Source organism: Dipodomys spectabilis, unplaced genomic scaffold (genome assembly GCF_019054845.1).
Source record: "Dipodomys spectabilis isolate Male_0828 unplaced genomic scaffold, ASM1905484v1 ptg000140l, whole genome shotgun sequence".
NCBI lineage: Eukaryota > Metazoa > Chordata > Mammalia > Rodentia > Heteromyidae > Dipodomys > Dipodomys spectabilis.
Genome location: NW_024870817.1, coordinates 6,078,467 through 6,150,555, shown reverse-complemented (window position 1 = coordinate 6,150,555; position 72,089 = coordinate 6,078,467).

Below are 72,089 nucleotides of genomic sequence, written 5' to 3'. Positions count from 1 at the left end.
AAAGCACTCACTTTCTGTTCATCCTCATGTTATATTTACCAGGGATTTCCTGGAAGTTATTTGAGGCCAAGAATTTTTCTGCTATGTTGTAAATATTTTACCTGGGTTTGATCCTTATAGGACCAAGCAAGTCTTTGTATGGATCAGACTGTTGTTATTTAGTCAGTATGGAATTTATGTGCCCCAAAGATCTTTATTAATTGTCAGTTAAATAGGGTTTCAAGGCACCAGGAAATTCCCATAACTATTTTAGTTGTTAAATCTGGATACTAGCAATATAAGTTTAGATTTACTACCTCTTGTAAATTCACATTGTTCTTATTGCTTAGCTGTCCAAAACACCCTTTATTTCTAAAAGGAACAGAATATATCTAGGTAGTGAAACACTGATTGAGAAGGGATGTCATTCATTCACCAGTCACAGAGATCTTTTTTTCTTTTATAGTACCTTCCACACTGAATAATCTCTTTCTAGAGTATATATATAAAACATTGCAGTACTTTTGATGTTGACCCATACTCTGTGGTTTGTGTTGAAGAATGCTTAAGACTGCTGAGATTTGGTATTGAGAATTAAATCATTTTTAAAGGCCCAGAAGGATCTGTTCTCCACTGAAAGAAAGTCACATTTGAAGGAAAATTAGAATGTACAAAAATGTGGCATAGAGATATATAAAACACAAGTAGGCATATGTGGAATATACCACCCTTGACAGTGCGCCTTCAGCTAACCCCTGGGAAATGGTAACATTTTCTGCATCTTGAAGGAATATTATTTTGCTTTGATGTCACTCCCTAAACACAAGGAAGATTCATGAAATGTGTACAGACTCTAGCTCAACAATTTTTTTTGTAAATTCTGATTTGTGCTGACCTGGCTTCTGGAACTGTTCTAATATATCCAGCACTGGATTATTTCTGGTAAATATCAATATTTGCCAATGGACAGACTAAGACAATAGCAATAGAAAAGGGCTGAGAGAACACTGAGTAAGTATTTTGTATATTTAGTACTGTGGTTAATATTTTAGTTCAGTATCCAAGTAAATTAAAAATCTTAGGATTAAGTTTATCCTTAAGAAAAGTAAATTGTGGGGTTTTTTCCTCCTACTTTCCTTTGGGATATAGATGATGAAAGCATCTGTATGTTTCATCTTTTTTAAAATTTTTATTTATTTATTTTTTTGTCGGTTGTGGGACTTGAACTCTGGGGCTTGGGTGCTGTCCCTGCGTTCTTCAGCTCAAGGTGAGTGCTATACCGCTTGAGCCATAGCACCACTTTGGTTTTCTAGTGGTTTATTGGAGATAAGAGTCTCTCGGAATTTCCTGTCCAGGCTGGCTTTGAACCCTGATCCTCAGATCTCAGCCTCCCGAGTAGCTAGGATTACAAGCGTGAGCCACCGGAGCCCAGCTATGTTTTATCTTAGTAACAAGAAATTCATTGTCTGTATTAACTGTATTAGACTTTTTAACTTTTTTTTTTGGTAAAAGTTGAAAAAATATTACTTAATACACATACATGTAAAGGGCTTTTTGCAAAGTTCTATGCATAAGGAAGTTGATTATAATTATGGAATCTTTCTTCAATTGCTGCAAGTTGAAAGAGAAAAAATATGTAATATTTATGGATTTTTAAAATTGTATGTAATATTTATGGATTTTTAAATCACTTCATAAGACACAAAGTGATATGTCCTATAGCATAAAGAAAGGAATACTTGCTACCGTGGGACATATTGAAAATCTTATCCTTGGTAATTGTGACTAAAGTCTTTTAAGATACATTTGATTTGAACACATTGTTAGGGGATAGAAGGGTGAAGGAGTATATTCCAGATGGTAAAATTGTCAAAAAAAATCACAGAAGACACTGAGACATTAAATGGTTTCCCACAAAATATATTTGGTGGTATTGTAACCTGGAGGAAATGGACTATAGTTCAAGATAATTTAAAAACCATGAACTGAAGACATCTTTGACCTGGCTCTGAAATCTAGACCATAGAATTTGGTCTTTACTGTGTAAGTAATGGACATGTGCAATCTCTGTTCTTTCATACCCCTATTTTCCCAGCATCCTAGAGCAACATCAATGGATATTCCTAACTCTGGAGCAGAATTCACCCTGCTAGGAGATGGTGTGTGTCAATACCTGTCACCACTATATATAACACTTGTAGTCACGTATTGCCAATCAGATTTGTATCTAGCATAGAATATGGATTTTGGGGTCAGTGGGAGCCTCTCATTTATTGCAGTCCCTATGATTATGGATGTTTTCAGCCAACCTACAATGTTAGGCACAAATCTCTAAACTTTATGTGGAAACACTCTCAGTTTTCTTTTCTGTTGCTCCTTTGGATTATGATTTAAGTTCCTGATGTCCTTAAGCCCTCTTAGATGTAGGTAAAAAAATGTCTGTGGAAGAAGGGCATACTAAATCTTGAACTTCTGGAAACCTGATGGTGATCTGTTACAGATGAAAAGATGAACCTGACTCTACATTTTTGCCCACATAAGTCTCCTCCTGCAGTCAAATTATATTTCCCTCCATTCTAGCTCTTTTGCATTTGCCTAAACTTTGTTTGTGATTGCTACTTGGGACTTCCAGATACCTACCTTCTGTGAGTTGCCTTTCTTAATTGCAGCTTTGCTGTCTCCTTGCCCATCTATGACTCTGCTCCCAGAAAGAATCATTCTAACTGGTCAAGATAGGCAAAAACAATTTGTACATCTGATTGAAGCATAGTGTCTGTAGCTAAGTTTTGGTAAGATTTTCCCAAGATTTGAATAGTATTTAAATAAAATTTGTATGTATCAATGAGGCATTACATAATATTTCAATGTATATTATGAAAACATGTTCATATAAAATATTACCAATATGAATATATATGCTCTATATAATATTTAAATCATAAGCATTTGTCTCTCTTTGTGGCAAAAATGTTAGTAATCTTTTCTAGCTTTTTAAAATATTCAGTGTTTTATTGTTATCTCTAGTCATCCTACAGTACAATAGCACACTATTACCTCTTCTTCCAATTTAATGGTAACATAGACCAATTAATAAATAAAGAATATTTTAAAGATTACTATTGAGATATTTTAAATACACAAAGGGCAAAACCATGCACCATAAGCAAAGATAACAATCTGTGAACTTCATAATGCCAACTACAATAACTAATGCATTATATTTTAGCCTTCCTTTTTCCCATTAAGCAACCATTTTACTGCTGGATGCCGGTAGATTAGCCTGTAATCTTACCTACTCAGGAGGCTGAGATCTGAGAATCATGGGTCATAGCCAGCTTGGGTAGGAAAGTTTGTGATACTTATTTCCAATTAATTACCAACAAGCTGGAGGTGGAGCGGTGGCTCAAGTGGTACAGTATGAGCTTTGAGCAAGGAAAGCTTAGGGACAATGTTCAAGCCCCACACTGGCATGAAAAATAAAAGAGAAAAAGAAAAAAAAGAAATCATTTTTCAGGCTATAGCAACTTGTGGGGCATCATACATAGGATGTCACCAGTTATTCCATAAAGGATAATTTACATTACATGACAGATTTTCTGACATATGTAAATATGCTTCTGTATTTCATTTCAAACAGCTTAGAAAGTAAATTCACATAATATTACAGACTTTATGAAGTTAGGATATTCCAGTTCCTAGCTATCATTATGTGTTTATTGTGGAATCTATGTATGGCTGAGTCCTTGGGATAAAAATTTTGTATGAGTAAATTCATTCAGAAAATATTTTTAATCCAAGAATTTATAGGCATATTCAAATGATCAGATAATCTTCTGACCTTTCATCTTTAAATTGGTGTAATGTCTTCTCTTGAGGTCTCCTGAATAAGTAAGGAAAACACACATGGAATTTGTATAACCTTATCAGAAATGTAGTAGAATCAAGGTAGAAAATAGTTTATGCTTTATTTTGTAGGTAATACCACCCACAGTAAAATATACTATTATATTGCCAAACTACTGGATACAAAAGAGTTTTGAGTTTATTAGATTCCAAGTCACTCAATTCCCTCATTGTGATCAGCTTGCAAAACAGCACTGGAAAAAATGTTTTGTCGAAAATGGTTAGAGCAGTTGTTTTGTCTGTCCACGTACATTCAAATGTACAGCGAACCACTGTCATTTTCAAGAAATTGCTTTCTCAATACAACAGCTCTTAGCTGGAGAAAGAATTGATGATAGCAGCATGAACACCACATTGCAATGGGAATCAGCTGAATAGTGTGCTCATAAAATTTGGGTCATATGATAATAACAGTGTCTCCCAACTGACTAACATTGAAGGAATTACATTAAAAACATTAGAGGTGAAATAAATCCATAAACAAATACTATTTTCTGATTATTTTTCAGACATGAGAACATGTCACAAGTTGAATATCAGTGTCATGTCTTAAAACTTCTCTATCATTTAAAAACAATGTTTGTGATAAAATCTGTTTTCTTTTCTAAATAACAGTTTGAGAAGGCAATTGCTAATTATCCTTTTAATGTGATTGCTATCACCAGTTAGCCAACGTAGTTTAGAACCCAAAGAAGATTTGTTGGCATAATATATTTGTGTTAGCCATTCTAGTATGACATTTTCAGTATTTATTTTGATGGTGAAACTACTGCATCATCTCCATGAAGAAATTCCACTTTTACACAAAATTGTGTGTTCCTCAAGGCTTAACACATTTTCATATTTCTATAAAAGAACAATGCACACAGAAAATAAAAGTAAGCTTTACATTGAAGAATAAGTCTATATCCCTCTTAAAACTTCCATTTTATTCCTTAGAAGTAACCTTATGTATCCTTTCACAATTATTATTGGCATATAAAACAAATGCATAGATACATCTTCTTTAATACCAGTGAAATAATACATGCAAATGATTCTGTTATGTACTTTGTATCTTGGAGAGTTTTCTAGATTAGCACAACAAAACTACTTTATTCTTTGTACTAGATGAATACAGTCTGTATTTTTCTAGATGTTTGTATTTTATTTCACACATTGCATACTGAAAAACATTAATGTTGTTTGAAGATCTCATTCTCACTTTCAAATACAAATAAACCTGCAAGAATAATCTTGTGTACATATGTATGACTTTATACACAAATATAAGAAAGTAAATATATATATATATATATATATATATATATATATATAAAGTGAAAAGTAAAGTTTATATTTTGGAAAATTTATCTTCATAGAGATCATACCAACGGATTTTTCTACTAATAGTATGAATAAATAAATATCTCTTCATTATCTCGATAGTATGATATTCTCATTATCTTCTTTATTCAACAAATATTTACCATCATCTTTTTTTCTGCTCAAATTTTGTTTATAGTATCTATTACCATCTGGTATTATGTCTCTTTTTAATTTGCTCTTCTCCTTCTTCTCATTGATAAAACAGTTATACAGGGAAGAAATTTCTGTAATTTATTCAATGACTTATTACTGATATTTAAAAATATTTCTAGAATATACTGCATGCTTAATACATGTTCCTTTGATGAATGAAAGCATGAATTGATTGTCCTTAATATTTAAACTCTAAATAAGATGACAGTTTGTTTTTACCTTCCACTCCCGAAATTATACCAACATCAAATACAGTGAAAAAAGGGGTTATACCATGGGGGAGGGACATACAAAGCAACAAAGAAATCATCTTATAAATATGTTGGAAACAATAGCAAGAAAGAAAAACCATTTGAGTCCTTATCTTGGGGTTCATTTTGCCTAACATCAACTTGTCTGACCATTTCTGCTTGTCTCAGACATATACTACTTATTGCAAATAAGGGAAAGCATGGGACCTATGTTTCTTTGGGCCTGGCTTACTTCACTTAATATAATTTTTTCCAATTCTTTCCATTTCCTAACAAATGGGGCAATATCATTCTTTCTGATAGGCATCAATGAGATGTACAAGACGTTAAGTTGAAAAACAAACTTTACAACTTTGGGGGGCGGTTGGTGGGGGAGGACAGGGATGGTAACGGGAAATAAAGGAGGAGGCAGCAATGCTTTATACGAAATGTACTCATTACATTGCTCATGTGATTGTAACCCCTCTGTACGGTATTTTCACAATTAAAAAACTTATTAATAATAAAAATAAATTAAATAAGATGAAAGTTTGGTGTAACAAATTCGAGTTTTCTCTTGTGAAATTGAGATTTCTGCCTTCTCAAGAGGCAATTCCTAATATGACTTTTTATGGCTATAAAATCTTCCTTCTAGTGCTTTCACATTATGTCATAATAATTTTATTTTATTTTTATAGTTTGAGCATCAAAATAGAATAAAAATCAAGCTTTGTTTTCCCCAGTAGAATACAGCAGGGTTTCATAAGCATATATTGTTTTCACTGCTGTAATTTCCATCTTTATAAATACCAAGTTCATATCCTACATCTGTTTTAGTAGTTTCTGCTTTGTTCCTATCATCTATGTGAATTCTCTTGCCATGTCACATTATTCTTTAAACTTTATCTCACTTTCTTAATTATAGGCGTCGTCCTCTAAATGTTATTATTTCTCAAGGGCTTTTCTAATTTGTGGATTTCTTTCAGATTAAATTTAAAATCACTTATGCTGTCATAAAAATCATAGTTAATTAACAATTTATGGAGTAATTCATTGGAAAGTCAAATATTACATGCACTGTGGAGCCTTTTTCTCCTTTTCAAATTAGAAACACATTAAGTATACATATTAATGAGTTCATTGTGGTATTTTCATACAAGCAAGCATGCTCTAGCATTTTTCCCAGTCACTAGTAATTACTCTTCATTTTCAGGTTGACTTTTGTTTTTTCCCCAAATGAGAGAGAAAGTGAGTCTGGCTTATTTTGTTTACCATAATGTCTTCTAGTTCCAAATAGTTTGCTACAAATGGTGGGATTTCCTCTTTCTCTGAAAAACATTACACTATACATACCTTCTATGAATAGATATTTTCTTCTCTATTTTTTGGAGACACTTAGGCTAATTCCATGTGATAGCTGTTATGAATAGTGCTGCAATAAACAGTAATACAGGTATGTCTTTCGTATTCTGACTTTATTTCTTTTAGATTTGTACCCAGGACTGTATAGTAGTTCTATTGTCAGTTTTTAAAGAACCTTCTTTACTGTTTTCCATTGTTGTACAATTGATTTGCATTTCCCCAAACAGTATATAGTCTTTTTTACTTCTCATCCCTGCCACTGTGAATTACTATTTATTCATATATTATATTTAGTATTTTTTTGTTTTCTAATTTTTGAGATGCTTCATTAAGCTATTATTTGATTTGAACTATTTTTTTATGTGTGCACTCATTAACTTAACTTTCTTTCTAGTTATGCTTTTACCGCACCCCACAGCTTTCGGCACGTCTCCCCCCTGCCCATTTTCATTTGTTGAAATTTTTAAAATTTCAATTCCAACTTCCTTGATAGCTTACTACGTGTTCAAAATTCTGTTGGCCAGTCTTTTTGTTTTTGTTTAATTTCTAAAGTTTCTCTCATGATTTATTCTTTCAGATTTTTTTCATACATAAGAATCCTATCATCTGGCCCCTGAATCTTATACATCTATTCATTTATTGACCAACCTTGAGAAGAGGATTATTGTTAGATTTCTTTGTTATATTTGACACATCTTATAGAAACCAGATTAGTTTGTAAGATCATCATATAATAAACACGAACACAGCATCACAGGAAATCTGAAAACCTTACTAGATGTGAAAAACAAAAATGCCCTGAGTCCATGTAGATTTAACATAGACTTCTTTTTTTTTTTTTATTGTAAAGATACTATACAGAGGGTTACAGTTACATGAGTGAGGTAATGAGTACACTTCCTCTTGAACATTGTTACCCCCTCCATTGTTTCCCCTCTACCATTCCCTCCCTCCCTTCCCCGAGGTTCTTTTTTTTTTTGATTGTGATTAAGTGATTACATAATTTCCGGAAATTCACAGTATTGTGGAATAATGATGCTCATTTAAAGTCACAAGTTCATTCTAACTTTCCTGGAGCAAATTGTCTATCACAGTCTGTAATATATAATGGTGTTCACATGTTATATACCATACATGTGATCAGCAGCATGGGGATATTTAGTAGTGGTTCAACCAGATGAGTGGGAGTTCTTTGTTTCTTAAGTCCTGTTAGTTTTGTCATATCACCTAACATTTTGGATTTAGCATCCACTTATCAGGGAGACCATGTACCATTTGTCTCTTCGTTCTTGGCTTACCTCGCTCAACATTATTCCTTCTAGCTCCATCCATTTCCCTGCAAATGCCATTATTTTGTCATTTCTAATGGCTGCATAATATTCCATTGTGTATAGATACCACAATTTTTGGATCCATTCATCTGTGGTGGGGCATCTAGGTTTTAACATAGACTTCTAACATAGACTTCATTATGAAAATTAGAAGTGAAGGCCCAGAAAGTTTCTAACCCTCCTGGAAGGTTTGTGGGTGGCAATGAGCAGAGCAATATTCTCTGATGACATTCATGGCAATTTTTAAAAATAATAAATTGATATTTTTATTGTATAAAGGAGTTGCCATTTAATAAAACAGTTTATAAATACAAACATAATCTTATCATCTGAAAACAAAGAATTCTACTCCCATTGTTATTTCCTTTAAAATTATTCCAGTATAGTGTAAAAAAACACTTTAAAATCTGAAAGAGAAATTACATGAAATCATATTAAGGGTTTTTATCAGGGGTGTAGACTTTTATATTTGAAACAAAAGACTGTAAGTTATAAAACACTTACAAGAAACAAGGAAATGCTCATTGACAATGGTCTAGAAAATGATTTTTTTAAGAATGTAATTATATTAGTTGCAGAAAAATGGTTTGAATGAGAGATTATTATGTTAATTGAGATAACGCAAACTAAAAAAGACAATTACATATTTTCTCACAGATTCAATGTAGAACCAAACTAATAACAATAACATGGCATAGTTGTAACAAAAAAGGTACTGTTGAGGAAGGGGAGAGGACTACTGACTTGGAGGAGGGGAAAGGTAATGGTGAAGGGATTCAATGAGACAGAGGTGTTATATTTCTAAGAAATCAACTGACAAAATGAAAAAGGCAGCTCACACATTACTAAAAAGTTGAGCCTTATATCTGACAAGGAATTGATGCACAAAATACATAAAAATCTCAAGACAATATAGTTTGACCCATTGTAACAATGAGATGTACAAGACACTATGTTGAAAACGAACTTTATAACTTGGGGGGTAGAAGGGATTGAGGAGGTGGGGAGGGAATTCGGGAGGATGGTAGGAGAAAAACAAAGGAAGGGGTAAAAATGCTCAATAAGAAATGTACTCATTAGTTTACTGATGTAACTGTAACCCCTCTGTACAGTATCTTTAAAATGAAAAATATAAAAAAATCTCAAGACATATCAATAACCAAAAAGTAAATAAAAAATGTTTGTTAAAAAAATTAGGCCAGGTGCTGATGATGGCTTACACCTATAATCCTAGCTACTCATGTGATTGAGATCCAAGGATCAAGCTTCAAAGCCAGCCCTGGAAAGGAAAGTCGGTGAGACTTTTCTCTCCAAGTAACCACTAAGAAACTGGAAATGGAATTGTGGCTCAACTGCTGGAATGCTAGCCTTGAGGACTTGAGGAAAACCATTCAGGAACAGTGACTAGGCCCTGACGTCAAGCCCCTAAGACTGGCACAAAGTAAAACTGAGCAAAAAGTTTGAGTGGAACTATCTATCAAAATTATAAAGGAATGTCCAACAGGTGCATGAAAAGGCACTCAATTACGTCATTAATTAGGGAAATGAACATTGAAAATACAATTAGATATAATTTCACAGTAATAAAAATTATTTTTGCCTAACAGATAATAATTAAATGTTGGTGAGGGTATGGTGGAAAAGATGACATTTACACTATTAGTGGAAGTGTAGTTTGGCACAGAGATTGTGGAATAGAATGCACAGATTCCTAAGGAAGAAGAAATTACACTACCAGAAGACAATTATTGTTCATAAAAATCCAAGCAAATCTTCTTAGTATAAACCTAAAAGAAATGGTACCACCATATAATAATGCATTCCTATGTTTATTGAACCCTTGCTTACAATAGCTAAGATATGGTGACAACAGAAGAGTCAATCAATAGCGAAAGAAATTGTGGTATATATACATACTGAAATATTATTTTTTTTTAAAAGAAGAGTTCCTGCTATTTGTAACAACATGGATGATTGTAGAGGACATTATGCTAAGTGAACTAAGTCAGAACTAGACACAAAAATGTTGCACCATCTCACATGTTAAATTATTTAAAATGTTGATAAATGGAAAATAAAATGATAGCTTCCAGTAACAGGAGGTGAAAAGAAATGGGAAGAGGTAAGGCATAGGTTCAAAGTTGAAGTTATATAGGATGAACTATTCTAGATTATTATTGTGCGCATTGAGGGGACTGTAGGCAGAGGTAAGAGAATCACGGTCACAGTGAGAAGCTGGCTGGCAACAGTTCAAGAATTTCTCTGGAAAACAAACCAAATAAAACAGCAACAAATAGAAACAGAATCTTAGCTATGGTGAATAATGCTGCGATAAACATAGTTGTGCTGGTAGCTTTAGTATGGCCTTGTTTGTCATTGGGTAAATGCCCAAAAGTTGGTTTGCTGGGTCATAATAGGGGAGCTGTATGTGTAGTTTTTTGAGGAACTCCATGCTTCTTTCCAGAGTGGTTGAACAAGTTTACACTGCCACCAACAGTACACTAGGGTTCCCTTTGGCCACATCCCTCCAGCATCTGTTACTATCCTTGATTATACAAAAATGGTAAGTGGAGGAGGTGGTATATAGTGGGTATGGCTCAAGTGGGAGAATGCTTCTCTCCCAAGCATGAGACCCTCAGTTTACAACCTTCATTCTGCCACAAATAAGTAAATAAAATAGACTGACATAAAAATAAAGAAATAAACTAAACGACAAGTATATCAAAACTTCACATTTTATGCCTTCAGCATATAAATATAGAAAACACTTGTACTGGGTTAGTGCTGAACTTAAAATATTTTATTTATTTATTCCAGTTCTGGGGCTTGAACTTAGGGCCTGGGCACTGTTCCTGAGCTTCTTTTGCTGTATCACTTGAGTTACTGTGCCACTTCTAGCTTTTCTTGTTTATTTGGTGCCGAGGAATTGAATCCAACACTTTGTGCATGCTAGTCATGCACACTACTGCTAAGCCACATTCCCAGCCCTAAAATATATTCTTTAATTTTCAATAAAGTATTTGGAATTTTTATAAAACACATAGACACACACACAGACACTCATACACACACACGAACTCCTCTTCAAAAGAAACCAACTCTACCAACACTTTTACTTTAGATATTTTCAGAACTGTGTGATACTGAATTTCTGTGGGGTAAAAAAGATATCCTCTCTGTAAAGATAGAATTCCTAGTAGGAACATATCTTAATTTTAATAGTTATGTGACTATTAAAAGCCTAAAAGCGAGGCACAATCACAAGAAACTTAAATACTTAATGTAAAACCTTGTATTAGTTACCATGCTTGGTGTCAGTGTTTTTGGTAGTTTCTTTTCAATAAAATCAATGGTAAATAAAAATGAGATGCAAACTCTCTAACTTCCATTAATTATTGTGAGAAGTGCTTCAAAAACTTTTAACTATTATTTATTTTTAGCAAAAATATTCTCCACAAAATATGAAGATAATGCTTCTACATGCACTATTTAGTTGCTACAATCTCTCCTAAATATTATGTTAATTTAGCCCTTTTTATTTTTAATGAATGAATGAATGAATGAATTTTTATAATCAAAGTAAAGCCATTCTCTATTACTTTATAACCATCTTGTTTCATTGTATGTTTTTCTCCTGTGCTACCAAATACTTACCATGTTAAAAAAAGTCCAGGAAGCAGACACCAAAATAGTTTTACAGGTTTTTTTTTTTTCTCTGTTCTGTCTTTTTTGGGGAGATTTACCATTTTCTTCAAATTTCAGCTGGGACCAAAATGCATTCAGTACTGGCAATGGACTAAAATACAATTGAAGTATCATCAAATGGATTCTTAGGACAAGACTGGAAAGAGAAATTACTTTGTTAAGTGGTTTTAGTTAGAACTTTTCTTCAGTTTTCATTCAAGCTGACACTATTCTACTTAGGATATTGATTTAGTCGCCTAAAATCAATCTGTAGTGCAAACACTAGATTTATTAAAATGATGTTTCATTATAGAATTAAGAGAGCTTAGTGTTCAGCCAGTTAACTTCAGCAAACAGAATTTCATATGGCTTAAATGTTCAGTTCCTAGGGACATTATGTCAGATATAAGTGAGAGTCAGATATATGTTGAGTATATCTAATAGCTTAAAGTCATTTGAATTAAATTAAGTTATGGTTCCTAGTGGCAATGGTTCAGTTAGCATCTACTCCATAAAGAGATGTTCACTAAGGAACTAATCACACGGTGAGCTTGAGACCCAACCCCCACATCCCTGCCCCCGACCTTCTCAATTCCTGGAATCTTAGAACTTAGATTAAAAGAAAAATCTTAGACAAGTGTTTTCCCTTTGCTTCTTTGGAATTTAACAGCTCTGTTGAGTATAATAATTTCATAAGAATAGGTTATGCTCCAACTACTCTGTCATCAACATGTGAAGAGTCATTAATGCCTCTACAATTACATTTTTCCCATTTAAAAAATACAGTATTTGTTAGAAAATACAAGATGTTATTGCTCTTGTTGCTATCTTTTTCTAAAAAATTCCCCCCGACACTTGGGGCTCCATCATGGTTGTAAGGTGATGCTCTATTTCCCAGCCTCTTTCTCAGCCCAATACATTTTCTTTTAAAATATGTTTATTGTTAATATTAAGGTGCTGTTCAGAGGGAGGGATTACCATTTCATAAGTCAGGTGGTGAGTACCTATTTTTTTCTGGACACTGTCACCCTTTCCTTCATTTTCCCTTAGTTTCCCCTCCCATCCCTGGAAAATGAGCTATGTCATTTTTCATACATACATAGTATATATACTGAATACATATATCGTGTATACTGAACAGCAGGATTGCATTTGTTCACCCTTCCTCCTCCTCTTTCATGCTGTCTTTTGCCCCCAAAGACTTTTTCATTGTTTAAATCTGCTAGTTCCATATTTCTATATTTGAAAAAGATATAATTTATAATACAAACATTTTGTCTATATAAAACATTTTCTTGCTGGACACTGGTGGCTATAATCCTAGCTACTCAGGAGGCTTAGATCTGAGGATCATGGTTCAAAGCCAGCCTGAGCAGGAAAGTCCATGAGACTTTTATCTCAAATTAACCACCAGAAAACCGGAAGTGTCACTGTGGCTCAAGTGGTAGAGTGTTAGCTTTGATCTGAAGAGCTGAGGGACAGCACCCAGGCCATTGTTCAAGCCCTATGACTGACAAGGAAAACAAACAAAAAAACAAAAATATTTCTTATTTTTTTCTGGTCTTAACTCGTTTAGGACTTTTTTTTAAAGTAGGATTGTAATGGTGTATGGTAGTTATGATTTTAAATGTTCATACCAACATATGGTAGAAATATGTCTTAGATACTTTTTAATGTATAGTTGATATTTCATTTGTATGATTTTTTAAAAGCTCTGATTCTATTACTGGATTACTATGTGATAGAAGAATCATGAAATCTGTCTTCTTGTTGTTCTGGGACCCTGGCTGGGGTGTGGAACAAGTGCTGCTTTAATGACATGCATTGCTGTCACCTGTCTGAAGTAAGATCTTTCCAATATCTTATCCATTATCCAACTCTAATATTCACCAAGACATGTGAATCAATTGGCTAGTCAGAGTACAATTGAATTGTTCAGCTTCTTGAAGAATTTCTGAAATATTAACATGCTCTTAAATTCAATCCTCAAAAACACTGCAATGAGAAGTTTAAGACAGTTGATTATGCAAATTGTAGTTCCTCAGAGATAGGGGGATTTTTCCATAATGTCACTGAGTGTTATTATTTAAGACAGGGAATGGAAAAATCTTTTATATCTTGGATTTTACTATATGACTCAAAACCATTTTACAGGGTTGTTTGATAAAAAGCAATTTTGGAAATCCGGTCTAACTCCAGCCATCTATATGCTCAAGAATTGCTAATAAAATAGCATCAATTTAATATTCACTGTGTATCAGACTCTAAGATATTCTGCATACATTTTCTCATTTAAGCTTGGTGAAAAGCTGATACATTGACTGTGCTGTAAAAATCACAACACCCTGAGAGGTAGATATTTCACACCAAGGTCACCCAACTAACAATTGATAGGATAGATATTTAACTTTTATATTATTGCATTAAATTCATTAGACAATTGTTTAAGTTAAACTTAGCTTCTCCCAAATATTTTTTCTTTTTTAAATATAATTTTATTGTTATTTTTGATGTGTTGTACAGAGGGGTTACTGTGTCACAATTCAGGTGATGTGTACATTTCTCTTTTGGACAATGTCACCCATTCTCTTTTCCCCTCTTTTCTTACATCTCACTCTGATGACTTATATGTTGCTTATCTGATGCTTCTCCAACTGCTTTCTAAGAGTTTAATTACTGATAATCATGGAAAACATAACTTAAAAATAAATACTTTGTTACTATTCCACATTGTTTTAATTTCTTATAAACTTTTCAAAACAGAATATGCATTTGCTGGAATCCAAAATCTTCTCTCCACAATGTGATAATGCACAGTCAGCTACCTTTTCACCCAAAACAATTACAGCTTTTTGTAACGAACTTTAGCCCACCAGTAATTATGTTACTTTGTACTGTCAAAAGTCTCCATGCTTCATTGCTAATGTGCAAGGTCAGTTCCTCAATTATTTTCCTTTCTCAGTGGGTCATAACTGAGCAAGCACTACTCATACCATATGCAACTAAAGTAAATAGTAGGTCCAAATCCCATATGATCTAATTATATAAAAATTTGGCTAGCTATTATGCTAAATTTGCCCTTTAACCTGAAGAAAATATTCCTAAGGTGTTTTGTTCACTGAGAATGGTAAATGAGATACATCAAAAGTTTCTTAACTAATTGAGAAATGCTTGAATGAGCTTATCTATTTGATTGATACCTACTGGGATACATCTTTACTGATGGTGTAAAAAACAACTTTGGACTTTAATCAGTTAGGTGGAGCATTTTCAAGCCAGGGATTTGAGATTAAAGAAAAGTACCACAGAAATGAGCTTAAAAAATAAGACAATACCAAAATCACAATTAAAGACTTAAGCAAAAAGATATTTAAAACAGAGAGACAAAACACATTTAACTACATCATTTTATTACAGGTCATAAAATACATACATTGAAGCTAGAGGAAAGTAAGCTATTGTGTTGCTTAACTCATAAGCATGGATGCACACGCATTGTATGTAATGGATGTACATCGGCTTGTGGAAGACTTTGATTTTGTGGGGTATGTGTGGTGTAAGATTATGAAGTTCTTCATAGGAAGAAGAAATACTCTAGACACTAGATGGTCTTATTGAGAAATATGTAACCAGTGAAGATTAAACCAGTAAGAAAAAAATAGAAGAAAATCACAAGTGTTTATAAGAGAATCATGATCAAGAAGAGAAGAATATGAAATGAAAACACAATAATGCATGGATCTGTAAAGAAAATAGTCTCTAAAAGTTCATCTAGTCAAGATTTTATATCAAAGTAATCTCTTTTGTAAATTAAAAAAATTATCTTTAAGTAATTGTACAAAGGAACTGCCACATAACAAAAGTTTATGACAACAATGCATCTTAATCAGTGCCATCTCTTTCAACATTCTCACCACCCTTTGACCTACTCATTTCCTTAGTTTTCTTAATTTTGTGTTATATACAATGAATTCTTCACTGCATTCTTCCCCTGTTTCCCCTTTATTTTTCTACCTCTCTCTCCTTGACCCCTTATCCTTCCTCTTGGATGTACCCATTTCCTGTTGTTGATTTTGTTAGGCTTTAACCTTAGTCTTTCTAAAAAATTTTATTATTTGAGTTTCCACAGAGTCTAATAAACTTCAGTTAATTTATTTATAACAAATTGCATAGTACCCAATGTGTTTACTTATAGATTTCTAAGTATATTTTATCTACCACAAATAATTTAAAAAACCCATGTAACCTTTGTTTCTCTTGTTCTGGTTTACTTTACTTACTGTATTTCCCCCAAAATCTTTCTATTTCCTTAGAAATGTTAGAATATCATTCATTCTAATACATGAGTGAAATTTCATTGTGCACACATACGACATTTTTTCTATTCATTTGTTGATTGAGGGATATCTGGGCTGATTCCCTATATTGGAGAGTGTCTTGGTGATTCCATATCTCGGTGAATAGTGCTGCAGTGAACATGGTTCTGCTGATGGCTTTACCATAACTTTGTTAGGATGGTTCTTTGTTTAGTTTTTTGAGGAACCTCCATACTCTTTTCTAGAGCGGTTAAATAAGTTTACATTCTCAAGAACAAGAGTATTAGAGGTATTAGAGTTCTTTTCTTTGTCTGTTTTCTCTTTTTCCTGCTTCTTTTTTTATTGTCAAGGTGATGTACAGAGGGGTTACAGTTACATAAGCAAGGTGATCAGTACATTTCTTGTTAAACTTGTTATCCCTTCCCTCATTTTTCTCCTACTTTCCCTCCTCCCTGCAATCTTCTCCCAAAGTTGTACAGATAATTTCCAACACATTGTCATGTGTGAATATCACTGTTGCATTAGTTCCCTCCTTGTCCTTTGTCTCACCATTCTTTTGTGCTCCTTCCCTTCCCTAATTCAGGTAAACATATATATAATATCAGGGTACCAAAATCAACAGAGGATACACCCTAGGAGGAAGGACATAAGAAACAAATCATATAGTACTTTAACAACAACAACAACAAAGAAAAACCTCTTGTGTCCATGTCTTGGAGTCCATTTCACTTAACATCATCTTATACAGTCATATGTGCATAGCTATTGGGCTGTTCTGCTCATCTGCTAAGATTATCCCAGATGCACACTAATTATTACAAATAAAGGAAACCATGGCTGCATCTTTGCCAGCACTTGCTATTGTTTATTTTCTTGAGAATGGCCATTCTAACTGGGGTGAGGTAGAATCTCAGTGTTGTTTTGATTTGCATTTCCTTTATGGCCAGAGACATCCAGCATTTCTTTAAGTGTCCTATTGGCCATTTTTACTTCTTCTAAGAAGCCATTCTTTTTTCTTTATTAATTAGGTTGTTATTTTCCTTTAGGATTTAATTTTTGGACATTTACTTTTTGATCTGTAAGTATTTTCTGGATATTAGGCCCTTTTCTGGTGTATCACTAGTAAAAACCTTCTCTCATTCTATGGGCTTTCTACTTATCTTGTTAGCGATATCTTTTACTGTGCAGAAACTTTTTAAGTTTGATATGGTCCCATTCATGAAGTCCTTCTTTGATTTGTTGTGTTTCTGAATTTTTAGTTGGAAAGTATTGACCTGTGCACAGGAGCCTTAGTATTTACCCTACCTACCTCTTCCTGTAATAGTTTCATGGTTTCCAATCTTACATTGAGGTCTTTGACCTATTTTGAGTTGATGCTGGTTCAAGGTTGTACATGAGGCTCTGGTTTTAGTTTTCTGTACATGGATATCCATTTTGGCCAGCACCATTTGTTGAAAAGGCTATCTTTCATCTAGCCTATATTTTTGATTCCCTTATCAAATATTAGATGGGTATAGATCTGTGAGTTCATTTCTGGGTCATCTGTTTCATTGGTCCTCAGGCCTATTTTTGTGCCAGTATCAAGCTGTTTTCATGAAGTAATCCTTTTTGACTGAAGTTTTCTCTCAGTATGAATACAATTACACTAAAGAGTCATGTTAAATAGTTTACATAAATCTACTAAAATTACTCTTGAAAAGTTTTAAATTTTGTAAATAAAACTCTGGAACAAGAATAAAAAGTGTAATTATTACTATAGAGGATTTAAACAATAATTGCTTTTAATGACAGAGAAATATTCTAGATGACAAAATTTTACAGTGGTTATAGAAGGAGAAACTTGGAAGTAAACAAAGAAGGTCTACTTCTTTAAATTATAATTAAGATGTATGAATTTAATAAAACATGAAATAAGTTTAAGAATTACAACAAGTTATGATTCTAGAAATATGGGCGATGCAACAACTCTGTAGAATTGTAGAATGGAGTGGCATACTAAGTGGCTGTGTGGTGTAAGACATGCTGCTCTTACCCTCACTCTTCTCACCATATGTTCCTGCTCATTTTCCATTCTTATGATGAGAAGATTAGTTTAACTTATGTCTCCATTATCATTTTACCCTGTGATCTACCACTGACTGAGATACGATAGCCTAGACATTTCCCCAATCTGAAACTGCATGTTCAGTGGAAAAAAAACCCAGTTCCAATATGCACTATTGTTTTTGAAAATTTGTAACATTTGGAAACATAGAGGGATTTGTAAAATGTTTCATTATTTTGGTGAAATAGTTGAAATTGCATTATTGGGGATCTGCAATTTTCAAATGTACACAGATTGGCTGTATTTTTGAAAAGTGCCCATTTAATGTAAGATTCTTTCTTGATTTAGATGGAAAAGAACAGAGCCTAAATAGCCTGGCCACTTGCTAAAATGTTCTAGAACATTGTATAGATCTCAGTTAATGAAAATATATATATTTATATATAAAATATACAACATCTATATTTATATAATACATCAAAAGGTAAACAGACTATATTTCAGGTGAAACTTAAGTCTTATAGTGAGGTGTTAGGATAATAAAGTAAATAGAAGATAAAGGTATCTATATTTGGATTTATGCCTTTGAAAATCTTAATGCTTTAGTGGCTACATTTATGAAATGTCTGATTTAGCCTAAATATTTCATTTATGGTGGGTGGTGTTAATCATGTTATCCTTGTGACTGAATGCTATCCAGTGAAGGTTGATCCTTTTCCAAATTCCAGATTTATAAGCCTCCCTTTTCTCTTTGCAGTAAAATAAAGAAGTTAAGTTATAAGATCTTCACTTTTCAATCCACTAGTGTATAACTCAAATCGACATTAAAATCAAAGTACAAAAAATACAGACCTGTCAAACTGTATTGAAAGTGAGGAAATTTACAGATTGCCCTTTCAATCACTACTAGGGCAGATCGCCAGTATCCATTATGATAGTAAATTAACAGTGATGCTTTGGCTGGAATCATGGGGAGGGATGTTGAATTCCATTACACTGTGCAACAATATTCTATGTGGTTCCAGTTGGATCTATTTGGAAACTACTCCAGTGTGTGTTTGGTTTAATACATGATGCCTCACGTACCATCTGGTTGTTACCACAAGGAAGGAGGAAATGACTAACAATTTAAATGGTTCATTCTTGGTTGTCCTGTAGAGATCTTTCTGATTCTAATAGTTGGAAGTTTCTTTGCTCTGCTTCCCCCCCCCCACATTTTCTTATAATGTAAGCTGAAAAATGTAGGCTCTCTACTTGTATATGTATACATTGGGTTGTGTGCACAGATGTGTGCTTTTTTTTTTGTCTTTATGGAAATCTGTTTGAAGAATAGTGAGTTGGGGGCTGTTTGAGTGTGTGTATTTCTGGGGTTTGAACATAGCATTGTGTTTGATGGGCAGGTGAGGTCCCCTGTGAACTATACTCTCAGCCCAAGAACTAGAAATTTTATCTTGAAAGTCTTAAGATTTTTGAAGTGAATAATTTTTGTCACATAACTCATGTTCAAAATGGCTAAGTGAAATTTGCTGTGAAATTGAATGGATTTGAGATACTTCAATTTTCTCCTAAAATCCAACCCAGCTTATTCAAAGAAGAAAACATTTCTTTAAAGTTTTTTAAAAATGTTTTTTATTGTAAAAATATTGTACAGAAAGGTTACAGTTACATGAGTAAGGTAAGGAGTACATTTCCGTTGTTACCTCCTCCTTTTGTTTATCCCCTATCATCCCTTACCTCTCCACCTCCCCAACTCCTCCCTCCTCGCCCCCAAAGTTGTAAACTTTGTTTTCAACATAGTGTCTTGTACATCTCATTTTTACAATGGGTCAACCTGTATCCTCATTTCAGCATTTTGTTATTTCCCTTCCTTTCCCCAAATTAGAACAATATACCCTGCATCTGAGAAGTTTTTATGGCTACTAACAGTCTTCTCATAATATATTTCTTTTTAAACATTATTTTATGTTTTATTGTAAAGATGTTGTACAGAAGGGTTACACTTACATGAGTAAGGTAGTAAGGTAATGAGCATATTTCTTGACGAGCATTGTTACCCCTTCTTTTTCTCCTACTATCCCTTCCCTCTCCTTCCTTTCCCACTCCTCTCCCCTCAAAGTTGTAAAATCCATTGCCAACATAGTTATAATGTATTTCTAACACACAATGACAAAGATTAAAATTCATAGGAAAATGTTTTCATATTGCACTTTTTGACATATGATCATGGAATTCTACTAAGTGCATGATGAAATGATCAAAGTGTTTTTACTAGTAAAGGTCTTTCTTCTGAACTCTTTATCAGTCAGTATATAAGCTATAAGCTAGACATATGTATGTAGGCATTTGATTTAATAACAGTGTTCTAGTCAAGTGATTATTCACAATATAAGCTGTCCTTTCATTCTTTTCCTTCTCTTTGGCATGTACTCTGGACATTGGGAAACACTGTTTTTAAAAATGCTAAAATTTCAATAAATGTTATTATGATTTCTTTAATTTTATTGTCAAGGTGATATACAGAGGGGTTACAGTGACATAAGTAAGGCAGTTACATAAGTAAAGTAGGTAACAAGTTACCTCTTCCCTCATTTTTCTCCCTCTTATCCTCCCCTCCCAATTCCACCCCCAACTTGTACAGATCATTTCCAACATATTGTCTTGGGTATATCGCTGTTGCATAGGTTCCTCCTTTATCCTTTGTCCCACCATTTTGTTGCTCTCCTTCTCTTCCCTTTAGTAGAGATAAATGTATATACAATACCGAGAGTACCAAAATTGAATACAGTGACAACAGGGCATTAAACCATAGTGGGAAAAACAAAAAAAAAAACACAAAAGAAAAAAAGAAATAACATAGTACATTGAGAACAGCAACAACAAAGATGCTTAGCATCGTCTCATATGGTTATATGTACATAGCTATTGAGCTGTTCATCTACTACGATAATCCTAGATGTATACTAATTATTACAAATGAGGGAGACCGTAGGACCTATGTTTCTTTGGCTATGGCTTACTTCACTTAATATGATTTTTTTCAAGTTTTTCCATTTCCTTACAAATGGGGTAGTGTCTTTCCGATGGAGGCATAGAATTCCATTGTATGTATGTACACAACATTTTCTTGATCCATTCATCTATTGAGGGGGATCTGGGATGTTTCCATATTTTAGCTATGGTAAATAATGCTATGCTAAACATGGTTGTGCTGGTAGCTTTAGTATGGCCTTGTTTGCGATTGTTCAGGTAAATGCCCCAAAGTGGAATTGCTGGGTCATAGGGAGCTCTATGTATAGTCTTTTTTTGCGGTATTTTTAATGTTTTTTATTGTAAAAATACTGTACAGAGGGGTTACAATCACATGAGCAAGGTAATGAGTACATTTCCTATCAAGCATTGTTGCCTCCTTTATTTTTCTCCTACCATCCCTTCCTTCTCACCTCCACAGCTACACTGCCCCTACCTCCCCCCACATGTCCCCCCCACGCCGAAATTGTAAAGTTCGTTTTCAACATAGTGTCTTGGACATCTCATTGTTACAGTGGATCAACCTGTATCCCTATTTGAACATTTGAGGAACCTCCATGGTGCTTTCCAGAGGGGTTGAACAAGTTTACACGCTCACCAACAGTGTAGTAGCATTCCCTTTTGGCCACATCCTTTCCAGCAATAAATATTATTCTATATGATCAGATGCACATAGTTATTGCACCTTTGTGATCATCTCCTAAGAATATCTTCCTTTGACTCAAGAAATGAAAGCTCTCTTTTTAATTTGTCATATTGTTTTTAGATGACTTTCTGTTCTTGACTCCACGTATAGTCTATACATGTGCTCATATAAGGGAAGCTAGGAGGGCATAGAATCAGAGGGAAACAGGTGAGAAAATACAGCAGAGGGTTCCATTATTTGCACTGGACATTGATGAAAGTGAACTAAGCAACTCAAGGACAGCGATGGGAGCGAGGAATGAGAGAGAAAGAGGGAAGAGCTTACACTAATCAAAAGGAAAGAAATGTACATATCACCTTATTTGGAAGAAATGGTTGTATTGTCAAATTTTGTATGTTCTTTCCCATGGTACAACTCCTGTTTTCACTGTATCTGATTCTGGTGCCCCGAATCTTGTATATGCAATTTTCTAATTTGGGGAGGGGAAGGGAAATAACAAAATGCTGAAATAAGGATACAGGTTGATCCATTGTAACAATGAGATGTACAAGACACTATGTTGAAGATGAACTTTACAACTTTGCGGGGTGGAGGGGGGGGAGGAAAGGGATGGTAGGGGAAAAACAAAGGAGGAGGTAACAATGCTCAATAGGAAATGTACTCATTATCTTATTCATGTAACTGTAACCCCTCTGTACAGTATCTCTACAACAAAAATATACACAAAAATTTGTAGTGTTCACATGCTTTATGAACCATGATAATGACAACTCACTTTGTGAAGGTTAGAATGCATTTGTGACTTTAGCTAAGTGTCACCAACCCACAATATTGTAAGGTTTATGTAATCACTTAATCTCAATAAAAAAATTGAAAAAGAAATCCTCCTTTGGTCTCACTTTGTATGAATACCTAGAGAACTGTATAATGTATCAAGTCCCAGTGTATGGGGCCTGAACTCTGGGTCTGGTTCTGGGCATTGTTTCTCAGCTCTCCAGCTCAAGGCTAGTGCTCTACTACTTGAGCCACAGCATCACTTCTGGCTTTTTCTGCTTATGTGGTGCTGAGGAATTGAACCCAGAGCCTCACACATGTGAAGTAAACACTCTCCTACTGAGCCACCATCCCAGCCCCTCCTCACATGTATTTTTTTAAACCATCCAGGGTGTTTACTTGTAGATTTATGGGCACATTCCAGTTATCAAAAATGAGGGAAACCAGAAAATAGAAACAAGAATATTTCTTATTCGTTGCTATTTTTTTCCTTTTGTGTCTTTTTTTTCATCTGTTTTTGAGAGGGTTAGGGCAGGTGGTACAGAAATGGTGAAAAATGTAGCAGTGATACTACACACTATGTTGAAAATGAACTATACTACTTGTGGGTGGGGCTGAGAGGGAAAAACTGAGAGAAGGTGAGGGGAGGAAAGGGATAACATTTGTCAAAAGGAAATGTAATCATTACCTGACTTATGTAACTAACCCCTCTGTACATTATATTTACAATAAAATGCACAAAAGGCTGAAGTTTTCTGATAAAATTCAAAAAATATGAGATCATTTGTAGAAATGAACAGAAATCAATGCAAAAAACTGTAGTTTCAATAAGAAAAGAAGGGGAAAGAGGGAACAATAGAATTGATAATTTGATTTCTAATAGAACAGTAGAAAGATTCTAGGAGAGTAGTGTTCTTAATTATTATCTATCTGTACATAATAAATGTTAAAGTGCATACTGTTACGTTAGCTGAGGCTGACCTTTCTCCTTTGGGATTCTGTGAGTGGTAGCAGGTGTAGCTCTAGTGAAAGGTTATCAAGCTGCCTATACCTGGTCATGGCTTGATGGAGAAGTTAATTGTAGACTACAAATCAATTAAAAAATTCCCCTTGGTCACAAATGAGGAAACCACTGAACATCATCAAAAGTAGTTCATTTCATTTTATGTCACACAGATTAGAAGAGCATTCTATCATGTCATTTTCCTAAATATGTTAAATGAGTCATCTAACTCTTGTCTCACTTTATTTAGTTCAATAAGAAGTCTCATATCCCTTTTCTCTTACAGATGCTTCTCAGAGGTTTATTTTTATTATTTATTCCCAGGTTTATTTAATAACACTTCATACCAATTATGTGTACAATTACCAGTTTTTTTTAGATGTTCCTCAATTGGTTAGGATAGAGTGAGCTAAATGTACTGACTAGTATCTAATTATACTATCATTGCCAAATTATTTTCTTCCATCTTTGAGAGATCATAAACATACCAATTTCTCTTTTCCTCTATGCATTTTGTCTTGTAAAGGTAGCATATCTTCAAACTGCTGTTCCGAAAGAGCCATTTGGCACCTGGGATTCCTATATCTTTGGTCCATAAAGAAAATACTAAATGATGAGTGCACTCACGACATTCAAAAGGAGTCATATATTTAGGTCATGCAATCCCACAGAGGAGAAATCCAAGTGCATTCTTGATTTAAATGCTTTTTAATTTGATTTTCCTTGAGTAATCAATCAAAATTAAGGCATTTTTTTCATGCTAAAATCATGAATACTTTAAAGTGTTGCAATGTCAAAGTTGTTGAAAGGTGGTTTTAAAATCTTCAAGGCATAAAACCTGAGTTTGTGTCCTGGGTCAAAAAGAATACGAGTAGTAGGAGATGGAAAAGGCAGTTTTTCAAAAATTACTTATTTACTTATTTAATTAAAAGGCAGGCTTTTTTTTTCCGAACCCAGAGCCTCAGGCATGCAAGGCAAGCACTTTACCACTGAGCCAACTTCAAAGCCCTGCAGGCTTTTTTTTTTTTTTTTAAATCAAGGGAGGCTTACAAAAAGTTACTTTATGATTAGAAAGTAGTGCAAAGTTGAATGATGGTGGCTTATATCTGTAATCCTAGCTATTCAGGAGGTCTGAGGATTATGGTCCAATGTCAGCCCAGGCAGGGAAGTCTGAGACTCTTATCTCCAATTAATCACCTGAAAGTCATAAATGGAACTCAAGTGTCTCAAGTGGTAGAGCAGAAGACTTGAGGAAAATAGCTGAGGGACAATGCCCAGGCCCTGAGTTCAAGCCACAGGATCAGAAGAAAGAAAGAGAGAGAGAAAGGGAGAGAGAGAGAAAGAAAGAAGCAAAGAGAGAATAATAATTTTGAGTAGAATAAACTATAGTCAAGTTATGCAACTAAACTTTTAAAGCTTTAGTGACCATATCTTGATTTTTTAATAGTTTATTGTACAGTACAGAGGGAGGATGTCTAAAGTCCATATTTTTTGTCTGCATTTCTTTAAAAAAATTTATGTGGAACCTTGACCTAAATATTTTAGATTCCTAAGTAAATAATATCAGTCCTGGTTGGTTTTACATTTTATTATTCTGGAAATTTTAATTCAAATGATTTTTAATTGCAGTGTTTTATTTGCAAATAAATGGGAAATTCACAATGATATGCAAAAATTGCAAGACTGAACAAACACAAAGCAAAACAAAGATAAAATAACCAACTTTGAGAAGTGTGGTACAATAAATGAAACACTGAAAATGATCTAGCTATTGTAAAAGTAGGTAGAGTTTTCTTAAACTATGAAAATTAAGACTATTCTATTGTCCAACACTCCCAATTCTTTGTAGGTATTCAAAAGAACTGAAATCAAGATTTTGAAAGATATTGTTGCATCATTATCACAACAGCAAAGATATGAAAACAATTAGTGTTCAGTGATGGAAAAAAGAAAGTGTGCTTTTCACATGCAATATAGATTATTCAGCCTTAAAGAGAAGGTAATACTACTCTTTGCAACAGCATGTTGAATACTACTACTTATATGATATAAGTGAAACTGTCAAGCTTGAAGAAGCAGAGTGTAGTTCTAAGGGAGGGAGGAAGTGGGGAAAAATTGCACAATGGTTATAATACCAATAAATGTGAGAGATTTGCTAAACAGCATAATGTTTATAGTTAGGAAGGTATGCACATTAAAAAAATCTGTTAAGTAGATATATCTCAGCTATGTGTTATTGTCACATACACACAAATACACATATAAAACATATACAGCACACTCCCCACCCCCAACTGCATCCCGATACCAGAACTGCCCAAGCAAACACTTAGAAATGACAGGCCTGTTTATAAATTTAAATGCAATGAGGGCAACTTGGATTAATATATATATGTATATATATATATTCAAATTCCTAGATCTTCACTAACCATACAATGGACAAGGGTCTCATATCTAAAATATACTTAGAACTCAAAAAATTAAATCCCATAACAACAAATCCTCAAAGAAACAACTGCCTGATAAATAAATGGGCCAAAGACTTAAAGAGAAACTTCACTGAAGAAGAAATAAGAATGGTCAATAGACACATGAAAAAATGCTCAACTTCTCTAGCCATAGAATCAATACAAATCAAAACAACATTGAGATTCTACCTCACCACAGTTAGACTGTCTATAATCAAGAAATCTAATAGCAAGAGATGCTAGAGGGGATGTGACCAGAAGGGAACCCTACTGCATTGTTGGTGGGAGTGTAAACTTGTCCAACCACTTTGGAAAGCAGTATGGAGGTTTCTCAAAAGACTCCACATAGAGCTCCCTTATGACCCAGCAATCCCACTTTTGGGTATTTACCAAATGATCACAAACAAGGCCATACTAAAAGTACCTACACAACTATGTTTATCACAGCATTATTTACCATAGCTAAGATATGGAACCAACCCAGATGCCCCTCAGTAGATGAATAGATCAAGAAATGTGATATATGGAATTCTATGCCTCCATCAGAAAGAATGACATTGCCCCATTTGTTAGGAAATGGAAAGACTTGGAAAATATTATATTAAGTGAAGTAAGCTAGGCCCAAAGAAACATAGGTCCCATGGTTTCCATTATTTGCAATAACTAGTATACGTTTAGGACAAGCAGAAAAAGTCAAAAGCTATGATATATGACCATATAAGATGATGTTAAATGAAATGAACCCTAAGACAGGGACATAAATGGTTTTTTCTTTTTGCTGTTGTTTTTAAAGTATTTATAAGGTAGTAGGTGACTTTGTTTTGTTTCTTTGTATGTTCCTCCCCCATGCTATAACCCCTGTTTTCACTGTATTTTATTCCAGTGCCCTGCATCTGGTATGTACATTTTTCTAATTTGGAGAGGGGAAGGGAAATAATAAAATGCTTAAATAGGGATATAGGTTGACCCATTGTAACGATGAGATGTACAATACACTATGTTGAAAATGAACTTTACAACTTTGCCTGGGGGACGGGGGGCAAGGGGTGGGGGAGGTAGCGGAAAAACAAATGAGGAGGCAACAATGCTCAATAAAAATGTACTCATTATCTTACTCATGTAACTGTAACCTCTCTGTACAGTATTTTTACAATGAAAATGAATTTATATATTCAAATTCCTCAAATTATGTAGTCAAATTAAATATACATTATATGTTCAAATTAATAAAAACATAGATTTTAAATGCATTTTAATAAAGTTGACACAGTATTTAAAGTATATGAAAACATCAAAAATATAGAATTTATATATGTCAATCTATGGTATGGACAGAAAGGAATATTTGTAACAACATTTAGTAAAGTTTAGGTCTACACACTGTTTAAGAAGCATCTAGTAAGTGTATACATTCAAATGGCAGTTGTAAATTAGGGTCATTGTTGTCCTCAAGGGAATCTTTGGCAATGCCTGGAGGCAGTTTTCTTTTTCATAAAGTAAGGCTGCTACTAACTCCTAATGGGTAGAAGCCAGGCAGTCTACTAAACAATTATAGTGCACAGAATAGTTCCAATCCCTGTCTCAAACTCCATAAACAAGGAATTATCTCATTACATTGTATAGTGCTGAAGTTAAGAAACTCCACCAGGAAAAACTCACATTCACATGTAATAAAGGACAAAAAGAAAAATTCATCACAATATTTGTTAATATTTTTCAGTAATTAATCAAGTAGGAAAAGCAAAATGCTAACAACCTGAAATACAAATAAATTCTGGTGGAGTCATCCAATGGAACTGTATAATAATAATGTTGCAAAATCTTCCCTTTCCATGAACAGAATTTTTGAGAAAATTGTTGAAGAAATTTTCTACCAAAAGAACAAAGAAAATAAAGACAAAATGGTAAGATTTTCAAGACTATTTATTACCCTAAAAAATGGTATTGTATCATTCTGCCTGAGAGATGAGTAAAATTACATTATATATGCATATTTATTTATATATTCATATATACACATAGATACTATGTATTACCTATGTTATATTACATATTTGTATACACTATATAGTATATAAACCATACATAAATTATAATGCATCTTAATTCTTTATATACACATATATACATATTATATAGATATTATGTATGTAGGTACATATTAGTGACGTAAGTCAGGCTCAGAGAGAGACAAAGGACACGTTTTTTCCTCCCTCCTCTCCCACAAGTTGTATAGTTCATTTTCAACAGTATAACTGTTGAGTATAACTGCTATATTTGTTAACCCTTTGCTCCACCATTTCTCTTTTTTTAAAGTTTTTTTTATTGTAAAAATACTGTACAGACGGGTTACAATTAGATAAGGAAAGTAATGGGTACATTTCCTTTCAAGCATTGTTGCCTCTTCCTTTGTTTTCCCCCTACCATCCCTTCCCTCCCACCTCAACAAGTACAGTCTCTGCATCCCCCTGGCTCTCCCTCCACTTCCCCCCCACCCCCGTCGCCCCCTCCCGCTGCCTAAATTGTAAAGTTCGTTTTCAACGTAGTGTCTTGCACATCTCATTGTTACAATGGGTCAACCTGTATCCCTATATAAACATTTTGTTTTTTTCCCTTCCCCTCCTCAAATTAGAGAAATGTATATACAAGATGCAGGGCACTGACATCAAATACATTGAAAACAAGGGTTATACAGTGGGGGAGGAACATACAGGCAACAAAAAAAATCACATGGTACATTTTAAATACGTTAGAAACAATAGCAAGAAAGAAAAAACCACTTGTATCGCTATCTTGGGGTTCATTTCACTTAACATCATCTTATGTGGTCATATGTACATAGCTTTTTTTTTTTTTTTTTTTTTTTTTTTTTTACCTTTTCTACTTGTTCTACACATGTACTAGTTATTGCAAGTAAGGGAAACCATGGGACCTATGTTCCTTTGGGCCTGGCTTACTTCACTTAATATAGTATTTTCCAAGTCTTTCCATTTCCTAACAAATGGGGAAATGTCATTCTTTCTGATGGAAGCATAGAATTCCAGTGTGTGTGTGTGTGTGTTTGTGTGTGTGTGTGTGTGTGTGTTTGTGTGTGTAACCTACACACACAATTATATATATCACATTTTTTGACCCATTCATCTACTGAGGTTGCTCCGCCATTTCTGTTTCCCCCTTTCCCTCCCAAAGGCAGGAAAAGGAACAAACAGACAAAAGGAAATGGAAACAAAGAAAATAATAAACCTCATGTTTCCATCCCTGGAGTTCATTTTGATAAATATTACCTTATATGGCCAGATGCACTTAGCTATTATACCTATGTGATCCTCTCCTAAGAATATCCTCCTTTGGTCTCACTCTGTGAATGCCTAGAGACTTGCATAATTTATCACGTTGCAACATATTCTTTTTTCTTTTTTTTTTTAAAGAAAGAACAGAGGTAACCAAGGTCTAGGAAATAAGCAAAGAAAATATAAATTTAGGATATAAATTTAGATATGTTCCAGAACAAGAGCTCAATGTTGACATGACATACTAAGGAACACCTAATTCATTTCTAAAACAGAGAACATTGGACTTGATGTCTTGGCATGAATTTATATTTTATTTTATTTTATTTATACTTGATTTGCACTTCTGTCAGAGATCTGGGAAAATAATTAGTTCTAAGAATTCATAAGCTTAATCAAGTATCAGGGAAGATGTTAACAAATTGAATTCTACGTATCTCAGAATATCTATGTAGTACTATGATTTTTTTGAAGTGTCTTCCAGCCCTTACATTTCAGTCTAGGATAGTACATACCTCTGAGATTCTGAAACCCAAGGCTATCCAAGAAACTTTCCATCTTACAGAGAGTGCTATCTTTATGGCATCACTCAGTACACTTGAGTTCATAGCATGTAAAGGAAATTTTAGTTGGAATTTATTTGGGCCCACCAGTTTTCTTCCTTTTTGGATAACTGTACTCTGTTCTCATTAAGTTAAAGACCAATCTAATCTTAATTTTCCATTTTATATACCATATTTGGTCAACTCCTTTGGTTTTATAGTTCTTTTTTTTCATTTTTTTTAAATTTTATTTGTGAACATACTGTACAGAGGGGTTACAATTACATGGGCAGGATAATGCATACATTTCTTACCAAGCATTGCAGCCTCCTCCTTTGTTTACCCTTCACCTCCCTTCCCAGCTTCCACCTCCCCCCCACCCAATCCTTCCCCCCTTTTCCCCCCACCGACATTGTAAAGCTCGTTTTTGACATGACAATTTGTACTTCTCATTGGTGCAACAGGTCCACCTGAATCCTTAAATGACTTGTTTTTCCCCATCTCCTCCACAAGTTATACTGACATCAAATATATTGAAAGCGGGGGTCATACTTTGGGGGAGGGACATACAAAGCAACAAAGAAATAATCTTATAAATGCTTTAGAAACACATGCATGAAAGAAAAAAAACATTAAAATACCTATCTAAGGATTCATTTTCCTAACATCACATTATCTGACTTTTTCCGCTTGACTCATACATATACTAGATATTGCAAATAAGGGAAACCATGGGACCTGTGTTTCTTTGGGCCTGGCTTACTTCACTTAATATAATTTTTTCCAAGTTTTTCCATTTCCTAACAAATGGGGCAATGTCATTCTTTCTGATGGAGGCATAGAATTCCATTGTGTATATATACCACATTTTTTTGATCCATTCATCTACTGAAGGGCATCTGGGTTGGTTCTGTATCTTAGCTATGGTAAATAATGCTGCAATAAACATAGTTGTGCTGGTAGCTTTAGAGTGGTCTTGTTTGTAAACATTTGGGTAAATGCCCAAAAGTGGGATTGCTGAGTCATAGGGGAGCTCTATGTGAAGTCTTTTGAGGAACCTCCATACTGCTTTCCAAAGTGGTTGAACAAGTTTACATTCCCACCAACAATGAGGTAAGGTTCCCTTCTGTCCACATCCCCTCCAGCATCTGTTGTTGTTAGAGTTCTTGATTTTTGCCATTCTAACTGGAGTGAGGTGGTATCTCAATGTTGCTTTGATTTGCATTTCTTTTATGGTTAGGGATGTTGAGCATTTCTTCATGTGTCTATTGGCCATCCTTCTTTCTTCTTCAGAGAAGTTTCTCTTTAAGTCTTTAGCCCACTTATTTATTGGGCAGTTGTTTCTTTGAGGATTTGTTGTTGGGGGGTGTAATTTTTTGAGTTCCAAGTACATTTTAGATATGAGACCCTTGTCCATTGTATGGCTAGTAAAGATCTTCTCCCAATCCGTGGGCTTTCTATTGATCTTGCTAGCTATGTCATTTGCTCTGCAGAAGCTCTGCAACTTTATGCAATCCCATTTGTCCAACCTTTCTTTGATTTGTTGTGTTTCCAGGTCTCTATTCAAAAAATTTCGGCCTCCAGCCACTGGAGTGGCTCTCCTCGCTGGGTGGCCAGAGCCAGAGGCTGCCCCTCCCTCTAGCAGCCACCACAATCAATTGAAAAACAGAAACCCTGAGAATGGCTCCAGGCTGGGTGCTGTGAGTTTTTTTTCACAAAATAGCCCCAGGGAAAAGCTACTGTTTGTAGAAAGGCCTCAACTCTACCCAGAACCTAGCCTCATCACTGCATCCCCCTCTTTTGTGATTCTCAAAGCAGATCACCCTCCCAGTAAACTAACCTGGGAGGGGGATCTCAAAATCTTGGGTAAAGCAGAGCATTTTCCTGCCTGTTCCAACAAACTGACTTAAGAAACCAATCAAGCCACAGGACCTCAAGCTGACCAGAGACTCCAACCAGACTCTGGTTACAGACAAAAGGGAGATACAGGACTCTTCCCACCCCTCCCAAAAAAAAAAAAAAAAAAAAAAAATCAAAGAACTTTTTTTTTCTTCTTCTTCTTTTCTTTTTTTCTTTTTCTTGTTTTGTTTTTTTTTCGTTTTTTGTTACCTTATATATATATAAAAATTTTTTTTTGCTTTTCTAAAACTTTTATTAATCTTTAATTTTTGCCTCTTCTGAAAAAATAATTGTTTTCCATTAACTTTTTTTTTTCTCCTCTTATAATTTTTATTTTAGGAATACGTGAATGTGTGTTTTCTTTTCTTTTCTTGTCTTCTTTCTCTTTTTCTTTCATTCTTAATTATCTTTTTGTTTTTTTTTCTAGCTCTACTGAACTTCTGATCTTTTCTTCTCACTTTCCTATCCTTTCCATCTTTTCCTCTTTGTTCATCTTTATGTGACTTAACTCTTGTCCTGCACATCCTCAGACAAACCCGTAGTTAACCAGTAGACCCTATCCCCCATTCTGTACACACTTAATCCACAAACTTATTACTCAATTCAAAACCTCTGAGACTTAAATTCACTAATAGCAGTACTTTATACCTATACAATATTTTAAGCATTTTTTTAAAGTTTTTCTCATCTCCTCTATGTCCCTCCCTTTCTCTCAACATATTCATATTCCTCTATAAATAGATGGTCTTTTAATCTCTAAAATAACATTAATTTTTACGTTTCTATTTTTTTTCTGGTCTCTTTTCATTCCCCTTTCCCTTTCTTCCTTTTCTCTCTCTCTCTACTTACATCCTACCCAACCTATTTCCTGCATTGTGATTAGGACATAGTTAACTCTCCCTGTGCCTCCCCACACCAATCTATTCCTATTTTTTACCCACATCTCTTCCTAACCCTAATAATTTCTGGCTTTCCAAATTCTTCTCTGCGGTTCGAAGTTCTTTAACATATAGTTGTTTGATGTCGAATAGATGTATCTGTTGAACTAGATTGTATCTGTAGACTATTGACTGTACAAATGCAAACTTTGGTTGATGGTTGCCTTAAGATAGTGTTCTAGCACAAAACTGGTGCTATCTTCATCTCAAATGGGCAGAGTAAGCCGGAAAAACACAAGAAAAATGGCAAATTCGGGTATCTCAATTCCCAATCCTGATAATCAGGGGTTAGAACAGATAATGAATAATCCAGAGGAGAGTTCCCAAACAGCTCTACAAACACTGGTGGCAAACATGATAAATGAAAAGTTTGACAACGTACAAAGGACTCTGTATGAGCGTGATAGGGAGAGAGAGGAGGCATCCCAGAAGTTTATACAGGAATATCATAAGCGTGAGGAAGCTACTCAAAAACTGATACAGGATTTGCGTGAACAACTTGAGAATACTCAAAGAGAAAGGGAGGAATGGCATGAGCAGGCTGAGAACACTCAAAGAGATCTGCAGGAATCCCACGAACGGGAGGAAGCTAATCAAAGAGTAATACAGGAATTGAGAGACCAGGTAGAGAACACACAAAGATCACTAAAGGCATTCATGGAATCCATTAACAAAGAGCTGAAGGAAGTCAGGGAGACCACAAAGGGAATGCTGAATGGAACCCAACAGAAGGAATGGGAGCCCAAAGAAACCATAACCAATCAACTAAGTGATTTGAGGACAAACACTGAACACCAAATTAAGGAAGTAAAGAAATTCATACAAGACCTAAAACAGAGCTTCAACAAAGAACTTGAAGCCATCAAAGCTGACCAACTAGAAGGAAAAGAGATAAAAAACAAAGTAGAGAGTCTTGACAGCAGGTTAGACCATGCAGAAGATCGAATCTCAGGGATTGAAGACAGCCTAGATATTATAGAGAAAGAACATACAACCATCCAAGACAAGTCCAAGAAATATGATAGATCTATCCAACACCTGGAAGACACCATCAGAAGGCCTAATCTAAGGATAATGGGTGTAGAGGAACACCTAGAAACAGAAGTTAATGGTCTAGGAAATCTGTTTAACAGGATCCTAGCAGAGAACTTCCCAAACATGCAAAAAGATAGGCCTGTCCAGATACAAGAAGCCTTTAGAACCCCAAATAGACCAGACCAGAATAGGACATCCCACCGTCACATTATAATCCACACAGGATCAACTCAGAACAAGGAAAAGATCCTTAAAGCTGTCAGGGAGAAAAGGGTAATCACTTATAAAGGGAAACCAATTAGAATCACCTCAGATTTCTCAGCAGAGACAATCAAAGCAAGAAGAGCCTGGAATGATGTATGCCATGCCCTAAAAACAAACAACTATCAACCAAGAATACTGTACCCAGCTAAACTCTCCTTCATAACTGAAGGCCAAATAAAAACCTTCCATAGCAAAGAAAAATTGAAACAATACATCTCCACCAAACCAGCCCTACAAAAGATTCTTAAAGATGTCCTACACATAGAAAACCAACAAGACCGCAATAAAGGCCAAGAAACTGCACCCAAACTGAGAATCCAAGAACCATAGGAAGAACCCAGTTTTCGCAGCCCCCAAGAAGGTAGATAACATGGCAGGAACTCCCAAATACCTCTCAGTCCTATCTCTTAATGTTAACGGACTGAACTCTCCAATTAAGCGACATAGACTGTCTAGTTGGATTAAAAAACAAGACCCTTCTATCTGCTGCCTGCAGGAGTCACATCTTGCCCATAAAAACAAACACATTTTCAATGTTAAAGGCTGGAACAAAATCTACCAAGCAAACGGACCGCATAAACAGGCGGGAGTTGCAATCCTAATATCAGATAAAATAGACTTCAAATTAAAATTCATGAAAAGAGATAAAGAAGGTCGCTACATACTAATTAAAGGATCTCTCCTTCAGGAGGATATTACAATTCTAAATATCTATTCGCCAAACAATGGAGCACCCAAATTTATCAAAGAAACACTACTTTCCCTCAAATCCCATATAGATCCAAAGACATTAATCGTTGGGGATTTTAACACACCACTCTCTCCACTAGATAGATCAACTCGGCAAAAACTCAACAGAGAAACCGCAGATCTAAACAGCTGCATAGATCAACTAGACTTAACAGACATTTACCGAACATTTCACCCAGCAGCATCAGAATACACGTTTTTCTCAGCAGCACATGGAACGTTTTCTAAAATAGACCACATTTTAGACCACAAAGCAAACTTGTCTAAATTCAGAAACATTGAAGTTATACCTTGCATTCTCTCTGACCACAAGGGAATAAAGTTAGAACTCAACACCAAAAGCCACCAAAGAAAGTCCGGTATCACATGGAGGCTGAACAACACACTGCTGAATCATGAGTGGGTCATGGAAGAGATTAGAAAGGAAATTCAAATGTTCATGCTATTCAACAAAAATGAACACACAAAATACCAGCTCCTCTGGGACACAGCAAAGGCAGTACTCAGAGGCAAGTTTATAGCTCTGAGCTCCTACGTCAACAAATTGGAGAGATCTGAAACCAACAATTTAATGACACATCTAAACCTCCTTGAAAAAGAGCAGCAAGATAAACCCCTATCCAGTAGATGGAAAAAAATAATTAAAATTAAATCAGAATTAAATGAATTAGAATCCAAAAAAACTATAGAAAGAATCAACAAAACAAAGAGTTGGTTCTTCGAAAAACTTAACAAAATTGACAGACCCTTAGCAAATCTTATCAGAAAAAGAAGAGAACACACCCAAATTAATAAACTCAGAGATGAGAATGGAAACATCACCACGGAAACAAGCAAGATTCAGAACATTATAAGGGAATACTTCTCAAAACTTTATGCTAATAAGTTTGAGAACTTGACAGAAATGGACCTCTTCCTAGCAAATATTGACATGCCAAAACTAAACCAAGATGAGGTAAACTATCTTAACAGGCCCATATCAAGCATTGAAATAGAAACAGCAATAAGAGACCTCCCAGCTAAGAAAAGTCCAGGACCAGATGGTTTTACAGCGGAATTTTACAAGGCCTTCAAAGCAGAGCTCACACCAATTCTCCTCCAACTCTTCAATGAAATTGAAAGAGAAAGCTCACTACCGAACACATTCTATGAAGCCATCATAACCCTCATCCCAAAACCAGGTAGGGACTCATCAAAGAAAGAGAACTATAGACCCATTTCTTTGATGAACATTGATGCGAAACTTCTCAACAAAATTTTGGCCAATCGACTTCAACAATTCATCCAAAAAATCATACACCACGATCAAACAGGATTCATTTCAGGGATGCAAAGCTGGTTCAATATACGCAAATCAATTAATATTATTCATCACATCAACAGGAGCAAGAATAAGAACCACATGGTTATCTCAATAGACGCAGAAAAAGCATTTGACAAGATCCAACACCCCTTTATGATGAAGGTTTTGGAAAAATTAGGAATCCATGGAACATTCCTCAATACAATAAAGGCTGTATATGACAAACCTACAGCCAGCATTATACTCAATGGTGAAAAACTAAAGCCATTTCCTCTTAACTCAGGAACAAGACAAGGATGCCCACTCTCTCCACTTCTCTTCAATCTAGTATTAGAATGCCTAGCTACAGCAATAAGACAAGATGCAGACATAAAGGGGATCCAAATAGGGAAAGAAGAAATAAAACTCTCCCTCTTTGCAGATGACATGATCTTGTATTTAAAGAATCCCATAGACTCCACTCCCAAATTACTCAAGCTGATTCAAAACTTTGGCAAAGTAGCAGGTTATAAAATTAACCCCCAAAAATCAATGGCTTTTCTGTATGCCAACAATGAGAAAAGTGTGGCTGAAATTAGGAAAGCAACTCCATTTGTAATAGCCTCACAAAAAATAAAATACCTAGGAATTAACTTAACTAAAGAAGTGAAGGACCTCTATGATGAAAACTTTAAAATCTTGAAAAAGGAAATCAACACAGAACTTAAAAAATGGCAAAACCTCCCATGCTCCTGGATTGGAAAGATTAACATCGTGAAAATGGCAATACTGCCCAAGGCTATCTACAAATTCAACGCAATACCTATCAAAATTCCACCCTCATTCTTCAAGGAAATAGAAGAGGCAATCCAAAAATTCATATGGAACAATAAAAGACCCCGAATAGCAAAAACGCTCCTCAACGGAAAGAATACTGCTGGAGGAATATCAATACCAAATTTCAAACTCTACTATAAAGCCATAGTAATCAAAACAGCTTGGTATTGGCATAAGAACAGACCTCAGGACCAATGGAATAGAATTGAAAACCCAGAAATGAACCTACAGACCTATAGCCATCTAATCTTCGATAAGGGAGCTAAAACAATAGAATGGAAGACAGACAGCCTCTTCAGTAAATGGTGCTGGCAAAACTGGTTAACTACATGTAGAAAACTAAAGCTAGATCCTTATATATCACCCTGCACCAGAATCAACTCCAAATGGATCAAAGACCTTGAACTCAAAGCAGACACTCTGAAAACATTACAGGATGGAATAGGAGAAACCCTGGGTCTCCTTGGCTCAGGCCGAAATTTTCTGAATAGAGACCCGGAAACACAACAAATCAAAGAAAGGCTGGACAAATGGGATTGTATAAGGTTTCAGAGCTTCTGCAGGGCAAATGACATAGCTAGCAAGATCAATAGAAAGCCCACGGACTGGGAGAAGATCTTTACTAGCCATACAACGGACAAGGGTCTCATATCTAAAATATACTTGGAACTCAAAAAATTAAACCACCCAACAACAAATCCTCAAAGAAACAACTGCCCAATAAGTAAGTGGGCGAAAGACTTAAAGAGAAGCTTCTCTGAAGAAGAAAGAAGGATGGCCAATAGACACATGAAGAAATGTTCAACATCCCTAGCCATAAAAGAAATGCAAATCAAAACAACATTGAGATATCACCTCACTCCAGTTAGAACAGCAAAAATCAAGAACTCTAACAACAACAGATGCTGGAGGGGATGTGGACAGAAAGGAACCTTACTTCATTGTTGGTGGGAATGTAAACTTGTTCAACCACTTTGGAAAGCAGTATGGAGGTTCCTCAAAAGACTCCACATAGAGCTCCCCAACGACCCAGCAATCCCACTTTTGGGCATTTACCCAAATGATCACAAACAAGGCCACACTAAAGCTACCAGCACAACTATGTTTATTGCAGCATTATTTACCATAGCTAAGACATGGAACCAACCCAGATGCCCCTCAGTAGATGAATGGATCAAGAAGATGTGGTATATATACACAATGGAATTCTATGCCTCCATCAGAAAGAATGACATTGCCCCATTTGTTAGGAAATGGAAAGGCTTGGAAAAAATTATATTAAGTGAAGTAAGCCAGGCCCAAAGAAACATAGGTCCCATGGTTTCCCTTATTTGCAATATCTAGTATAGGTATGAGTCAAGCGGAAAAAGTCAGATAATGTGATGTTAGGAAAACAAAACCTCAAATATGTATTTTAATGTTTTTGTTTCTTTCATGCATGTGTTTCTAATGCATTTATAAGATTATTTCTTTGTTGCTTTGTGTGTCCCTCCCCCACAGTGTAACCCCTGCTTTCACTATATTTGATGTCAGTATAACATGTGGAGGAGACGGGGACAAACAAGTCGTTTAAGGATTCAGGTGGATCTGTTGCAACAATGAGAAGTACAAAATGTCATGTCAAAACCAGCTTTACAATGTCGGTGGGGGGGGGGAGGGGGGGTATGATTGGGTGGGAGGGAGGGGGGAGGCTGGGAAGGGAGGTGAAGGGTAAACAAAGGAGGAGGATGCAATGCTTGGTAAGAAATGTATGCATTATCCTGCCCATGTAATTGTAACCCCTCTGTACAGTATGTTCTCAAATAAAATAAAATAAAATTAAAAAAAAAAAAAAAAAAAAAAAAAATTTCGGCCTGAGCCAAGGAGACCTAGGGTTTCTCCTATTCCATCTGTAATGTTTTCAGAGTGTCTGCTTTGACTTCGAGGTCTTTGATCCATTTGGAGTTGATTCTGGTGCAGGGTGATATATAAGGATCTAGCTTTAGTTTACACTGCTGGAGGAATATCAATACCAAATTTCAAACTCTACTATAAAGCCATAGTAATCAAAACAGCTTGGTATTGGCATAAGAACAGACCTCAGGACCAATGGAATAGAATTGAAAACCCAGAAATGAGCCCACAGACCTATAGCCATATAATCTTCGATAAGGGAGCTAAAACAATAGAATGGAAGAAAGACAGCCTCTTCAGTATATGGTGCTGGCAATATTGGTTAACTACATGGTTTTATAGTTCTATCTAAAAATTCCATCCAAAAATTCATTTAAAATACTTATGTATTGAATCTCTTACTCCGCCACTGTTGTTGCTTCATCTTTTCACACACCTTCTAAGTATTTACTTTCTTAGGATTCCATTCCAGGTCTCTGTTCTCTCTATGTTGATAGCTTCTGATTTATTTCATCTCCTTTGGATGCTGTATTGCTCTTTGACCTTCTTTATTTTAGCAAAGACACCACTTTCACTGTATTGGGAGCAATATCTCTGTGTGTTCTCCCTACAGCATCCACTCTTTTCCCCATCCTTTCCTGGCTGCATACAATTTCTTCTAGAATATTTCCTATGTGCATCCCCATAATTTTCCACGGTATCAAAAGTGAAGCTACAATTCCTTCATTCAGATTACTAGAAAATCCTTTAATCAGTGATCTATCTCGCTGGCCCAATTCTCTGTCCTGGAGCCAGGTTTGTGTTAAAATAAGTAGGCATCCATGCGATGTTCAAGTTAAAACAGTTTAATGATTTCCCAGTGTCTTTAGAATGAAAGCAAGGTCAGGCTGGGCTTCTAAAGCCTTCTAATATTTTGTAATGCTCCACTTCATCCATTAGTCACTAACTTTTTACTGCCTCAAGTGCTTTAACAACTTTTTACTGACTCAATGACACCGCAGTTTTTGCTTTTCCGTTCCCTCTCACCAGTTTTCACCACCCATGGTATCATTCATGCAACTTCAAACCCATTCATATAACTGCCAAGAAATCACTTTTTTTTTTTTCTTTTTTAATTAATATATTTTATTATTTTTAAGCGGTTGTACAAAGGAGCTGCCATTTAACAAAGCAGTTTACAAATACAATGCATCTTGATTAGCGGTTTTCTTTGTGGTTAATATGATGGATTATAGAGATTGATTTTCTTTTTTTTTTTTTATCTTTTTTTTAAATTTTATTTTATTTTATTTGAGAACATACTATACAGAGGGGTTACAATTACATGGGCAGGATAATGCATACATTTCTTACCAAGCATTGCAGCCTCCTCCTTTGTTTACCCTTCACCTCCCTTCCCAGCCTCCCTCCTCCCTCCCACCCAATCATACCCCCCCCCCCCCCCCACCGACATTGTAAAGCTGGTTTTGACATGACATTTTGTACTTCTCATTGTTGCAACAGGTCCACCTGAATCCTTAAACGACTTGTTTGTCCCCATCTCCTCCACATGTTATACTAACATCAAGTATAGTGAAAGCGGGGGTTACACTGTGGGGGAGGGACATACAAAGCAACAAAGAAATAATCTTATAAATGCGTTAGAAATACATGCATGAAAGAAACAAAAACATTAAAATACATATTAAAGGGTTCATTTTCCTAACATCACATTATCTGACTTTTTCAAGAAATCACTTTTTCAAGGGAGACTTTCCCTAATCTACCCGACTACCTTAGGGTCATAGTTTAGGGGTCACAACAATACCAGAGAAGAAGTAGCTTTAGCAATAGAAATTTATTTCTGGTATTTATGAAACCCAAAATCATAGTGCTGACAAATACTTGGCTACCTTTATTGTTTGCAAATGACATCTCCTTATATCCTCACATGGTGGAAAAGCAGAGTGTAGGAAATTCTGTTAGAATAAGAGTTGTATCTTCATTAGCTAATTACCTTCTCATTCCCCTGCCTTCTCATGCCTTCATATTGGAAGTTAGAATTTAAACTTATGAGTTTCATGATGTAAAACATTAAATATACAGGAATTCATTTATAATACATTCATAAACTCTATTTTTCCTTCATAGCACTGAGTATGTACTATAATTATACTTTTATTGATAATATTTTGTCAAAGACCAATTGCTTATATAAACAGTAAAGTACAAAGCAGGCCACTGTATCATTCATAGGTACTACTAGTACATACTAATAGTAAAGGCAATTAGTCAAATTAAACCATTCTAAATTCTTGTACCATACTATTTAGATATCTATTTTATATATGTATGACAACTCTTAAAAAGTTATGTTTTACTGTCCAATATTGGGAACAAACTAAATTAAAAGCATAAAAGTGTTTTTATAAGCACTGAAAATCAAAGAATCATATATATATATATATATATATATATATATATATGTATGTATGTATGTATCTTCTCTTCATCCATTGCTGTGTCTGCTTACTGAAATGGAAAGACTAAAGGGAAACACATTCACATTGAATGCCATCTTTTAAACATATTAGGAATGAGCGATTTTAATTTTTCCATACCATTCTATGTTTACTGCCATCCAAAACTTAATGAAGCTTCTGTGAAAATCATCACTGCTTACAAAAAGGGGACATCTTGGAGAATGATGCTTAAGACAGATTTTCTGTTACTAGTATTACAGAACATACCCAGAGAACAGACTAGAATATACAAAAGTAATTAAAACATTGGTTTTTGTTTGCTTAAAGTCATGTGCATGCATACTTAAAAGAGAAAATTACTTTCCATTACAATCTCTTCGTTCATCTCACACACTCACTTTATTCCCACTTTGGGGCATATCGTGTATGCCCAGGCAAGTTTAAATTAAACACATCAATCATCCTTAGGCTCAAGAATTACCTAATGCTATGATGAATGACTCTTGTGACTTAGCCTCTTAGGGTTTGGTGTTTTGAGGGTTAGCAACCCCAAATGCATTTATATTCTGGATGCAGGCAGTCTCATAGAAAGTTGGCACAGGACATTTGCCCCGGTTTTACTCAGAATATCTGAGTGGCCTGCCACAGTGCTTGATTTGTCACAGAAAAGATTATTTCTTTGAATTGAGGGTCAACTGGAGGTCACTGGACTTAAAACACATTTTGTATGCCAAACACTAATCACAAAAATAACGGAATTCTAAAATTCATTTCAGATAGCAAAGTAATGTCAAGGAAAGTGCACCTTGATGTTGACTTGGGTAGATCCTTCTAAAGCATGATGACATGAATGTTTTATTTTTGTTCCCTATCATTTTTACTAGAAAATTTTAATTATAAGGAACATTTTAATGTATGTATCTAATGTATTTGGATTATTCACTCCTGATCCTCTAGCCATCTATTCTCTCTTCCATCCTATGGGTGCATCTTGTTAATGTTTTTCTGATTTATGAACATACTTTAAAAAAGAAAAGAGTTGAAGGTCACCAGAAACTTAAATAAATGAATACTCCTTTATTTAATTTTGTGAATTGCAAGCAACTGTATATTTTTTCAATCAACTTATAGGAAATTATGTATCTATCATCTATCTATATCATCTGTCTCTCTCTCTATGCTGTTTTCATTTGCATTTTTAGGGAGAAGACTTGAGACTGAATAAAAACCTGGTGTTATTTTTGAAATATTACTTACAGAGAGAACGTAAAGTGGTATTTAGAATGAGAATAGATGTCATAATTATATGTCTTCTGCAATTTGACTGGTTTAGCTTGCCTACACAGCTAAACAAAGGATAAAAATGAATTAATTTAAATGAATAGGTTGGAATTTATACCCCATCTCAATGGAGGCATGGAACATCTGAACATTTTTTTTATTTATTTGTTTTGGTGGGAGGAATCAATATATAATTTTCTTTATTGCTGCCAGTCATGCTTCGTCTGGAATAAAAACAAAAGTGTGCTAGAATGCCACCTGAGAAAATGGTGGGCTGCTTAAACCAGCTAAGAGGAGAAAAACCATGGAAGAAGCTAGGGATGTGCATATAGGTGTTGAATAGGGTTATTTTGTAAACATTTGGAATCTTTCCCAGTTTGGTTAATGAGGTAGCTATTTGCTGGAATGAATGGTATTTGAAAATCCTTCTGTTTAGTGAAAGATAGTTCTTGTGGTTGCCAGGTAATTCCTATTATCAAAGATGTTTGAAGACAATAGGCCCTGTCTATATGTCTGGAAGGAGAGAGTTATTTTGATCATTTAAATAGATTTTCACACATACACACACACATATAAACACACACATATGATGGACACATAGAGAAGACAGGTCAATTTTCTATTTACAGAAAACATTGTCTAATGAGCTCTTTTAGTAACACAAATAGACTGTTATCAATCGCTAAGCCAGGCATACAGCTGCCAAGTCTTAGAGCCAGCATCTTCCTCCTGGTGTGGCTTAATATCTTTGCTCAGACAGACCATGCTCTGCCTGACTCCAGTCATTTCTCAAAACTGTTCTTAAATAATCAGTTTGACCTCTAATTTAACCTTGCCACCTGCTTCCTTCATCCTATATACTGGCTTTCCAAATTTGTAGCAAATTTGGACCAAGATTCTTCTGTAGGTCTTTTTATCCAAATGATCATGATTCTTTTAATCCCCTTTCTGTTTGCTTTCAATTATTTTTGTCCAATTTCCAGCTTTTTTCCAGAACTAGTGCTTCTAACCAAATGCTTATTCCTATAATTTAAACAGCAAGCCTCCAGAATGTTTTGTCCACACAATCAAGGTTACAAAGCATGCATTATTTTTCTCATATGTCGAAGTCAGACCTAAAACATAAATTTATATGTACACAATACAGGATCATGTGTTTGTAGTTTTAGGACTGTTTGAGGAGATTAGAGGGAGGAGGAGAGGATAAGGATGTTGAAAAGTAAACAATGTCAACATATATGGAACCTATTAATAGAGATGGGAAGAGAAATCTCACTGAAAGCTACTGAATAGTAAGAGTGGGGAGGGGAAGGAAGAGATTAAACAAGGGAATAATATGTGGAATACCATGGTGAAACCTCTTTAACACTCAACATTCACCTAAAAAATTAAAGGAAAGGATCAAAAATAGGCCCTCTCTAAGGTGTAAGGGAAGGACTAAGGTGAACAGAATAGATAAATGAGTGTGTATATGGTTGAAATACTTTACTTACACATTTGTAAATAGAACAGTTACACCTGAGGGCATATTTTGGGATGGATAGGAATTAGGGAGAGTGATGGAGAGGGATGAATGTTACGGGACATGTGAAAATGAAACTGATGCTAATTTAAACAGTACAATAGAAATAATGTATTCCTATTCACATGCATCAGGTGTAGCTTTTAGTGTCCATGAACTGGCTTCCTGAGGAACCTCAGGAACCTCAGGAACACAGTTTATACCCAGTTTATACATTAGTCTTCTGGCCTTCTGCACTATCACTTCCCTTTTTTTTTCAAGGTCTTAACCAGAAGGTGGAGAGGGAAATCTAATTAATTGGAAACGCAAATCAAAATGTTTATATTGCACAGAGAAATGTGAAATGTTTCAGCTATTTCAGAAAAGAACTTTGTTTTCCCAAAAAGTTCAATACAGAATTATACTATAGCCACATTCAAATCCCGGGCCTATTCTTAGGTGAAATAGGAACATGTATTTACCCCAAACTTGTATGTGAATTTTCACACCAGCATTAGCCATAAAAAGTGGAAACAACTCAAATCTATCCATTTACATCCACCAATCACTGAATGAATAAACACAATGTGGTATTCATATGATGAAATATAACTTAAATAGAAAATAAATAAATTATTGGTACATGCCAAGTGTGGGTATACTACGAAAGCATTATGTTGATGGAGAGGAGTCATCTGCAAAAGTCCATATAGAATGTAATACTGTTTATGTGAAATGTGCAGAATAGGCAAAAATGTGCAAAGAATGTATACAAATAGTCATTTTCTAGTTGAGAGAATGTAGTGGAAAGCAGGAGTAACTGTTAATATCTGAAAAATAAGAACAGATTGTGGAAATGTATAAGTGTGTAGGTGTATTTTAAATGCTATATTCTCTCTAAACATGAGTTTTATATGAGCCTCTAAACAGAAAAGAATTTCAAGAGATAGAGAATTAAAAATAACTTGCAATGATAGATAAAGGCAGATGATAATCTCAATGAGAGAGATTTTTAAAGTAAAAGATTCTCTCTCTTTTATTTTACTTTAAAACATTTTTAACCATAAAAACCATCCTGTTCATATGCAGTTATTATGCAGATATGACCCTTTTTCTGATTTAGGAACTGGAAAAATTCTGTCTGCTTATGACTCTAGGAGACCCATGTCAAGTTGTTTTATTTTAGCATAATATTTTCAAGATTTATTCATGATGAAGCACATAATAGTATTTCACACATTTTTGGATGAATAATGTTCTAGTGCATGCACAAATCACAGTTTTAAAAACTTTTCTGTGGTTGATGGATATTTGTATGTTTTACATCTTTTGGCTATTGCGAAGATACACTTCTATCTATCTATCTGTCTGTCATCTATATTCTATCATCTGTCTTCTATTATCTGTTATCTATCTAGTGTTTCTATTCATCACTAAAAATAGGTGTATCTATTTTCTGAGTTTTGTTTTTTCAAGTTATTTATTTATGTTTATATATATGCATATGACATATATATGGTCAAAGTAGTAAATTGCAGTCCAATATATCCTAGATCCTTTTCAGAATGAGATCATAGCTGTTCTTGCCATACAGAAGCAAAAGTGGTAAATGGGTAATTGAAATGATGCCTATGTTGACTTGTTTCTTCTTCGTAAGCATTTTACTGAAATCACTGATTTAACATCATATTATATACCTGTAATCTACACAATAAAATTTAAAAATAATGAAAGAGAAATATAGTAAGTGTACCATCTTAAGATTTGTGCCAAATATCAATTATATTTGGTACAAACTAATATGGGTTATTTACATAACCATGTTCCAATACAGATGACTATTTTCTTTCTTTTTTTTCCTTCGGTCGTGGGGCTTGAACTCTGGGCTTAGGCACTGTCCCTCAGCTCTTCAGCTCAAGGTGAGTGCTCTACCTCTTGAGCCACTGCGCCACTTACATGACTATTTTCATTAGAGGTAATCAGAAACTTTTGGATTATGTAATGCCTTACTTTTATTACAGTACACCTTTGACATGCATTTAAAACATAAATTATTTACCAATACAAGTCAGCTCTTTCCTACTCTCTTGTATCTCCATTAGGTTTCTGAACATAAATCTTTATCTCATTGTAGTGTGATAATTCTGAAATAGTGTGTGGAGAAAATATTAAAAAATAATAAGATTGTAGAATGTGCCACTTTTTTCCATTTTTAAAAGGCAGAGAATCAATAATTTATGACAGTATCTCTCTACTTCTCCTTGAGGAATTTATGAGAGAAAGACAATTTTTTCTTGGTCTTGGAACAAGAATTTTTGATCAATGAAGGTTAAAAGTTCAACAGGATAAAGAGTTCAGTGAATCCCTGAAGCAGCACACTGATATTCCAAGACAAAGCTGGTAAAGGTCTCCTATTCTCAATGCCAGTTTCAAAAGGATGCGTTATCAAAATGTCACCTACTTGGAATACGCATCTCACTTTGTGCCCATCTGTGGGTCTCATAGGGCTCCTCTGAGATTCATAACTAGATTTCCATACTCCCAGTGGCTTGTTTACCTCAGATGAGGTCAGGCAGGTGCATGATGAACTGTCACTGACTGCCTTTAATAAAAGGCACCTGCTGTTCAAGTGCCTTTCAGTGGTATTTGCCACAACTCCCATATCACAACTATGCATGCAGTAAATCTATGTTTATTTTCAAATTTAAGCTGGTCTTAATCAGGGAGGTAGTGTGAAGATTTTGAAATTTTCTCTTCCTTGCTATTTGCTCTCAAACAGATACAAAGACAAGAGTTACAGAAATGAGAGAGGGTTACAAGTTTTTCTGTTGGGTATTATATTCCTCCTATTATATTCTTGTTTGGATTTTATCAGTATCTCTTCTCAGATTCTATTATTATATATTATTTCTCCCCAGTTCTCTTTTTCTTTGTCCCTTGTTTGTAGTTTTCCCCCATCACATAAATACATTTGTTTTTATTCCTCCCTTAAATTCTTCTGTTTCCCCTAGTAATTTATTTTGTGTCTTACGGCATTTTTCTTCTTTTTAAATCTATTTGTTATAATTTGCTATAATAAATTTACTATTTTATTTTTCTATCATTCATCCTTGAGTCACTACTTATTAGTTGCTTTTTTTTTTCTGTTTATGTGGTGCTGAGGAATCGAACCCAGGGCCTCATGCATGCAGGGCAAGCACTCTACCACTGAGCCACCTTCCCAGCTAGTTGCTTTTTTTTTGAGATAAGAGTCTCACAGACTTTCCTGCTCTGGCTGTCTTTGAATCATGATCCTCAGATCTCAGAGCTACCAAGTAGCTAGGATTACAGGCTTGAACCACCAGTTCCCAGTTTAATTGCTTTTTAAAAATAACCAAATTTGGTCTGGGAAGTTGGCTCAGTGGTAGAGTGCTTGCCTTGCATGCATTGAGGCCCTGGGTTCAATTCCTCAGCACCACATAAGCAGAAGAAGCTAGACGTGGTGCTGTGGCTCAAGTGGTAGAGTGCTAGCCTTGAGCTGAAGAGCTGAAGGACAGCACCCAGGCCCAGAATTCAAGTCCAGGACTGGCAAAACACACACACACACACACGCACACACACACACATGCACACACACACACAACAACAACAACACAAATTTACCACTGATAACGGCTCATTTCTGTGTTAATGTACTTCAAGAATGACTATTTTTAAACTCTGCTTAAATCACATTCCCCAAATATTCATATCCAAATTGTTTGTATCTCAGATTCATTCTTTGGTGTTCTTTTTTTTTTTTTGGGTCCGGTTGTGGGGTCTGAACTCTGGGCCTGGCCACTGTCCCTCAGCTCTTCAGCTCAAGGCTAATGCTCTACCACTTGAGCCACAGCACCACTTCCAGCTCTTTTCTTTTTGCTTATGTGGTGGTGGTGCTGAGGAATCAAACCCAGGGCCTCATGCATGCAAGGCAAGCGCTCTACCACTGAGCCACCTTCCCAGTGCCTCTTTGGTGTTCTTGAAGGTGTTTTTTTCCTGTAGACACTATAGTTTGAGTATCCTTATCTCTTCTAGTTCTACAAACTCTTACTCATTAAGCCATGTGAAATAGTAAAATGATCTTTTAGTGTAACACCTTCAAGTTTGTAACTTCATTGACTTTCTTGAAGACTGTATCTTAATATTGTATTCCTATGTTTGCCAGGAATCCTTCAGGTTTTCCAGTTTTCCTTACCTCCAATTTGATAATCACTTGGGCTATATTTTCATCCTGCCTATCTTCAAAAATCATAGCCTCTCTTCCAAGGTATTCTGAATAACCTCAAAAACCAGGATATGCATAATTGTTGTTGGGAAATCTTGCTTTGCATTACTTGTCTACCAAATTACAGATTGTCTCTTTTTTTATAAGTGAATTTAGTCCTTGTCACTTTAAATGTGACATTCCTTCTATTTCCTTACACTGACCTGCCTGGTTAGCCTCCATGTTTCTGGGACCACTCATCCTATTAAAGTTCTTGTCTTCATTGACCCGTAGAGAAGCTCAGTGTCTCCTAGTATAAAAAATACCAGTGTGGGGCAAAATATCTTCTCTTATTATGATTCTTTTGCTTTTTATCTAAAGTGTTTTGTCACTCTCTTGTCACAAATGTCTACTTCCTGTAATAGGACCCGAATCGCAGTTTTACCTTTGTATAGAAAAAATATTAAAGTGCCAGTATTTAAATGACCTTCTTCATTGAAGATATATTCTTCCCCTGTACCTTAAGCTATGAAAATAGCTAGAATTAATATATATATTTTCTTGTTTTACTTAGCTTTCATGTGCGCCATAGTTGTAACAGTTGTCAAAAAGTTTGAACAATTCCCCTGACAGTTAGTTTGACACTATAATGGTCTTTCCTCTGCAAAGGTATCTGTTGCTAGCTGGGTTCAGTTTGTTCTTTTGCTGAAATAATGGTTAAATTGTTTGAAAACAACACTGGAAACACATTTCTTACTGATTGCTGAACATCACTAAGCCTTTATTTCTTATCAATTACTACAGGAAAAAAATATATAAGCAGAAATAATTCACCTTGGCCTTCTTTTTATACTTTTTCAGTAAATTACTTGTAACCACATAAGCCAAAACTTTTCCATCTCATCTTTAAGTCTCAAATCCATTCTATTAACTGTCTGGGCATTTTCAGATCTAATTATTTTTCTACATTTTATCTTCTTTAGGCACTAATTGACAGTTTCTCACATGTTTCTCAGTCTTGTTATCTTCAAATTCATCTTCCATAGAGACACCAAAATGATCTACAAATACCTAATTTTTGGGGGGCGTCAGTTATGGGGCTTGGACTAAGGGCCTGGGCACTACCCTGAGATTTTTGTGCTCAAGGCTAGTGCTCTATCACTTTGAATCATCATAGCTCAGCTTCTGGTGGTTAATTGGTTCATCAGAGTTTCAGGGATTTTCCTTTCTGGGCTGACGTAAAACCATGATCCTTGGCTCTCAAGTCTCCTAAGTAGCTAGCATTACAGGCATGGGACACCAACACCTGGCCAAATAGATCTTTGTTGTTTACATTATCCAGTGGATGCAGCTTTTCCTAGATGTTTCCTTGACACTGACATTCAAAGCATCTGGTCTTCATAAGTATTCACACAGTTTTCACTTTCCCAAGCTACTTGTGATCCTAAGGTCTCTTTGACATGAAAACTCCTGTTTTGCCTACTTCCTGCTGCTCTGGTAGGCACGTTTGCTTTTCAACTGTCAACTCCTGTATCACTTTCTTATGAATCCTTCCCCTAAATCTCTTTCCTTTCCACATTTCTTTGATGTTCTATAGCATATCAAATATAGTCTATACTTACTACTTTCTATACTTATTAACTCTTCTATCTCTTTCACTCAGCTTATTAACTCCTCTATCTCTTTCAGTCAGCTTAGAGGTATATAGAAAAAAAATTTATGTTTCAGTGGTATAAATCACATTGCCTGACATTATATTAATGGTTCACATTTCCTGTATAGGTAACTATGTTGAGTAATTCTTCATATATCAATTAGTCCTTCTATTTCTACCTCTGAGAGCTCTTTTCAGCTCATTTGCCCAATTAGGATGAGAAAGTTACTGAGAATGGTATATTTTCCTGTTGCTAAATTGTGTCTGTCAGTGGTCAAAGATTCAGTTTCAATATTCAAGACCTTTCTCCAAGTTTCTGAGGAAACTTGACAGCTAACAACTATATTCTTCAAATGGCAGCCATATCTTAAGGAGCAGCAATGATCATTATTGCTACAGTACTTTTAGATGATATATGATATACATGATATATGATATGATATATAATACATGATGATATATGATGATATGTGTTCATATAAAGAAGCTAAGGTGAACTTCATGATCCAGGAAGGTGTTAGTTAACCAGAATGGTGAGGAATAATGAATAATACAAGATATGTGGTTTTATAAGAAAGGAATGGGTAGCAATTAGTTTAATTGAAGAGGTTAATGTGAGATTAGAGTGAGATAAGTAGAACAATTTTGCTAACATGGTGCTGATGGAGAGAGAGGCAAAGAGGGATAAAGAAAATTAAAGAGATAAGCACACACACACATGACTCTAACCTACTAAGAGTATAGATAAAAAGGAAGAATTTAATGATGAGAAATACAAAGGGAAATCTGAGGGAGTGAACAGTTCTAATTGTAAGTGGAAGAAAAAGTGTAAATGTGGAAGGGAAATAGAAAAGAGAAAAATAAATCCTGGTGCCAATTTCTCATGCCTGTAATCCTAGCTACTCATGAGGATGAGATCTGAGGATCAAGGTTCTAAGCCAACCTAGGTAAGAAAGTCCATGAGACTCTTATCTTCAATTAAACACCAGAAAACCAAAATGATGCTTTTTCTCAAAGTGATGGAGAGCTAGCTTTGAGCAAAAATGTTCAGGGACAGAGCCCATGTCCTGAGTTCAAGCCCCATACTGACAAAAAACAAAAACAAAAACAAAGAAAAGGGAAAAATATTGTTTGGGATTGATATTGGAGGACAGGTGCTGTAGTTCACTTATGATGTTGTGGAAAAAGAAATGAGAAAAAGGCAGAACTAACAAACAAATAGGACAGCACAAAATTATATATACAAAAATGAAAAAAATAAAAAAATATTTTATATATAATATATAAAAATATAATATCCTTATTTCAGCATTTTATTATTTCCCTTCCCTTCCTCAAATTAGAAAAATGTATATACAAAATGCAGGGCCCTGGAATCAAATACAGGAAAAACAGTGGTTATACCATAGGGGAAGAGCATACTAAAGAAACAACAAAAAAAAAATCACATAGTACATAAAAACAACAGCAACAAAGAGAAAACCATGGCTGGGAAGGGGGCTCAGTGGTAGAGTGTTTGTCTCGAATGCATGAGGCCTAGGTTCAATTCCTCAGCTCCACATAAGCAGAAAAAGCTGGAAGTGGCGCTATGGCTCAAGTGGTGGAATGCTAGCCTTGAGCTGAAGAGCTGAGAGATAGCACCCAGGCCCAGAGTTCAGGCCCCATGACCTACAAAAATAAATAAATAAAAATAAAACTTCTGTGTCCCTATCTTGGAGTTCATTTCCCTTAGCATCTACTTATATGATCATATGTACATAGCTTTTGACCAGTTCTGTTTGTCTAGACATGTACTAGTTATTGCACATAAGGGAAACCATAGGACCTATGTTTCTTTTGGCCTGGCTTACTTACTTAGTATATTTTTTTCCAAGTCTTTCCCTTTCTTTCCAAGTCTTTCCCTTTCTTAACAAATGTATGTCTATATGTGTGTGTGTGTGTGTGTGTGTGTGTGTGTGTGTGTGTGTGTGTGTGTGTGTGTATCACATTTTCTTGATCCATTCATCTACTGAGGGGCATCTGTGTTGGTTTGATATCTTAGCTATGATGAATAATGCTGCAATAAACATAGTTGTGCTGGTAGCTTTAGTGTGGCCTTGTTTGTGATCATTTGGGTAAATGCCCAAAAGTGGGATTGCTGGGTCATAGGAGAGCTCTATGTGGAGTCTTTTGAGGAACCTCCATACTGCTTTCCAAAGTGGTTGAACAAGTTTACCACCAACAATGTAGTAGGATTCCCTTTTGGCCACATCCTCTCCAGCATCTGTTGTTATTAGATTTCTTAATTATAGCCATTCTAACTGGGGTGAGGTGGAATCTCAATGTTTTTTTGATTTGCATTCCTTTTATGGCTAGAGAAATTGAGCATTTCTTCATGTGCCTATTGGCCCTCCTTCTTTCCTCTTCAGAGAAGTCCCTCTTTAAGTCTATAGCCCATTTATTTATCAGGCAGTTGTTTGAGGATTTGTTGTTGGGAGATTTAATTTTTTGAATTCTGAGTATATTTTGGATATGAGGCCATTGTCTGTTGCATGGCTAGTGAAGATCTTCTCTCAATCCATGGGCCTTCTATTGATCTTGCTAGCTATGTGCTTTGCCATTCAGAAGCTCTGCAGCTTTATGCAATCCTATTTGTCCAACCTTTCTTTGATTTGTTGTGTTTCTGGGTCTTTATTAAGAAAATTTTGGCCTGTGCAAAGGAGCCCTAGAGTTTCTCCAATACCTTCCTGTAATGTTTTCAGGGAGTCTTCATTTACTTCGAGGTCTTTGATCCATTTGGAGTTGATTCTGGTGCAGGGTGATATATACAAGGATCTAGCTTTAGTTTTCTACAGGTATTTAACCAAATTTGCCAGCACCATTTATGGAAAAGGCTGTCTTTCTTCCATTCTATTATTTTTAGCTCCTTTATCTTGGATTAGGTGGCTATAGGTCTGTGGGTTCATTTCTGGGCCTTCAGTTCTTTTCCATTGGTCCTGAGGTCTGTTCTTGTGCCAGTACCAAACTCTTTTGAATACTATGGCTTTGTAGTAGAGTTTGAAGTTTGGTATTGATATTCCTCCAGCACTGTTCTTTCTGCTAAGGAGTGTTTTCCCTATATGGGGTCTTTTATTGTTTCATATGAATTTTTTTGGTTGCTTCTTCTATTTCATTGAAGAATGAGGTTAGGATATTGATAGAAATTGCATTGAATTTGTAGATAACCTTTGGCAGTACTGCCATTTTCAGTATGTTAATTCTCCCAATCCAGGAGCATGAGAGGTTGGTTTTCCACTTCCTTAGTTCTGCTATAATTTCCTTTTTTCAGGTTTTGTAGAGGTCCTTCACTTCTTTAGTTAACTTTTAAGTATTTTATTTTTGGTGGGGCTATTAGAAGAGCAGTTGCTTTCTGTATTTCAGCCATGCTGTTCTCATTGTTGACATACAGGAAAGCCACTGATTTTTGAGGGTTAATTTAAACCATGCTACTTTGCCAAAGTTTTGGATCAGCTTGAACTATGCAGTTGTTTAGATTCAAGTTTTCTCTATTAAGTTTTTGCCAGGCTTATCTATGCAGCAGGCATAGTGGTGTATTGATGTCCCCAACAATTAATGTCTTTGGATATATGTGAGATTTTAGGGAAAGTAGTGTTTTTTGGATAAATTTGGGTGCTCTGGTATTTGGGGAATAGATATTTAGAATTGTAATATACTCTTGAAGGAGAGATTACTTAATTAGTAGGTAATGACCTTCTTTATCTCTTCTTGCTAATTTTAATTTGAACTCTATTTTATCTGATAATAGAATTACAACTCTTGCCTCTTCATGGGAGCCATTTGCTTGGTAGATTTTATTCTAGCCTTTCACTTTCAGCATGTTTGTTTTTGTGTGCCAGGTGTGTCTCTTGAAGGCAGCAGACAGAAGGATCATGTTTTTGATCCAACTAGACAATTTACAGCACTTAATTGGAGAGTTAAGTCCATTCTCATTGAGAGTTAGGACTGAGAGGTGTTTGGCAGTTTCTGCCTTGTTATCCACCTTCTTAGGGGCTGTGACAACTGGGTTCTTCCTATGATTCTTGGATTCTTTGTTTGGGGGCTCTGTTTATTGTTTCTGTTTATTGTGCTCTGTTGGTTTTCTATGTGTAGGACATCTCTAACTATCTTTTGTAGGGATGGTATTGTTTTGGTTTTTCTTTGCTGTGGAAAGTTTTTATTTGACCTTCCATTATGAAGGAGAGTACAATATTCTTGGTTGATAGTTATTTGTCTTTAGGGTGTAGCATACATCATTCCAGGCTCTTCTTGCTGTCATGGTCTCTACTGAGAAATCTGAAGTTATTCTGATTGTTTTCCCTTTATAGGTGATTGATCTTTTCTCCCTGTTAGCTTTAAGGGTCCTTTCCTTGGTCTCAGTTCATCCTGTGTGGATTACAATGTGACAATGGGATGTTCTATTCTGGTCTGGTTTATTTGGGGTTCTAAAGGCGTCTTATATCTGAATGGGCCTACTTTTTTTTTTTTTTGCAAATTTGGGAAGTTCTCTGCTAGGATCCTGTAAAATAAATTTCTTAGACCTTTCACTTCTGTCTCTAGGCCCTCCTCTACACCCATTATCCTCAAATTAGGCTGTCTGATGGTGTCTTCTAAATGTTGAATAGATCTATCATATTTCTAGCATTTGTCTTGAATACTTGCCTCTTCTTTTCTTATAATGTATAGGCTGTCTACAATCCTAGAGATTCGATCTTCTGCATTGTCTAACCTACTGTCAAGACTTTCTACTTTGTTTTTTATTTCCTTTCCTTCTAATTGGTCAGATTTGATGGCTTCAAATTTTTTGTTAGAGCTTTGTTTTAGATCTTGTGTGGGCTCCTTTACCTCCTTAATTTGAGTTTCTATGTTCATTCTCCAGTCTCTTAGTTGATTGGTTATAGTTTCATTGGACTCCTTTTTCTATTAGGCTTCATTCAGCATTCTTTTTGCAGCCTCCATGGATTCTTCCAGCTGTCTGTGGATTCCATGAATGCCCCTATTAATCTGTTTTTTCTCATCCCACTCATGAAATTCCTCAATTAATCTTTGATTAGCCTCCTCATGCTCATGAAATTCCTGTATTAACATTGATAATCATCACATTGGGGCTTGTTTAATTTCTTAAATCATTTGTTTGAGCAGGCTGAAGGAAGCTCTACCCTACCAGAGACTTTATGACCCTCTACCCAGACTAGTTCAGTGGGAAGGTGATCTGCTTTGAGTATCACAAAAGAGGGAGATGGTTGTTTCCTCTAGCTTGGAGTTTCTGTGATGTTGCTAGGTTGTGGAGAGGATTGAGGCCTTTCATCAATCTGTTGCTTTTCCTTGGGGGAGCTACCTCCTGAGACACTCACATAGCCCAGCTTGAGCCATTCTCAGGATTTATATGCATTGAATTTCCAATTGTTTTTCTTTTGCCCTCCTGCAGCTAGGTCTGCTGCCTGTACTGCAGTGGGGTGGGGCATCCTCTGGCTCTGTTTATCCAGTGAAGAAAGTCCTTCTTCCATGGGCGGAGCTTCCCCTGCCTGGGAAGGTCAACTTTCCCCTAGGTGGAGCTGAGCCTTACAGATCAGGTTCCTTTGATCTGTTGGATGGCTCCTATTTTCTTCTTCCAAGGCCTGATTTACTGGTTAGCTGCTCTGGCCAGGTATTTCTCAGTAACAAGGATCGCGTTCTTTTCCTGATCCGTAAAAAGGAGTGAGGATCTCTTGTGTGTTATGTCTTTCCCTTGTTTTCTGGGCCGTCCAACGTCTGCGACTGTCTTTGGTCAGCAGGATGAAGATTTCTGCTCCTTGTCAGTTCTTGCTGGCAGTGAGTAGAATCAGCTAGCAAACTGCCTCTGGTGCCTGTTCTGGACATTTTTTGTTGATATGGTGGCCACCTCCACAGCCGCTACCACCATGGACACAGGTAAGTGCTTGAATCTGTCTCCTTAACAAAGCTGCCTGAATTTTTCCTCTCTGGCCAAACTCTCTGTACTACAATAGTACACTTGGTGTGACTCTCTTGCCTTGGACATTTCACTGGAACACTAAAACTGGTTTCTATGAGAGAGCTTTTTAGCCCCCAGCTTCTCCTCTGACAGCTTCCTCCAGACTCCCTAGATTATTTTTTAATAAATAAGAAACCTGTTCCCCTTCTCTTAGGTTCTAAAATCTATGGCAAAAACATTTTCTTCAGTTGTGTGACTATTTTGCTCACATAGACTGGAATAGTCTTTGAAATGATTTTTATATTTTCATCATACTTGTGTAACAACATCAAGTCTTATAAAACTGAACAAATAAAAACAAAAACACAGAACTGTTTCACTTAGTGTGAAGTGAAGATAATATAATATGACTTCTAGCTAATCATTAAACATATAGCTACAAATGTAAACCATTTTGACCTTTTCCTTTCATTAGTGAAGCATAAATATTTATTCAGGACAACAAATTTTGTAAAACATTTCTTTTTTTTATTGTGAAAATACTGTACAGAGGAGTTACAATTACATGGGCAAGATAATGAGTACATTTCTTATCAAGCAGTAAAACATTTCTTTTATGATGTGCTCCATTATAAGAAGCATTTTATTCCCAATGCTATCAGTCTAAAAATTATTATTCAGTATTATAAATACTACATTTCAGCCCCAATTACTGGTGTAATAATGTATTCCTTGAGTTCTTCTTTGAGGTTCATAGCATCAAATATGATTGTTCTTTTTAAATTGGAATTTTATTTTATCACATTCATTTAATTATAACTCTCCTTTAAAATTCTACAGTTAAAGATAAGTTTTTTTTCTTTCTTGCTATTGTTTTTAACTTGTAGCTTTATATAGCTAAATGTGTTAGAAATTTGAGAACTACATAAAATATTTTCCAACCTTATGAAATACCAATGAAATGACTTATTGGTTTTATTTGTAAACTAGAAATGACAATGTTCTTTCTTTTACAAATACTCCAGGCTAGCATTTTCAAATGTTCTATTCCAAATATTCCTATTTTTAATACAATCAGTTTTTCTACTTTGTGTATCGATATATCAACAAGATATGTTTTCATAGTATGTTGTTTTGTTATTACACTAATTTACATTATACAGATATTTCATGTCAATGCAATTTATTTATTTATTTATTTTTTTGTTAAATTTAATTTAATTTAATTTGTGAACATACTGTACAGAGGAGTTACAGTTACATGGGCAGGATAATGCGTACATTTCTTACCAAGCATTGCAGCCTCCTCCTTTGTTTATCCTTCACATCCCTTCCCAGCCTCCCTCCTCCCCCCCTAATCCCAATCCTTCTCCTTCCCCCCCCCCCCCCCCCCCCCCCCCCCCCGCACTAACGTTGTAAAGCTCGTTTTGGACATGACAACTTGTACTTCTCATTGTTGCAACAGGTCCACCTGTATCCTTAAACAACTGGTTTTTCCCCATCTCCTCCACAAGTTATACTGACATAAAATATAGTGAAAGCAGGGGTTATACTGTGGAGGAGGGACATACAAAGCAACAAAGAGATAATCTTATAAATGTGTTAGAAACACATGCATGAAAGAAAAAAAATCATTAAAATACACATCTAAGGGTTCATTTTCCTGACATCACATTATCTGACCTTTTCCGCTTGACTCATACATCTACTAGATATTACAAATAAGGGAAACCATGGGACCTACGTTTCTTTCTGGGCCTGGCTTACTGTCACTTAATATAATTTTTTCCAAGTTTTTCCATTTCCTAACAAATGGGGCAATGTCATTCTTTCTGATGGAGGCATAGAATTCCATTGCGTATATATACCACATTTTCTTGATCCATTCATCTACTGAGGGGCATCTGGGTTGGTTCCATATCTTAGCTATGGTAAATAATGCCGCAATAAACATAGTTGTGCTGGTAGCTTTAGTGTGGTCTTGTTTGTAAACATTAGAGTAAATGCCCAAAAGTGGGATTGCTGGGTCATAGGGGAGCTCTATGTGAAGTCTTTTGAGGAACCTCCATACTGCTTTCCAAAGTGGTTGAACAAGTTTACATTCCCACCAACAATGAAGTAAGGTTCCTTTCTGTCCACATCCCCTCCAGCATCTGTTGTTGTTAGAGTTCTTGATTTTTGCTGTTCTAACTGGAGTGAGGTGATATCTCAATGTTGTTTTGATTTGCATTTCTTTTATGGCTAGGGATGTTGAACATTTCTTCATGTGTCTATTGGCCATCCTTCTTTCTTCTTCAGAGAAGCTTCTCTTTAAGTCTTTCGCCCACTTACTTATTGGGCAGTTGTTTCTTTGAGGATTTGTTGTTGGGGGTTTAATTTTTTGAGTTCCAAGTATATTTTAGATATGAGACTCTTGTCCGTTGTATGGCTAGTAAAGATCTTCTCCCAGTCCGTGGGCTTTCTATTGATCTTGCTAGCTATGTCATTTGCCCTGCAGAAGCTCTGCAACCTTATACAATCCCATTTGTCCAACCTTTCTTTGATTTGTTGTGTTTCTGGGTCTCTATTCAGAAAATGTCGGCCTGAGCCAAGGAGACCCAGGGTTTCTCCTATTCCATCCTGTAATGTTTTCAGAGTGTCTGCTTTGAGTTCAAGGTCTTTGATCCATTTGGAGTTGATTCTGGTGCAGGGTGATATATAAGGATCTAGCTTTAGTTTTCTACATGTAGTTAACCAGTTTTGCCAGCACCATTTACTGAAGAGGCTGTCTGTCTTCCATTCTATTGTTTTAGCTCCCTTATCGAAGATTAGATGGCTCTAGGTCTGTAGGTTCATTTCTGGGTTTTCAATTCTATTCCATTTTTCCTGAGGTCTGTTCTTATGCCAATACCAAGCTGTTTTGATTACTATGGCTTTATAGTAGAGTTTGAAATTTGGTATTGTTATTCCTCCAGCAGTGTTCTTTCCGTTGAGGAGCATTTTTGCTATTCGGGGTCTTTTATTGTTCCATAGGAATTTTTGGATTGCCTCTTCTATTTCCTTGAAGAATGAGGGTGGAATTTTGATAGGTATTGCGTTGAATTTGTAGATAGCCTTGGGAAGTATTGCCATTTTCACGATATTAATCTTTCCAATCCAGGAGCATGGGAGGTTTTGCCATTTTTTAAGTTCTGTGTTGATTAATGCAATTTATTTTTAAACTTAGTTTTATCCATGTGCTCATTCTTCTCTGAACATACATGCTTCAAGGGAGGTTGGGTTCTGCTCCATCCCAGACTGTGAGTCTTCCTTATTCTCAGCCAAATTATCCTATTTCTATCTTATTTGCCCACAATTGAGATCAGTTATGAGCCAGTGAGGGAACTGTGTGCAATGAGACCTGGAAAAGCTTGCTGGTGGTGGAGTCTAGAGCTGCTGTATCAATGCAAACATATGCCACCAGCATAAGGATGATAACCACATACAGTGAGTAGTGCCTCAAGGACTGCAAACAAGATGAACCAAAGCTGTGACATGAAGCCTCAGAAATTTGCCCTACATATAGAATGTTTGTGCTTTGAGATTATAAATTCACTTAACACATAAACAACTTTCAGTGGGAATTTCCTATGAGTGAAAGGTGCACACACTCGAGTTGATACAGTGTCTTGTGAAAATGACTTCTTAAATTCCTATCACAACCTATCTGGTTGAGCTCAATTTAGGGTTAGATATCCTAATGCCACTTTTATTTTTTATTTTTTTGCATGCAAAAACACTACTTTAGGTAATTAAAGATAACAGAGAAATTATAAGTGTAAATAACTAAATTATGTTGAAGATTTGAATGAGTTAAGATTAAGAAGATATTTAATTTGTTAACCAAGAATCTATCAGGACTCAGAAGTCTTGTAGCAAATAAGAAGCTTTATAAAAGTTCTAGAGGTGAATGAGGTAACATTTTTATTTGAGTGTAATGTAAATACAGGAGCACTCAACTAAGCACAACATGTTTATTTTCTCATGAATCTAGAAGGAAAGCAATGTAGACTAAGATTATCCATGGCATTATTAGAGATAACATTGATAATCCACATTTCTTCTAGCTTTCTTCCCTAGCCTTCTCAGCATGAAAGTTTATCAATCTCTTCAGGATGACAAGATGATTTTAACATGTCTGAATAATATTTCTGCTTTAGAAAAAATAACCAAACACAGTGAGAGTTAAAGTGGAGGGATAAAGAGGTCCTACTTTTGAGAAATTTTCTTTTATATGTGAAGAAAAGAATCTTTGTGTGTCATATGTTTCCTGACACATTATTAACAATTGTATCCTATGTCTAAAGTTAAGAGGAAAGATTTAATATAGCTCTTAACATAGCTCATTGGCCAAGAAAAATGAGACAACCATGATTTGTTTAGATTCTTTATGCATTATTTTTCAGCAGTTAAACTTCGTTGAAGCCAAAATAGTTCCATTCATCATAAAATATTTTATTTGTCAGTTATTACTAGAAATGTAAGACCTTAACAAATTTTCTGGAAAAGAAATATCCACAAAATAAATTGCAAGTATATCACTGCAAACATGACATTGAAATATAATTCCCCATGAGTGACTTGCTTTTGTCTTGCCTTGCCTTCTTCAGACTTCTCAATTATTTTACCATTTGTTTTAAAGTCATATAATTTAGTGTCATTTTTTCCTTTGACATTAAAACAAATACAATAATTTACAAAGTTAAATGGAAACCATTTATTTTAGAAAAAAATGGATATCAATAGGAATTCATACCTTTGTAAGAAAAAAATTCTTGAACTTTTGTGACTCCATTGAGAAAATAAATAATAATAAATAAAAATAAATAAATAATAAATACCATAACTAATTAAATGCCATGACAGATGTTAAAGTATAGATTTTCTTGCTTAGTTGTGCTTTGTTACAATCCAGAGTTTCATTTTCATTTACAGATGTACAGAGGGTTACAGTTATATATGTAAGGTAATGAATATATTATTTTTTGAAGTGTCACTCCTTCCTTGTTTTCTCTCACTTTTTCCTCTTCTGACTCTCTCCCCCTCCCCCAAGTTGTAAAGTTCAACCTACTGTCTAGGGAGTATCACTGTTGGGTTGGTTCATGCTTTGTCTCACTATTTCTGTGATCTCCTTTCCCCAAATCAGATAAACTTACATAAAAGATAAAAAGCACAGAAATAAATTAAAAAAAGACAGTGGGGAGTGGGGGAGATGGGAAGGGATGATAAGGGGAAATAAAGGAGGAGGTAACAATGCTGGATAAGAAATGTACTCATTATCTTGGTCATGTAATTGTAACCCCTCTGTACAGTATTTTCACAATAAAAGAAAGAAAGAAAAAATGACAACAGAGAATAAAGGAAAAAAAGAAAGAAAAAAGAAATAACTGCAAACAGTGCAATAAGAAAAGCTCTTCTTTCCATTTCTTAGAGGTCATTTTGAAAACAGCTTGGTAGTGGCCCATGAATAGGTCTAAGAAACAATGGAATACAACTGAAGACCCAGAAATGAACCCACAGACCTTATAGCTACCTAGTCTTTGATAAGGGAGTCAAAAACAGAGGATGGAAGGAAAACAGACTCTTTAACAAACAAATGGTGCTACCAGAATTGGCTATGTACATGTAGAAAACTAAAGTTAGATCTTTAAATATCACCCTGCACAGGTGATTTGATCCAAATGGATCAAAGACTTCAATGTAAGACCCCATTCCTTGAAAATATTACAGGAAGGGATAGAAGAAATGCTAGGGCTCCTTGGCACAGGTTGAAACTGCCTAAGTAAAGAGTCAGAATCATATCAAGTCAAAGAAAGGCTGAATAAACAGTATTACATCAAACTGAAGAGTTTCTGCATGGCAAAGGACATAGCTAGCAAGATAAAGAGAAAGCCCACAGAATGGGAGATCTTTACAAGCTATACATCAGACAAGGGTCTCATATCTAAATTATATTTAGGGCTCAAAAATTAACTCTCTCCAAAACAAATCCTAAACTCTATTAATAAGTGGGCTAAAGATTTAAATAGAGATTTCTCAGAAGAAATAATAATAGGCAATAAACACCTGAAGAAATGCTCAACATCTCTCGCCATAGAAGAAATGCAAATCAACATTGAGATTCCACTTTGCTCTAGTTAGAATGGCCATTATCAACAAAAATGATAACAGATGCTGGTGGGGGTGTGGCCAAAAGAGAACACTACCACACTGTTAATGGGAATGTAAACTGGTTAACCACTCTGGAAAGCAATATGGAAGTTCCTCAAAAGACTAAACAGAGCTCCCCCCAGCAATTCCACCCCTGGTATTTTACACAAATGAACACAAACCAGCCTGTACTAATGCCACTATCATAACCATGTTCATTGCAGCATTATTTACCATAGCAAATATATGCCATCAACCCAAATGTCCCTCAGTGAATGAATGGATCAAGAAAATATGTTATAAATACACAATGGAATTCTGTTTCCATCAGAAAAAATGACATTGGACATTCATAAGTAAATGAAAAGACTTGGAAAAAATTATATTAAGTAACGTAAGCCAGACTTACAGCAACATCCGTATGTCTATAAATCTACAAGTTAATCCAATGGATAGTAAAAGAGAGATAATTACTCTTGGACATGATTAATAAAAGACAGAGTTTCTTTGAGATGAGAATAATTTCATATTAGGTGAAGAAAAGTGCAAATAAAAAATCATTATGACCTTGAAAGCAAAGAGGCTTTAAACATTAATGCAGTCCTGTCAAAGTTCACCAAAGCCATCATTAAAGGAGCACTCAGGCCAATATTGTGAGAATTGAAGCAGAACAACAAAGAAAAACAAGATGTGATCTAATCAAACACATTGAATTTAAAAAGCCATGAATCATAAGAGTATTCCAAACTTGTCATTAATTTAGCTGACCTAACTATTATTGAACTATGAAGAAATTAAAAGCTTTAGCTAATAAATCAATTAAATACTGTACTCCTAAATTATGGGAAACATTTGTTAAATGATGTATGTATTTGTAATGGAGAGAAAAGGAGAACAGGAAAAGAGAAAGAATGTGAAGGCAGATTTGGAGGCAAATATTATCAAGTAAAATATAGAACACCCATTACTAGAAAAATTCTAACTATCCTCAGTATGGCCTTAAAATACTAACAAATAAAAGAACACTTTTATTTCAACAACCTTTGTACTTTGTATATTGTTTAGTTTTTTGAATTGACAGGAATTTTCTACTATGCTGGAGGCTGCATTTCTAATAAAAAAGTGCATAAATAATCAATGCTTGAGATGATTCCATTGCTAATTCTACTTTATACTCAATGTGACTCTTAATCCTGACATCTCAGATCTATTCCCTAGCCACTCACTTCTTGATTTATAGAAGGCTAACATTGACAAGGGTCAGTCTACTTCACAACAGCTAGCTCCCTCCTTACTCTGTTCATAAGCTCTAGCCATATCTAGAGACACTTTTGTCTGCTAAAACCCATCTCCCTGGCCCGACTGGCAACCCTACTCACTTTCACACTTGAGTTACAAAGGGTATTTTTCAAATGCTTACTTTATGCTCCATTTTTTCAACCCATGATTGTTTATTTTTTATTTATTTTTCAAATAAAATATTATAAGTTTATTTAAAACTTAATTCTCACCTTGAGTATGCAAAATACAAATTCCACAAAATGTTCAATTTTTTTACTTTGTAGTTTACAAATATACAAAATACAAGTTTGCTTAAATTTATATTACATATTTATTAAGGCAAGTAACTATATAGAAAAAACACATTTGTTTGGCTTAAGGCATACTTGGGAATAAACCATTGTACAAATTATTGCACATCTGAAACCACAGTGCATAACAGACTGCATAAAAAATGTTGAAGTAAACCAGGTGTAATTTACCTGACTTAGGTCATACATGTAGATTGGAGACAAAAATAGATTCCTTGTTGAAGTATGCAGCAGTTTGAGAACTTTGGCTTTCTCTTTTGGTAGCTTTAGAACCAAGACTCACCAAGTACCTTCATTTAGGCTATTAGAACATGTATTTTGTACCTGAAATTTCTTCCTCTTCTTCTAACTGAACACTAGCTTTTAAAAGGCAAAGAGAATATAAGATGATCTTTATATTTATATTGCAGTGATTGTTTATGTTAAAAAGAGGTACTCAATACCTGTATACAAGGTATACACTTGCAATTTGATTTGATTTGGTGTTGCAGTCAACTAGAGTTTCTGTCTCTAATTTCTTATCCTTTCTATTTTACACTAAAGTAGTCCAGAAAGACAGGTTCCTAGTCATCACAGCTCTTCCTCTTCCCACTTACTAATCTCAGGCAGAATGTCTTGAGAAAGTAATATTCTAGTCTGGTAGTGACATTTCAGGAACAACAAGGAAAATATTTCCATTCCTCCTACTCGAAGTCCAAAATTCTTTGCCTATTTATCCCAGTGGTGTTCAAGGTATAAAACCAGGCAGAATTCTTTCAAGGTTCTTCAGCTGTGTGGCAGTTGGGGGCCTCAATGTGCAGATGAGACTTCATCTGCCCTGGCAACTTTCCTCAGCCTTGGGACTGGCTTCTGTTCATCCTTGCTGCCTGTCTTTAAGTAACACATTTGCTTTGCTGGACTTTCAATGTGAGTGTTCTCTCACCAGACCAGACTTCATAACCAAGGCAAGTATTCCCTCCTTTTGTTTGCTAGACTATTCTTTGTGATGTTTACAATGCATAAAGGTGTTCAGAAACCACCTAGGACATTAGGAGGTGGGATCTTTTACCTATCTGCCAACTGCATTCCAGGTCAGTTTGAAAGTAGAATATCTTATGGAGAATTTTCCTATTCTCTAGATGCCAGGGTTTCCCTGCTCATAGTGGCAAGAATTAGTTTACTACATCTTTATAACACACACTTCTCTACATGCTTGTCACGTTCTAAACAGTGAACGTCAGCTATGTAATTCATACCATATCTAAAACATGCTGATTTTAACATTTATTTATGACCATCAGAAAGGCCTCTCTTACCTCCACCAAGGGTTTCTTGGGAAACCTTTTCACTGGGAAGACATGGCTATGGAAAACTCTGTGTGTGTGTGTGTGTGTGTGTGTGTGTGTGTGTGTGTGTGTGTGTGTGTGTGTGTGGTGTGTTTGTGTGCACATGTTTATGAATATGAATATATAATCATAGATGGCACTCCTTACTATGCAGCAACTCAAGTCACATATTCTTCAAGTGATTGTTCCTTTTTTTTTTTTTACTACTCCACAGACACAGGAACCATTTTACATATTTCAAAGAAATATGCTCTTGTTGATCCTAGATATTTTTCTAGGCAAATGCAATGCTCTCTTTAAGTATATGTTCACAGTAGTCCTGTATATGTGCCTTTTAAACGATTTCTATTAGTCTACTTTTCCTTTATTTGAAACTTTTAATCCCTTGATTACAATAAAATTCTTATATGAACATAAATTTGAATAACTGGTATGAGAGGTGTGATATCTCTGAATCCTTCAGTAACACCGTTGGTGTAACAACACTAGAGGTATTGTGTGTAGAGCCATGAGAGGTTATGTCAATACTCATAGTAGTGCTATTAATAATAAATAAAACCTGGAGATAACTCAAGGCTCCTTCAAAGAAGATTGGATATTGTAGTATACAGCAAGTCAAATAAATCTGTCACAGCTTATTTAACAATAGCAATGACTCTCATTAATGTAACATTGAGTAAAAAGCACAAAGGGAGGTACAGAAATGGTGGGACAAGCAGTGAAGAAATGCAGCAGTGGTACTCACTCGACGCTATGTTGAAAATAAACTATACAACTCACGGGCTAGGAGGGAAAACCTGGGCGAGATTGAGGGAGGGGGTGACATTGTTCACAAACAACTGTACTCTTATCTGATATGTAACCACAACCTCTCCATATATCACCTTTATAATAACAATACGTAAATTAAAAAGTAAACAAAGCAAAGCAATATTTACATAACAATGTGTAAAACTAGATAATATAGCCTCTAGAAATATCATCATTTGAGTAAAATTTAAAGTAAAATCAAGAGGCTAGTGAGACATGCCTGTAATCCCAACTACATGGGAGGTAGAGGTAGGACAATCACATTCAAAACCTAGTCTAAACAAAGTGCAAGACGCTATCTGAAAAACATTTTTTTTAAAAAAGAGCCCAAATAAAAGCAAACATTATAAAAATAATATTTTTGAGTTTCCTTGGGAGAAGTACAAGGAGCTTTTTAAAAATAATTTTTTGTAAAGATACTGTACATAGGGTACATGAGTAAGGTAAGGAGTACACTTCCTATTGAGCATTGTTTACCCCTTCCTTTGTTTTACCCCTACTATCTCTTACTTCCCCACCTTCCCAATTTCTCCCTCCCCCCACCAGAAGTTGTAAAGTTCATTTTCAACATAGTGTCTTGTACTTCTCATTGTTACAATGGGTCAACCTGTATCCTTGTTTCAGCATTTTGTTATTTCACTTCCCCGCTCCAAATTAGAAAAATGTATACACAAGATGCAGGACACTGGAATCAAATACAGTGACAGCAGGGGTTGTACCATAGGAGGAAGAACATACAAAAGAAACAAAAAAAAATCACATAGTACATTAAAAACAATGGCAACAAAGAAAAAAACCTCTTGTGTCCACATCTTGGGGTTCATTTCACTTAGTAACCTCTTATATGGTCATGTGTACATAGCTTTTGAGCTTTTCTGCATGTCGGGTAAGATTATCCTAGACAAGTAAGGGAAACTGTGGGACCTGTGATTCTTTTGGTCTGGCTTACTTCACTTAATACGATTTTTCCAAGTCTTTCCATTTCCTAATAAATGGGGGCAGTGTCATTCTTTCTGATGGAAGCATAGAATTCCATTATATATATATATATATATATATATATATATATATATATATATATATATATACATATATATATATATATCTCACATTTCCATCTACTGAGGGACACCTCTATGTGTAGTCTTTTGTGAAATCTCTAAACTGCTTTCCAGAGTGGTTTAACAAGTTTACACTCCCACCAACAATGCAGTAAGATTCACAAGGAGCTTTTTTTCTCAACTAGGTGAGGAGTCTTCTTGCTTTTACATTGTTATTTTAAAAATGCTTAACATTTATTGTGGGTTTTGCTCTGTGTGTGTGTGTGTGTGTGTACCAAATCACAAGGCTAATAAAAGAAGCACTTGTTTTAAATATAAAATGCATTGGAACAGTGTAGGCATTGGTGAGGGCATGGTGAGAGATGGCCAGCTTGATGCATACTGTTATTTCACCCACCAACAAAAGAATCATTTCAATTCCTTATATAAAGTCATGCTATTTTTTTCTTTTGGCATATTTGGAGGATTGGTTTATACTTGCTAATAAATAAGTAAAGAAAAATTGCCTATATTTGATTTTGTTACCCCATGTCTTGTACATATGTTTATCTGGATTGAGGAAGGGAAAGGGAACAACAAAAGGGTGAGACAAAGGACAAAGGGTGAACCAATGCAACATCAATACTCACAAGGCAATATGTTGGAAATGAACTTTACAACTTGGGAGGGTTTGGAGATGATGGAAAGTAGGGGATAAAAAGGGAGGTGGTAACACTGTTCTACAGGAAATGTACTCATTACCTTATGTATGTAACTGTAACCCCTCCATACATCAACTTGACAATAAAATTAAATTTAAAAAATTGCCAATATTTATACATGTAATATATAATATTATATAATATATAGTCTTATAATATTTATAAGACTAATTACATGCTAGGAAGTAATGTAAATAGTGTCCCTCCCAAAACAAACCCTTTGGTATATATAGGAATCATGTGTGGATTTTTTTGTCAAAATTAATCTTCCTTCTCAATAATTTTCATATATACCCTCCATTCTGTTCACCTGAATGACGTGTCATGAACCACATGTTGAATAACAAGGAAATACATGTTTTGATACTTAAAACTTACAATAGTCTGATAAATTTGTGGCAGGAATAGAGCCTAGGAAGGTGTTTGTACTGTAATATTAAAAATAAAAATGTACAATATAAGCATAAAATTTTACTAATGGTATATAGTCATGTTACATTTTAAGGTATAAAACATGTCTTCCTCTTTTCTAGTATCCTGCTGTTAATAGTATACTATTTTAGAAATTGATAACCGATGTTCAATTAATGGTTAGATTTTTTTAGGTCTTTAAGCTAATATTCACTGCATTTTTTCCTGTAAAAATGATTAAATTATTTTGGGAACCTAATTGAAGGATTATTATGGCTCAAGCTTATTAACTTATATTTAGTGTACCTCTATATCTTATTACTGTAAGATTTGCTTTGAAGATATGAATGGTACTTCTTGTCTTATCTTGTCCTATCTTGCTATGATACAGATAATTCTGTTTAATTCAAGCTTTTTATCTTTTGTCCTTGGGCAAAGTAGACAAATTGAGTTTCACTTTTAGTTTATTCTGTCAGAGAGTCTGAATCAGGTGTTTAAAGTCGCTGTCTGACAAGAAAAAGTCAACATCTGTTGAGTTGATTTATTATTTATGTATTAGATTTTATGACACCTTTCCTCAGAAGAGCTGAGAGTGTTCTACACATAATTCTTACACTTTTCAAATGCCTTTCATAAGAAACACCTATAAACATCTCAACATGAAAAGTGACAGAGAAGAAAGCAAATGAGGAAAACAGGAAAGAAGAGGACCCTGGGGCACACAATCACAGCCTGGAAAAGGTGATATGTCTAATAAACTAAGTATGTATTCACTTTGCAAGACTACTGGGGCGACTTTGTACATCCACTGCTAGCACACATGACCTGACTCCTGATGCAGTTCTTTTTATAGCTACAGTTTTACATAATGTTCAGCTATCTAATGGATTTCAAATTTATTTTTAAGAGATTAAAAACATTAATACGTAGTAGTTTTTATTAGTTGTATGGGGATATGTCTGTAGATTTGATGAGGTGAGGTGAGGTCTCATTGTGACATTTCCACACAAGCATACAATGTATCTTTATAACTTTCTTCTGAAACTATTCCAACAGGTTTCATTGCTCTATTTCCGTCCATGCACATAGAGTGATTTGATCATGCTTATCCTCAATTATCTCCATCTGCCCTTCTCTTCCCAATGATACCTGTTCCTCCCAACTGAACATGTTTTACTTTCCTGTCATTCACTTATTTTTACTGTGTATTAAACATACCAGTAAGTTTCATCATATTATTTCAGATGTAAATGTATTATATTTTAATCAAAATAATCCTAGCTCTTGCTTTTTCAGTATTTTAATGTGAAAAAAGATAATCAGAATGTTATTGATCAAATATTATACCCTGGTATTCAATCTTTGTTGGAAGCATAGATGTTTGGCTTGATAGCTGAGGCAAAGGATTTTTGACTTCTCTCAGGAATGCATGATTTGGAATCCTGTATATATTAAAAAGGACAAAAATAAATTTTCTAATGAAGTGGAACCTGGATGAAACTGTAAGTGCATAAATTTAAATTTCAACAAGACTTTATTATTATACATTGAATTTCATATCCTTGACATGTTTAACTCTCTCTGCATTCATTTTACTAATGGAATTTTCAAATAAAATATAGGAAGATATTGATCAAAAAGATAAAAAAGAAGAAATGGTGCTATATTTTTAAAATAAAAGCTTTTACAGTTATTTCATATTTATTACTCTCAATAATGTAAATAATGCTTACAGGTTCATATGAGGCTCCAAGACTCACACACCATTTAAATGGAGATTAATTGTTGGACTCAGAAAGGGAAATAATTGAGAAACTAGAATATCAAGCATTTCCCTAAGGGTGCTGGAATACAAGAGTTGAGCTTTGCTATTGTATTCAGTAATAACAAAAATACATACACTTTTTTACCTTCTAAAGTAATAACAACCAAGAAACAAGTGACCTCTATACTTATTTTTCTATTTTTATCTCTGACATGAGCTATGTTTGAATGTAGCACCACAAAAATTATTCATCCCTGAGATATTATGTCTCTGCTATATCATTTACATTGAGGTATGCATCAAAGCAGTGACTGACATGAGCAGGTGTGAACAAACATGCATCCAAAATAGAGTATCCATCTTCTTTCATATCTTCTTTAAACTAAACATGTGAAGATGGAAATTTGGAATAATACTCATTGTTTCCAATTATCCTTGAGGAAACACTTGCAATACTTTCTTCCCTATGAGAACATAGTATTTGAAACAGATGTCTTGAAACATTCTTTTTTTTTTAGGGAAATATATTAATTCTCACTTTATTTATTTATTTTTCTTTTTTTCCTTTTTTTTTATTGTGAAAATACCATACAGAGGGGTTACAATTACATGAGCAAGGTAATGAGTACATTTCTTATCAAGCATTGTTGCCTCCTCCTTTGTTTCCCCTTTCCATCCCTTCCCATCTCCCCTCTTACCACCCTCCCCCTGCCAAAATTTTAAAGATTGTTTTTGGACATAACATCTTATAGGTCTCATTGTTGCAATGGGTCCAACTGTATCCCTATTTAAACAATTTGTTTTTTCCCTTCCCCTCCACAAATTATAACAACATCAAATACAGTGAAAACAGGGGTTAAATCGTGGGGGAGGGACATACAAAGCAACAAAGAAATCATCTTATAAATATGTTAGAAACAATAGCAAGAAATAAAAAAAAAACATTTGAGTCCTTATCTTGGTTGATGAAACATTCTTAAGAAGAATTTTGTTTTTTGAAATAAGAAAAGGCCACTCATAGCAGTTCAGTACTTTTCAATACATTTCTTAACATATAGGCCGGGCTTTTAATGCAGTCTACTTAAACTTAAGTCATTTCATTGTGCCTCAGTCCCCATCTATTGAAAAGAACAGCCAGCCCCTACTTCTGAAATCTAGAATTGTTAATGATTCCACTTACAGTTTGCTAGAGCTTTTTGGAAGACACTTTATTGTTCACAACATCTAAGGACTCTTTCTTTGGCATAACTTATTTTGTCTAAGACCTTCCTTTGGGTGATGAACACAGTCAGGTATAACATTATGCAGAAAACCCGAAAATGGAGTGAAACTGGAATGGAAGAAGAAAGGTGGATTTGAAAAAAAAATAATATGGTTGGCCGGGTTGAGGCAGGAAGTGAAACTTCACTACACAAATGAAGAGTTGATAAGGTAATTGGCAATATTGTTATTTATGAGCATGAAGATGATGTGGAAAAAAGAATACTACAATAAATGTTGAGTACTCTGTATGAAAGATGAGTAGTGTGGACATCCCAGGCCTACCTGACCAAGACATGTAACAGACTACTGCCACTTAGAATGAAAAGAAAGGAACGAATCTGGCAGATGTTCCAAAGGAAAATGTAGCAAGAATTAGAGACTGATGGGATGGATATAAGAGAGGAAGCCCTCAGGGTTTTAGCTAAGATGTTAGGAAAATAAGAGCAGAGAAGTAATGACAGATGTTAATTTTGACTTTAAATGTGTTGGTTTTGAATTTACAAATTCTGAGTTTGAGAAAAGGAAGATATGAAAATTAAAAGTCTAAGATTGATTGGGGATAAAAAATGACAATATAGATTTGTAACATGTATATCAAAATGGGATTCTTTTCTAAGAAGGAACAGAAGGACCAACTGAATTTTGAATAAAATAGTAATTCATTTTCATGAATAAAATTAATTCTTTGAGAAACACCATTTCATCAGTTGGAATCAGTCTGAGTGAATATAATTTTGGAGCAAAATGCTATTAGGATTTTTTCCTGTTATGAAAGCAAGGCATGCCATTGTAGAAAATTGCTTATGAAAAAAAAATATGAAGAGAAGAAAAGCAACTATAAAAATCACTGTGACAGCATAAATGATTTAAATTTCAACAGATTTATATCGTCTTGTATGTGTGAA